General features: G+C 39.7%; 1 protein-coding gene and 1 long non-coding RNA gene across 2 annotated transcripts; one reads left to right on the top strand and one right to left on the bottom strand.

The window, feature by feature from the left end:
* Positions 1–9895: 9895 nt before the first annotated feature.
* Positions 9896–12365, bottom strand: LOC120535196. The gene is made up of 3 exons (XR_005634868.1): positions 12294–12365; positions 11717–11817; positions 9896–10468 (listed from the first exon to the last, which is right to left on the bottom strand). It is a non-coding gene; the product is annotated as an uncharacterized LOC120535196 (long non-coding RNA).
* A 112-nt stretch (positions 12366–12477) lies between these two features.
* Positions 12478–49603, top strand: si:ch211-212o1.2 (uncharacterized protein LOC492735 homolog). The gene is made up of 6 exons (XM_039762861.1): positions 12478–12851; positions 33185–33304; positions 36194–36285; positions 39236–39380; positions 45295–45507; positions 48410–49603. The coding sequence occupies exons 1-6, from the start codon at positions 12689–12691 to the stop codon at positions 48529–48531; spliced, it is 855 nt and encodes a 284-aa protein (XP_039618795.1). The 5' UTR covers positions 12478–12688; the 3' UTR covers positions 48532–49603.
* The last annotated feature ends 20832 nt before the right edge of the window (positions 49604–70435 follow it).

The raw sequence follows: 70435 nt of genomic DNA, 5'->3' as shown, positions 1-70435 counted from the left end.
GTGCGTTTGTCTGATCTGTCAATCTATCATTGCTATTCCAAAGAAGGGAAATGTGGAAAGGCACTTTCGAACTGTTCATAAAAACTACAAAACTGACTTCCTTCCGAAAAGCGATCTGAGAAAAAGAAAGGAGAGGGAACTAAAATCGCAGTTAATCGAGACAGCTGTCATTTTTCACTCGGCTGAATTCAAAAGCAAAGGCAGACACACACGAAGCATCATTCTGGGTGAGTCAATCGATCATTAAGCATAAGAAGTCCTTCCAGGATGGAGAGATGATAAAAGATGCCTTCGTTGATGCAGATGGCCAGGGAGAAATTCCTGCTGAGATTTCAAGAACCCTGGCCGGAGAAAAAGGAGTTTCTTCCTTGTCATTAAACATGCAGAATACAAGCAACTTAATAACGATCAATGGCCGCTAGACTTGGCATTTTTTTTCTGATCTGACCAACATGTTGAACGAGCTTAATTTACAGCTGCAAGGAAGAGAGAAAACCACAATCAATATGATAAGCTCAGTTAATGTTTTCAAATGAGAAATGCAACATCTTTTCTCAAAGCTGCAGTGCCTTGATTTGGGGAACATCCAAAACCTCGCGTCAGAGCTGGAGACGCAATGGAAGGCGTGTGCAACTTGACAGCATCTGCTACACAGAGCAGATTGAAAATTGTCAGACTTTATCTAATGGAAAAAAAGTAACGATTCGAGTGTACACAAATGTACTCAAGTAAAAGTAAAACGCATGGTGCAGTAAAACTACTCTTAGAGGTACAATTTTTTTAAAAAGTTACTCAAGTAAATATAACAAATGTAACTCGTTACTACCCACCTCTGATACTCAGTATATATATACAGTATATATATAATTATAGGTTGATCATTATGACCTGGTCATTTTAAAAGTAGCTCGCAAGCCGAAAAAGTGTGGGCACGCCTGGTTAAGAGTATTATTCTTGCATTATTGATAATATTCCTTAATGTATGGTTCCCAATGTGGCTAAAACAGAATAATGAGGGTGACAGGTTACACCGAAACAACACGGATAGATAGCAGCAACTCCTGCTAAGAGTCTATACATTCAATATGCCCAGATAATCAGGTGGCTCTGTGTCTTACTAAGCTGTCATGGCTTTGGGATAAATTATATATGTGCAGTTTTATGTAAGGAGACAAAGGGACAAGACCCATAAAAGGGTCAACAGGACCAAATAATTGAATTTCAGTTTTCTCCTTGTAAAGTTTCCAGAAATTTAGGCACATCCAACCCTTGATGTCCTTGACACAGTTTAATAAGTCATTTATTGAATTACTATTATTATGTTTTAGGGGCATATAAATTGGTGTATCATCTCCATAGCAATGATAGATGCCACATTTGTTAAAAGACCGACCGTAAAGGGAGCATATATAAAGAAAATAGGATGGACCCCTAAGGGATTCCACATGTGAAAGGGCTTGAAGTGAGTCAGTATGCTCTGGTACGACGTATTGGTAGCATTCTGTTTTTTGCAGTGGCATTACTCCATGGGTGAACTCAATTTAGAAATCGTGTAAAATTTGCGATGCACTGGGAGGAGGACCAAGGCAAGCAAGAACACAGACTACTGGCTGTTACTTGATTCTGCTTCAGTCATTGACTGTAAAGGATGAAAACTCCCCTTCTGGCCACGCCCCCTGGGCGGAGAATTATGCATGGTACGAGGGCTGGCGCTGTCCTCTTCTGGACCAAACCGACTTGGTCTGCCGTAAAGACAGGCTTCAGAAAATGTCCAGACGACAGCAGCTCACTGAAGCATCAAAGTGGCCATTGCTGAGACTGGCACCAAATGTCCCCTGTTATCTAAAGCACAGTCCCCCTTAGGACTGACTGCATGGTGACTTTTCAAGGTAGTAATTCAGAAAAAAAACATTTTAAGATCTTCATCAAGAAGACATTTTAGTGCCGATTTTATATTCAGTGACTCTAGTCTGTGTTGATGAAGACCGTGTCAGTTACCACAGAGGATTAGGAGTTGGTTGGTTGTAGCCTTTGGTACAGGTGAGCGGCTTTTGTTGCACTCCTGTATATGAGCAGCCGAGTCCAACCTGCACTTGAGGGTCCCCAGCAGCCCTACAGAGATTGACATTCTTAAAAAAAAAAAGAAGGCAAATTTAAAAGATTATCTTTAAATTATCTAACATTGATTATTAAGCAATACTCAAAATGTTCTTCAATGGCTTCATTAAAGTAGTCCAATATCAATGTAGTTCTTGACTGGAGCTGTGGTTGGTAACCTGTGTGACATTCGAGGGAACGCAAACGCCAAAACAAAATAAAAATGGGAAAAAAGAGAGCCTTAAAAAACATAGCAGATGAACCCGTGTTGCTGTGCTTGGCGCCGCTTCAATGCCAAAGTTCCACTCCCTCTCCCAGTATTCCTGCTGCCACTATTCACTTCTATCCTGCCCACCCCATCTCTGGTTAGACTCCCCCAACCCTCTTGCTTCCCTCCTCAATGCGATCCATGCTAGAATGGAGACATATTGAAACTGAGGGTTTTTGTGATAAAGAGCGTCTTTACAAGAAAGTGCTGGCCTTCTCACATCCTCCACTCCCTGACGTGAAGTTTCCACAGTGTGTGTGTGTCTCTCATTCTCTCAAGTCCAATCCCCCAACATTACAATATTTTTAACATACCATCATTTTTATAACATTATATTATTCTGCAATAGTCTGAAAATTTCTACAATACAGAATTTACAATACAAAAACGAATGTTAACACTTCCGTGTCTGCGTGGGTTTCCTCCCACAGTCCAAAGACATGCAGGTTAGGTGCATTGGCAATTCTAAATTGTCCCTAGTGTGTGCTTGGTGTGTGTGGGCGCCCTGTGGTGGGCTGGCGCCCTGCCTGGGGTTTGTTTCCTTGTGCCCTGTGTTGGGTGGGATTGGCTCCAGCAGACCCCCGTGACCCTGTAATTAGAATATAGCGGTTTGGATAATGGATGGATGGATGTTAACACTTACAAGGGTACATCAGAAAGTAAAGTAACGTAAGGTAAGGCTGGCAGCATGAGCCACCTGGAACCTTCTGGATTGGGACCCGAGTGCAGCAACAATTTGAAAATTATGAGGTAAGTGCTACAGATAGACCTTGACACAACTCAGCATGTTTACAATGGCTTGTGGGTAGTTTGAACACACCCAGCTCAGCGCTCTTTCATCTTTGGAACAGGAATAATGCAGGATGCTTTCCAGAACCATATCTCTGAGTTTGCCCCTTAACAGGGATGCCTGGATGGCACTGAAGGCACAGGAGAAATCAAAAAAGTACTCCTCACAGTGCTGTCAGCTTTGTCCGGGGAAGTACTTAATGCTACCCAAACAGTGTACTGACTATACTTGTGCACTTACTTTATGTAAATCTGGAGGATTCCACCAGGTGGCAGTGTAGGAAATCATGGTGAGAAAACGATGTCCGGTTTGGCTGTGTTGTGAGTTGAGGGAAGAAAGATGTTAATGATAAAAATTCTTTGCATTCTGATGCTGTTGTGAAGGTGCAAAAAAAGATGTCAACAGCGACACGGAAGATGGTATGTGAGACCTTGAAATGTATCGCGTCATTATGATTGGGAATATGTGACGCTTATATTGCCTGTGTAAGAAATAGATGAAGAAAAGCACCACAAGTATTTTCGCTTGTCGGCATTTAAGTTTGATTATTTGTTTCATCGCATTGAACCATTCGTCAAACATCGAAGCACGCAGGTCGATCCTGCTGGAGCGGCATTACAGCTTGCCGTCACACTGCATTATTTTACAACAGCCTAATTCTCATTTCTTTTCTCGGACATTTTCCGCTTTGCACGGTCGTAGCGGTCTAGAATATTTTGCTATTTCGTCTTGCATGTTTCCATATCCACTTTCAAAGAGCTGCCGATTTGATGTCAGCTGTTCTGGCAGGCATGTTTGTCACTATGGAGATGTTCGTAAACAACAATGCTGACATCACGTACCAAAAACTTGAACACAATGCAGCCACCAGATTTCTGTTGGTACTGAAACTTGTATTAATTTCTGACAGCATGCAAGGAGGATGAGAGCTGGGAATGCGTGGCAGCTATGATGCGTATGTGTAAGCGTTCTGAGCCTTGTGGAGCAGACAGACAACTGCATCCTCCACTCCAATCTTTGTCTGACAAGCAAACTGCAGTCGGTCCAGGTGGTCTACCACAAGACCGCTCATACTGCCCAGGACCAGTCCCTGAAAGGTCTTCATGATGTGAGACGTTAAGTGCCACTGAGCTGTAATCATTGGTTGAAGAGGTGCCTGCCTTCTTTGGAACAGGAACGATGTGGGATATTTTCCCCAGTGGTGGCACTTTCTGGACAGACTGAATAGGTGACAGAGGATACCACAAAGTTGGTCAGTACAGGCCTTGAGGACGGACTCCTCCTGGTCCCACAGCTTTTTCTGTGTGTAGCTTCCTCAGTTGTCTCCTTACTTGGTCCGCAGTTATGGGCAATCCACACTAATGGTCAGAGGTGGACTCATCACTGGCCATTTCAGTTGACATGGATGGGGGTGTGACGATGTGGGTTCTGGCTCCACGCTCCCATGGCTGTTTGGGAACCCTTGAACCCAACACCGTCGATAATGAAACCGAGTGAGCTAGTCAGTGGAGGCAAATTACTGAGCAAGGGGAAGGTAGAAAGTGCAACAGTGCTTTTATTAAAAAACAACAAAAACAGTGTTCCATAAATAGTGCAGTTTTTCAATAAATAAATCCATAAAATGAAAAAAAAGTGGAGGTTAAAACAACAATAAGAAAAGACAATCCTTTAAAACGAGAGGTTAAATCTTCTTATGGAAGCAGTCTTAAAACACTAACAAATCCGGTGCTTTTCTGGTAGCGTCTCGCCTGCTAATCCCATTTGGGCCAAGCAGCAGGCAAGACGCTCTTTGCAGCTGCCCTCTTCTAGACACACACACGAGACTGGAGACCTCCCGAACCCTGGCTTCGGTCTGGCACTCATCCCAGCCTCGGAGAACTTGGTTTCCAACCAACAGCCAGGTCGCCCACGTTGGGGATTCCAGAACCAAGTCTCCCGACTTCCGCTGCCTTTCCATGGCCTCTCTGCGGCCAGTCGCCTTCCCTGGTCACTCCCGCTACCTGATCGCTCAGCGGGAGCGACATCAACACAAACACCTGGGTGTCGGCCTAACACCCAGCTTCCACGCAGCTGTCCACGAGCGCTCGATCGCGCGCTCACCACACTCACGCACCGCCTGCTTCCTCTCCTGCTCACGGTAACCTCCGTCCTCTCCTTTCCTTTTTTTCTCTCTCCTTTTTTTCCCCCCTCCACACCGACTCGCACTTCTTTTTAAAATGTGAGGGGCCATCACAGCTGTAGCATTAGCCACGGGAGCAATCACGAATGTGGGCAGTTCCTCACCTGTGCACACGGTGAGAAACGCCCACATTGACGACTGCCCCGCGGCTCGCTACAACAACGCCCCCCTCACGAAGCCGCCTCGGGTGCGGTGATTATTTAAAATGAATGGCCTTTTTTCAACGAGCTGTGGACCCATAACACCACAGGGGGATGGTGTGGGGAGACTGGTCATTAAAAGAAGGGGGCAGTGGGAGGGAAAATCTAGTAAAAAACCGGTTCAGTGCGGTAGCTTTGTCGTGTAGCCCAGCTACATAATCAGATGGCCCCGCCTTCTTTGGCTCTACACAAGGAGACAGGTCAGACAACTACATAAATGGCACAAATTACTAACATTACACAAAATACAAAATCATTCATGAACATCACAATAATTTGTAAACACAATAAAGGAACTACAAACAGAATTAACAGCAAATTGTAGAAAGTAATATTCAAAAAAATCTTCAAAACAAAAGAGATCATACTTGAGCCAGGGCTGTAACATAACAGTGTAGAGCCCGGATAGCTCAGCGTGGCTGCAGATGCAGGATGATGAGATCAGATGCCAGCCTGGTGGCTCTCTGGACGTATCTCTGTGTGTTTTCAGCTGCTTTGTCTGCAGTCCCAACAGTTGAAGTTTAGGGTGATAGCCGGCGACAAACGTGTGTTTGTCACTTGTGCACAATGTGTGCCCCACATTAGCCTGGATTTACATACAAATTTTGTTCCTGCTTTCTTCTGGGACGTGAAGTGGGGTCCTGTCGCTTGTTTCAGCCGAGCACAGCAGAGCTGTGAAAGTCAAACTTTTATAACCCCAAAGGACGTCCTTAGTCTGAACAAATGTTTTACTTTAATGATTAAATAACATTGAAAATTAGTTTGAATTCCAAATCATTCTAACACACACATAATAATAACTGATCTGTCTGAAATAATGAATACATCATTACAATTCTTAATTAAATAAATATATGAAATGACTGCCTCACAGTTGCAGAGCCCTGGATTTGACTCTGCTGTATGGAGTTTACACCTTCTCCATGTATCTGCCTGGGCGTTCCTCCTAAATCTCAACGACAGTATAACTATAGAGCGGGTGTGTGGGGGGCCCATAGTTACAAAAGACGTGTTGTTTTGTAAGGCTTTATTATTAACTAGCTATGCTACCAGTCTAAGACAGGTTAACATTTAAGCTATCAACGTAGGCCTCATCATTAATATTAACAGTGCAGCATGCAATGCATATGTCTGTGTTAATATGTCATTTGGTATGGGATTTGTAAAAGCAGTGTTAATGTTTGTGATGTACCATCAGTTGGAATGACAAATGCAATGCATTTTATTATTAAAAATGTTTGTGATGCACCATCTTTTGGAATGACAGACACATAGCAATCGGACAGACACACATACACTTATCCTTTTATAAAGGTGGTCAGGTTTTTCTAATTCCCACAATTCCATTCATCTTAATTAGGACTAGTGACCATTTATGTAGCCTATTTGCTTGACATATCTAACTGACGGTGGTCTTCTTTTCATTGAATTTAAAAGGTGAGGGGGCTAATCTATTTTTTTGCACTAGGGTGTATCAAATCCTAGTTATGTTACTGGGTTAGCTTATATGAGCGCTCTAAACTGACCCCAGCATGATGGGAATGCGTGTATCCAACAATGGACTGGCCCCCTGTTCAAGTTTGGTTCAAACCTGCAACACTTACTCGGGTAAGTAGGATCTTTATTTATTAAGAACATAAGAAATATAACAAACAAGAGGAGACCATTCAGTCTACCAACTAATTTGTTTAGCTGACAAGCAAAGATGTCCCAGCCTCTCATTCAGATACCTAAAAGTTGCAAGTTTCTGCTTCAACTACGTGACTTGGTAGTTTGTCCCAAATTCTTTGCATAAAGGAGCGCTTCCTGGTTTCAGTCTTTATAATTACTTTAAAAAAAAAACTCCAAATGCTTCTTCCTACCAGAACATTCTCAAAGCCCCTTAATTCAGTCTAGAATTTCCAGAGCATATCCCCTAACGCAGTGGTAGCGCTGCTGCCTCACAGTAAGGACACCTGGGTTCACTTCCCGGGTCCTCCCTGCGTGGAGTTTCCATGTTCTCCCCGTGTTTGTGTGGGTTTCCTCCCACAGTCCAAAGACATGCAGGTTAGGTGCATTGGCGATCCTAAATTGTCCCTGGTGTGTGCTTGGTGTGTTTGTGTGCGCACGCCCTGTGGTGGACTGGCACCCTGCCCGGGGTTTGTTTCCTGCCTTGTGCCCGGTGTTGGCTGGGATTGGCTCCAGCAGACCCCCATGACCCTGTAATTAGGATATAGTGGGTTGGATAATGGATGGATGGATGGATCCCCGAAAAACACATAATGGAGCATCAGCCCACCGCAGGCCACACTCAATCAGGCCAATCACCAATAAACCCAACATGACCAAGGTATCCTAACTCAGGACGCTGGAGCCGTGAGCAGGAGGCACAAATCACTGAGCTACCTCTTATTTCCATATATTTGAAAGTAAGTATACTTTTATTTACATTTTAAGAGACACAGGCAGATTTCAATTTACTGTATAAAGTCTTTACAATTAATGGTTACTCTTATAGTATCTGTGCTCATAGGTACCGAGTTGTTGTAGATATTAGGGGGCAAAAAAAGCTATAGGCTACACCACATATAATAATCCAACAATAATAATAATCTCTCTATATATAAAGTTATAAGACATCCGTGCCCCTGCCCAGACAAGAGAATGAGAATGTCCAGTGAACAAGGGCACGTGGCCAGCATAAAGTAATAAACCGTGTGGCACATGCTGTGCATCATGACGTCCAATGTCCACAACAGGGCTGGGGTTACTGACAAAGAAAGGCAACAAGAAGCACAAAGAGAGAGGAATGTAAGGGCTACAATGAAAAAAATGCAACAAAACATATAAAGAAAGAGGGATGTTAAGACATATCTGACGAAAACAGGTTTGTAAATGAACAACATGACTGAAACAGACAGACTTACCGTAACATTGTACCATTAAGCCTCTTTTAACCTTCTTGCCGTTATGTTTTGTTCTCCATTTTTTTGGCTTGAAAAAATGTCATTTTTATTAACTTTCTTTTTTCTACTGTAAAATGTATAAAACACTAAAAGTACAAAGTCAGAAGTGTAGAAAGTATAATATTGATACAAATAATAATAATAAAACGAGGTGAGACACAAAATTAACCGGACTGGGCTTTCCTGGTAAACCGTCTGGAGGTCATGAATCACAGAACGATATCGACTCCTACACGTCCTCTCAAACCGCCGACCGGCTCAGTATATCCAGTGAACATCCCAGCCAGTATTTACACAACAATCGCTACATGAGTTGCCGCGAATCAACATCAAATTTCACAAGCAATTGAACAAAACGGCCAGAGAAACTTATGAAATGCTAAAAACAGTGTACGGTGATAACAGTATGTCTCGCACACAAGTTTTTGAGTGGCACAAACGTTTCAAGGAAGGACAAGAATATGTGGAAGACGTTCAACACCCAGGTCGCCCACACTCGTCTCAGATGGATGAAAACATCAAAACGGTAAATCAGATTGTTTGAAATGATCGTACTGCTTTTTCCGTAAAGCAGTTTTTGACTGACAAAAGCATTCCTGTCCTCGATCATCCTCCCTATTCGCCCAATTTAACTACCTGTGATTTTTTACTTGTTCCTGAAAATCAAAAGTGACCTGAAGGGAACACCTTTTTCTTCAATGGATGAAGTGAAGACAGAAATAGCAATCCTGTTGATGATCCTCAAGCAAGAAGACTTCCAGCACTGTTTCAATCAATGGAAGATACGTATGGAGCGGTGTAGAGTCCGGGAGGGGGAGTATATAGAAAGTGACAATGTTTAAAATGCTGGAATTCATCAATAATTTTTGTTTTTTTACCAATCCAGTTATTTTCGTGTCTCACCTCGTAATATGAACAGCACACTGCTCATGTGTGAGTGACGCATGGGTTCACCAGACTCACTTTCGGTTTCACTGCCTAAAGACAGATTCACTTCGGCATCACTGCTGATGAGAGGTGTGTTTTACGAGACGCCATTATGAAGCGAGAAGAAAACGCATCTACACCATTACCCGTGTTAACGCTTGGCACTAGCACTGATGGCACTTTTACAGCCTGAGTAATCCTCGGTCTAACGCTTGCACGAGATGTGTCTGTACCGTTGACTGAGTGACACTCAGGACTAATCCTAAGGAAGTTAATAAACGGGTGTCTCGCTATGATAGTGGACATAATAATCCTCAAATTGGCATAGCATGGGAGACACGGACGCGACAAAGTAAAATAAAACAATCCGTTCATTAACAGGACTGCAAGTCTGGGCTTTGAATGCATTGCCAAAGGTTGGTTCACTTCAGAGTACAAGCATCTCTCGAATGCGTTTACCTTAAAACTTCAATAAATATTGTCCTCCATTGTTCACCACCACCTGCGCCTTCACTCATAACACTCTTCTCATTTGTGTCTGGCATGCTAAAAAATTCCCCACAGTTGGTCTCCTACTGGAAACACTGAAGCCATGCATTGGTTGGATGGTGATACTGCGTTCTTTGCATATGTAGCTTATTAGCTGTGATATATTAAAGGCACAAAACAAAGTTGAAGTGTTGGGGGAATAGCCCCGTATATTGTTGTAGCGTTCTTGTTGGTCAAATATGCAGAAAAAAAGGATCAAACATTCGACAGTCAGTATGCATTTGTAATGCCTTTATATAATACAAGAAAATGGCGGTCGGAAATGCATCATAAAGGAAATGACGTCATCAGGAGGGAACTGGAAGTGACATCATCCTGCAGAGCTGGACGTGACGCCATCGAGAGGGGACCGGGAGTGACGTCATCAATCATGCTGCACCGGAAGTGACGTCGTCTGTAGAGGACCGGAAGTGATGTCATCCTGCAAAGCCACAAGTGACATTGGAATGGTTGAGTCGCCATTTTCATATATCTTGATTGGTGCAGGTATTGTACTATTTGTCATCTTTGTTTCTGTAAGGTCAGAGAGAGAGGCATCATTACCACAGTACAACCCCCCATCTGTTACTTCTTCACTCACCTAAGGACATGTTGACTGCCTCCTAAGCGCACGTGTGTGACATAGCTTAAGGGAAAATGTTTAAAGATACTCAATATATAATGGATTCAGAAAGATTCCAGGCCCCTTCACTTTCTGCACATTTTATTGTGTTGTAGGTTCAGTTTTAAATTGATAGATTTGCCATCAATCTGCACTTGATAACTCTTGTTTTCAGAAAGGTTTGCAAATGTATTACAAATCAAAAACTGAAATCTCTCAGTCATGTAGATATTTAAACCTTTGCTGTTGCACTTCAAATTATGGTCAGATGTGTCTAGAATTTGATGTACCTGTGGCAAGTTGAATTGACTACACATCAGTTAGAAAGGCACACTTGTACATGTGTGCAGAAGGTTCACAATTCACACTCCGTGTTAGAAAAAAAAGCAAACCATTAAATCCAAGGAACTCTTTCATGACCACCACGATCAAATTGTGGTGAAGCATAGATCAGGGCATGGTTATCAGCATGTCTATAGTTTTGAGTGTTTCCAGGAGCACATTGACCTCAATAATAATGTCATTGAAAAAGTCTAGAGTTGGACATCTAGCCTGAGTAAATGGGCAAGAACGGCCTTGATCAGGGAGATAACCAAGAACCCAACAGTCAGTTTTGACCAAGAACCCAACAGTCCGTTTAGCAGAGCTTCAGAAGTCCTCTGCTGACATGGGAGAACCTGTGAGAAGGAAGACCACCTCAGCAGCACCCCATCAGGCCTGGAACGAGGTTTGCAGCGCCAGTTCAGTAAAGGAAAACAACCAAGAGAGTGGAACATCTGCATCTCCACACAAGGAGGTTTGCTGGCTTGCCTACAGCTGACCAGCGCTGAACACCCCTGCTGCACCCAACTTCAGCACAGCACTTAACCTTTTCCAACTAGCGCGGCAAAAGGCAAGCAGTCCATTTAACAATAGTGAGCCACTTCAAAGCGCCATGTAAAGAGCAGAGAATCCATCCACTGTGGCGCTCAGTGCCGATGCTACAATATTAAACTGTCAGATCGTGATGGAGTATGAAAAGAAATTAGTCTCAAAACATCTAGCAACCCTGTCACTGTCCATCATAGCAATCACACCTGACCAAAATAATGATACCACTCAACACAGCAGTTATTTCTCTGGAAACGCCTCACAGTGGCCATCCCTACTGAGAAACTGACCTGGAGGAGCCTAAGCATTGCGTCCGCTATTTGTGATGTGCCTTCATCCTTCCACTTTCCAAGGTCTTCAGCAGCGTGACCACAAGGCTGAGCCTGTCTGTCTATGGGCGAACATACACACGTATTAAATTTAGGTCAATGAAGCAAACAAACAGCATGTCTTTTGAAGAAAATGTTGTGCCTTGCTCAGTACGTAGAATTATGGCAAGATGGGATGAAGCAACAAGGCCACCGTCTCTGCCCCCGAACTTTCGACTTTATGTATCTAAACGAGCTGCGAACCTCTCAACATACATCACTTAACTTGAATTTATGATACATGAAATAAAATGTAAATAGATTTTATGAAATTTAAACCTCAGTAGGAGAGATCATTCTTAGAAACCTCCCCAGTAGCCCCTCGCATTTTTGTTACATATTCTTATGATTTGCTGTAACTTTACGGAGCTGAGCGCGGTGTCAGTAGAACGCCTCGCGTTTGATCGCTATGGCCTCTGAGATAAACCGGCACCATGCAAACAATAGCTAGTCTTTTTTTTAGTAACGATAACGTGTCTTTTCAGATAACCCTCGTCACCTTTACAATATCGGGTGACACTAGTGCACTTATCCTGAGGAAAAAACAGATCAGGTGACTATGAGAGGAACTCCACATTTGCAACTCTTGTTGCCCGACGGAAGATTACAGTGCTTACACCAGGCACCGCTTCCTGTCGCCGTGGTGACCTGCACGCACCATCCTGAGGCCGCCGGACACACCCCGCGCGCACTTCAAGTGAAGAAAGAGAAACCCGCAGCTGCATCACGCACTTATACCGGCGGCAGCGTCGGAGTCAGCGGGAGTGTGCATGTCCAAATCGATTTACCTGTCGCTTACTGTTACGCCAGCTCGGCTGTCTCTGACAGGCAGACACTGCACCCCGTGACACCCAGCTTAGCTCGCTGCTCGTTGACATCCCAATTCTTTATAGGATGGCGGCGGCTTTACTGTCTGAGGCGGATATCGAGCAGCGCTCCATGGCTGAAGAAGACCCCAACGGCAACGAACACGGAGCAGCAGCGCAGAGCAGTACAGCGCCGCGTTGGGGACCGCAACACGCAGGAGCCCGGCAGCTGGCAGAGCTCTACTCGCCAGGTGAGCGCACAGAGATCCGCGAGCCAGTCGGGATCTTAACGGCTCTTTTGACCGATAGTGAAGCGTCCTTCGGCTCTGAAGGCGAGACTTTTAAGACCGTACGTTTGTCACATGCTTGTTTTCCTTAAAAGTTAACTGTCTTGTATTCATGCTGTTCAGAAGACCTCGGTCTGTGGTTGCGCTTGTTTCAAGCAGTCCTCGCACACCTCCAGAGTGTCGGGCTGTGATCTTGGTAACTTGTAGTGAGCTTTTTTTTAAACTTCAAAGGGCTTCCTGACACTAGTCCTAATTTTGCAGGGCTGTGTAAATCCCTAGCGTTAACACTAATACTGTCAAATGTTAACCCGCGAGTTTAACTTTTAGACAGTGACCGGTGGTGTGGGAAGGAAGGATAGGTACATGTTAAAGTGAAATACCCATCAGTATAGGAAGTTTGCAGTGAAACTGGAAAGACCGGTAGTTGCCGAACGTCTGCCACAGAACTAATTACAGTCTTTAGCATAAGGGAGAGAGGTTGGGAGCTGATAATAATAATAAAATAATAATAAAAAAAAGTGTGTAGTGCTAAAACTTGTTGCTGTTGAATCAAACATAAAATACAGAGGGCTGTGCATCCTTGTGGTAGAGGCAATTTTGGGGACTTTGGGGGCCCAAAGGAAAAATCTCCATGGTGCCCACCAGCTCGCCCTCTATGGAGTCTCGACATGGTAAACTTTTTTTTTTATTAACACTGTTATAGTGCAAAGTTTAAATTATTGTGATCAACAGGGAGAATTTAATGTACAGATTCTTTTTTCAATGTTATGAGAAATAGATTATCCAAATAAAACATTACATCTGTATAGAAAATTAAAGTAATGAAATAAAGCAGATTTTAAAAATCTAAAAAAGTATAAAAGTAAGATGCAAATAAATATAAAGTGCACATAGCGATGAAAATAAAAACAAATTGCACATCATAATATTTAAAATGTACTTACTAGAAAATAAAAAAGTATTTAAAAAGTTTTACTGGAACTTTCAAAACCACTGTTTGAGAGCTTAGGCTACTGCACATGTAGCCACCATGTCCTCCAGGTCCAAAGACCTTTGAAAATTATACACTGTTGAAATTTGAACTTCCTGGCGTGTGATAGATCTCAAGTAAGATTTAATCAGCTTCAAAGATGAAAAGTGTTTCTCATCAGAGACAGCAGTGATGGGGATTATAAAGACTGCTGAAGAACTAAATTTTGACTTCTTGGACCCCCTTCTCACGGTTGCCCACTCACCCTGTGACTGAATCGGTGCTGCTGATTTTGGCCGTGTGCCAACTATAGGTGGGTCCTGGAGAGGCTGGCTGAAGCGAACTTAGAAATGGCTGGATGGTCCAATCGAATTGAGTTGATCCAATTTTTGCTTCCAGACATGCAAATCCTCTTCATGATTTTTGAAATTGGATCTGATTACATTTAATGTTACTGAAAAGGTAACATTTGTCACAAATGCCATCACAGTGGAGATTAGACTAAAGGTAGGAGTTTTAGATATTTGTTGCAGTGTGTCAATGTTATACTTCAAGGGGGTTCCCACAGATTTGTTCTTGCAGTTAGTACTTATGTAAATGGACCCCAATTTGGGGCCACAGGCAATTGCCAACCTTTCCTGTCCTGTTGCTATGCTTCTGCCTAGTGGCATATGGCTGCAAGCCACAAGGTCCATCTTAGCTTTACTGTGTGAGGCTAAGCAAGTTACTTTTCCTGTCTGGATCCATGGAAAATGGTAAACTGTATATTGTTCATTTAAAAGTCATTTTTTGGCAGCTGTGTCAGCTATATAAATAGAATAGCTGTCAATTTTAGATAAGAGTTAGTTTGCCATAGTACTTTTATGTTTACCCTCTTATCTCTGTGATTTTTGCTTTGGAAACAACTGAACAAATATGTTTAATTGTAAGGATAGCTAAGAAATGTAGGAGGAATGTTTTTGTTTAATATCGCCACACATGCTGTTACACACAGAGGTTAGGTCAATTATAGATGTTTGAAATTCACCAGTAGGGTAGATTCATCCATCCATCTTCTAAACCTACTTGATCCAGTGCAGGGTTGTGCTTAAGCTGGAGGCTGTCTCAATAAGCATAGGGTGTTCAAGGCAGGATCAGTCTGTGGACAAGCAGCCAGCCAGTCTGTCTCAGGGTGTGTGTAGATATAGATATATACAGTTGTGCTTGAAAGTTTGTGAACCCTTTAGAATTTTCTATATTTCTGCATAAATATGACCTATAACATCATCAGATTTTCACTCAAGTCCTAAAAGTAGATAAAGAGAAACCAGTTAAACAAATGAGACAAAAATATTATACTTGGTCATTTATTTATTAAGGAAAATGATCGAATATTAGATATTTGTGAGTGGCAAAAGTATGTGAACCTTTGCTTTCACTATCTGGTGTGACCCCCCTTTGCAGCAATAACTGCAACTAAACGTTTCCGGTAACTTTTGATCATTCCTGCACACCGGCTTGGAGGAATTTTAGCCCATTTCTCCATACAGAGCAGCTTCAACTCTGGGATGTTGGTGGGTTTCCTCACATGAACTGCTCACTTCAGGTCCTTCCACAACATTTCGATTGGATTAAGGTCAGGACTTTGACTTGGCCATTCCAAAACATTAACTTTATTCTTCTTTAACTATTCTTTGACAGAACGACTTGTGTGCTTAGGGTTGTTGTCTTGCTGCATGACCCACCTTCTCTTGAGATTCAGTTCATGGACAGATGTCCTGACATTTTCCTTTAGAATTCTCTTATATAATTCAGAACTCATTGTTCCATCAATGAAGACAAGCCGTCTTGGCCCATATGCGGCAAAACAGGCCCAAACCATGATGATACCACCACCATGTTTCACAGATGGGATAAGGTTCTTATGCTGGAATGCAGTGTTATCCTTTCTCCAAACATAACGCTTTTCATTTAAACCAAAAAGTTCTACTGTATTTTGGTCTCATCGGAGGAGGAGTATAGGAAGCTAATCAAAGACTTTGTTAAATGGTGTGACTCAAACCACTTACACCTGAACACCAGCAAGACCAAGGAACTGGTAGTGGATTTTAGGAGGCCCAGGCCCCTCATGGACCCCATGATCATCAGAGGTGTCTGTGTGCAGAGGGTGCAGACCTATAAATGCCTGGGAGTGCAGCTGGATAATAAACTGGACTGGACTGCCAATACTGATGCTCTGTGTAAGAAAGGTCAGAGCCGACTATACTTCCTTAGAAGGTTGGCGTCCTTCAACATCTGCAATAAGATGCTGCAGATGTTCTATCAGACGGTTGTGGCGAGTGCCCTCTTCTACGCGGTGGTGTGCTGGGGATGCAGCATAAAGAAGAGGGACACCTCACACCTGGACAAACTGGTGAGGAAGGCAGGCTCTATTGTAGGCACGGAGCTGGACAGTTTAACGTCAGTGGCAGAGTGACGGGCGCTGAGCGGGCTCCTGTGAATCATGGAGAATACAGTGTCATCTTCAGCGGCAGACTGCTGTCACTGTCCTGCTCCACTGACAGACTGAGGAGATTGTTCCTCCCCCACACAATGCGACTCTTCAATTCCACCCGGGGGGGGATAAACGCTAACATTATTCAAAGTAATTGTCTGTTTTTACATGCATTTTTATTACTCTTTTTAATATTGTTTCTTGTATCAGTATACTACTGCTGGATTATGTGACTTTCCCCTTGGGATTAATGAAGTATCTATCATCCGTCCACAAAACATTCTTCCAATGGCCTTCTGGTTTGTCCACGTGATCTTTAGCAAACTGCAGATGAGCAGCAATGTTTTTTTGAAGAGCAGTGGCTTTCTCCTTGCAACCCTGCCATGCATACCATTGTCGTTTAGTGTTCTCCTGATGGTGGACTCATGAACATGAACATTAGCCAATGTGAGAGAGGCCTTCAGTTGCTTAGAAATTACCCTGGGGTCCTTTGTGACCTCGCTGACTATTACACACCTTGTTCTTGGGGTGATCTTTGTTGGTCGACCACTCCTGGGGAGGGTAACAATGGTCTTGAATTTCCTCCATTTGTACACAATCTGTCTGACTGTGGATTGGTGGAGTCCAAACTCTTTAGAGATGGTTTTGTAACCTTTTCCAGCCTGATGAGCATCAACAAGTCTTTTTCTGAGGTCCTCAGAAATCTCTTTTGTTTGTGCCATGATACAGTTCCACAAACGTGTTGTGAGGAGCAGACTTTGATAGATCCTGTTCTTTAAATAACACAGGGTGCCCACTCACATCTGATTGTCATCCCATTGATTGAAAACACCTGACTCGAATTTCACCTTCAAACTAACTGATCATCCTAGAGGTTCACATACTTTTGCAACTCACAAATATGTAATATTCGATCCTCGATTTTTCCTTAATAAATAAATGATCAAGTATATTATTTTTGTCTCATTTGTTTAACTGGTTTCTCATTATCTACTTTTAGGACTTGAATAAAAATCTGATGATGTTTTAGGTCAGGCATGTCAAACTCCCTAACATTGGTGGGCCGCTTCGACTGCCATACGTGCGTCTGCGGGCCGAACTGTAACAAATACTATTATACAAAGTTACTGTAGCTTTCTTTCCAATACTGAAAACTTAAAAAAAAAAAATGTAACACTTAAAGTTCAAAATTTAAAGAAAAGCAATTTATTCCCATACAATCTCCGTACAATTAGTCTTAGCCTCTTAGCTAAGTCCTTATATTATTATATTATATTCATTATATTATATTCATTGCTTCTATAGGAGTCTTACAGTGTGAGATTTATTTCTTTTGTCCCAACACTTGGCATCTCTTGTTAGTAACCAGTTTGTCAATATCAGGCTTGAAATCTTGTGCAGCTGCATCTTTTATGAGGGATAAAAGGTGCTCAGCAGTAAGTCTTGAGCGAAGTGGGGTTTTGGTAGCTTTCATTAATGAAAACAATTGCTCACAAAGGTAAGTGCTTCAAAACATAGACAGTACTCTCAATGCCAACTTATGGATCTGCACATATGAGGGTGGCAGGTAAGCATACAGACCTGGTACACCAACTTTGTTGTATTTTGCCTTTAGAATAGAATCTGACTGCAGTTCAATCAATTCCATTTGGATATTCTCAGGAGCATTCTCAACGTTGTAAGAGTATGGTGACGTAAACAGCACAAAGTCCTGTTCGTGTGAACTGAAATTGTGAAAACACTCACTAAATTCATTGCTCAGTAATACATGTTGGAAAACAAATCCTCCTAAAAAATCAAATTTTACTTTACAAAGCTTATTTCAAAGTTAATATTGTAAAATAATCCGATATGCAAAAAGCCCACTGACCTACACTAATTATACAAACTCAAAATCACAAAAATCTGTTAAACAATTTGCCAACTTCTTAGGTCCACTTCAGATCTTCAGCTGTAGTCTGCACTAACTGTTTGTTACTATACTAGCACAAAATTACATAAAACTATAGCAAGAAAAACGTAAAAATATGCGCGCTATTACTACTCGTGATGGTCAGTTCTGCCCAGTGGCCAGTCTCAGCAGACAAGCCAGTAGTGTAGCCCAGTGGTCCACAACCTTTTTGACACCAAGGACCGCTTTACTGGAAGCAAATTTTTCCAGGGACAGATGGGTTGTTGGAGTTTATGGGGTGATTATGGGCGGGTTTGTAGGGCAGTTTTATACACAATTTACATTACATTTCTATTATTATTAAGTTATAATATAGTAATAGAAATTATACAGCTTACCATAATGCAGAATCAGTGAGAGCCCTGAGCTTGTTTTCCTGCAACCAGACGATCCCATCTGGGGAGGATGGAAGACAGTGACACACGAAGTGTGTTGCTTATGTTCAGTCTAACCCATAATCTCGTTTTGGTTACTGTCACTGGAGAAAACGTGCATCATAAAGATAGGATGTTGGAAATGGAAGCAGCATCAATAGCTTCTTTCACGTTAGTTTAATCTTCTATCTACAAGTTATGCTGACTAGAATTTTTCTCAGTATTTCCTTGCGATAATACACTTTCAGGGTGCGAATGATGCACAAAACCAATGGCTGAAGCACTGCCGTGTAATTGGGCAGGAGGAATTCAACGTGAACATTATCTAAAGGATCAGCACAATTATCCTTTTCTTCTTCATATTGTGAGGTTTTTTGGGATCTGGGATCCACCGCACCCAACGGGAACGACACGCTGAAGTGCATCCCGAAGCGCTATTTCCACGTATGAGATTGTTTGTTTGTCTAGGTCCCAAGAGAGTTTAAAAACCTTATATTTTATTGAAAGAGTGCCGCATTAATTGGAATGTTTCTTGAACAAGCATCACTGCAATCACATAAAAACGGCTTTTTCGGCGTCTTCAAATGCAGCAGTTCGCATACGTTTGCAACCCAAGATTTGTCTTCTTTTTTGCATATAGCAAGTATGCCGTTTCTATAGAAGGGTGACAATGAGTTAAATTCTAATAGAGGTTTTTCACTTTCAAAGTTATCACTTAAAACCACTCAAAACAAAAGCAGCAAAAAAACAATACGAGGAATGTTCGAAGAAAGAACATTTTTTTTTAACAATGTTTCTGTTTGGGGATCGTTGTGCAAATGTCCACAACGGAGCTGTGACCACAGAACTAACTGCTCTGTGGATGATTCATTCAAGCATTTCACGGTCACTTCGTTGTAATGAAAGTATCTGCTGCTGAATATACTTTGTAGTAACGAGATTTCTACAGACTCGTGTCATATGGGGAAACTGTTAGAAACATAAAAATACTTTGCTGTAATACTCTCTCACCTCGGTCTCTCTCCTCTCTCTGTGCCGCTGCAAAGCCCCGCCCGCCTAGTCAGTGAGAGTGAGTCTCTGTTGCTGGCAGTTCTCTCGCGGCTCGGTAGTGGGCCGAGACCGCAGCCTAGCACTTCAGTTGCGACTTCGCGGCTGCAACTACACTAGCAGATGACGTTTCTGGTACCGTAATGCCATGGGAAAACGTGCTTTTGTCAGAATGCAGAAGTAAGAAAAGTCAATAAGTAACGCCGAAGATGCAGAACGATTCAATCACAAACTATAGTAATCATTTTGTACAAGTGTGGTGCTAACTAGGATCTGTCATGCGGGCCGCACAGATTTCTGTTGCGGGCCACGTGTTTGACATGCCTGTTTTAAGTCATATTTATGCAGAAATATAGAAAATTCTAAAGGGTCCACAAACTTTCAAGCACAATTGTAGATATATATAGAGATAGATAAAATACACACACACACTAGGGCCAGCATCACCAGTCCACCTAACCAGCGTGTATTTGAACTGTAGGGGAAAACTGGAGTATCTAGAGGAAGACCTGATGAGAACCTGCAAACTTCAGACAGGAGGACAAGGGATGTGAACCTAGTAGGGTAGATGTGTTATAAATGGCCAACTATTTAAATTTATGGTGGTCCACAAAGAGCTTTAAGACACTTTAATCTACCTTAATAAAAGAATAAGCGTCTGTTTGTCCATCTAGTTGCTGTGTCTCTTTCATTCCAACAGCTGGCACATCACAAACTTTTGTAGTAATGCATTTTATTACTACAGATGCTTGTGATGTGCCATCTGTTGGAATGACAAACGCAATACATTTTTATTAGTACATGCATTTCAAAATAGTGCACTGCAAATCGTCTATGTTGATTATTTAGATTTCAGCCTGTCTTAGACGAATAGCACAACATGTGTATGAATAAACTGGCTGATGTTTTTAAATGTTGTTTCTCTCAATTAATAGAAATTATTCATTTTTTATAAAAAATACATTTTTGTACAAGGTTGAAGGGTCTGAAGATGCACTGCATGCTATCAGCAATTCAAGGACCAGAAAAAAAAAACATAAATCGGTATGAAATGGTCCATTCAGTACTTCTATGTAAATTTCACTTTAAGTGTACACAAATAAGTGTAGGGTAAAATGAACAGGAAAGTGAATGAAGTGAACAGTTTCAAAAATATTTAAATTGAAGCTAAACGCATTAGGTCAAATGAAGTAAACAAGCTGTATACGTAGACAAATTTGGTACAGAAGTGGCTTAATGCCTCTGTCTACGTCTTCCTGTACAGATCTAGGGGTGAGGGTTTATTTCTTTCTCTTCATTATCCAGCATGTGCTCTGGTTGGGAAAACAAGCTTGTCGGCAGTCTTCACTAATAAAAAATGTTTTGGGCATGCTTGTGCGTGTGCATGTGTCTCCTTGTGTACGTACTTACATATTTCTACTTGCACATTTATTTAAATATACATCTTAAAAACTACATGTGCAAAAAACTGGCAAATCAGTAGGCACAATTACCATGACTAAACGGAGCAGACTGCAAAAACCCCGGTTAAATGAAACTATCTTTATGGCAGTTTTTTTAAGAAGATATCATTTGCACACAAATTTTTCCACAGACACACACACACATACAGAGACCATGATAAAATTTAACTGTTCTTGATGTTTAGATCATAATAGATTCAGAATATGAACTTAACTCATCAGCGAATTATTAGTCCCATCACCAAACCTCCATTTATGTGAAAGTAACAAGACGGCAGAGCCAGTTAAGCAATTAAGTTAAATTATTTATTAAGTCTAGATGGAGATGTTAGGTGTGAAGAAACCAAGACAGCAGTGTTTCACTAAGAGAAGAATGTGGTTCCTGAAGGTTCCGTCACACTAAATGAATTTTACAGCAAATTCCAGTCACAGACTTCACTTACATAAACGTAGGTGAGTTGGAGGCTGCTGCAGTGCATTCCTGTGATGGCCAGTCATGTAGTCTAGCATCCCAAGTGTCTTAGACTGACAAAATCAAACAGGTTAGATATTGTCATAAATTGTGGGGTGGGCTTGTGTGCATGTGAGAGCAGACCTCCAGTGAGTGCTCATCTGGAAGCAAAATGCATATATTGCAACTACAAGGAATAAGGTATGCAAGTGTTTTGGACCTTACAAAAAGCAGAGAATTATTGGGGGGGAGCAGGGGATCAGATAACTGTGCCTGATCTCGCCACACCTGTAAAGGCTTCATGCTGTACTTGTTCTGTCAGGCAGCACATTATTTGGTGTGAGAATGTAGCAAGCTTTGGAAATGTATAGTTGTGTTGGAAAGTTTTCACAGAGTTTTGTAATTTGTCATTCTCAATGATGTGAAGTCATGTAATTTGACATCCCTTTCGAATAGAAGTCGCAATGTGCCTCCGGCTTAATTTGTTGCCTGTTTTGTGTTTTTGCCTATGGTTCAATGTTCACTGCATTTTGGGGTATGTTAAATTGTAGAATTTAAGAAACTCCAGCTGTGAAGTTTGTTGTTTTGTGTGTAAAATATTTAACATTCTGCAACATCCTCAAACTTGCTTAATTCAGTTTAGGATCATAAGGGCTTTGGGCCTATGCTAACATTACTGGACACAAAGTCAGAAATGGATGTGGACAGGGTGCCAGTCCATAGTTGGGCACACTTCTGCACAATCTCATAGAGGGTCACTTTGAAACTGTCAGGTGACCTAAACAATACATCTTTTAAAGATGTAGGAGGAAAGCCAATACAGAAAAGGGGAGAATATGTAAATACACACAGACAACTGGCCATTGTATTCATGCCTAGGGCTTTGGATCTTCTAAGCAGTGCCATTAGCCACTTTGCTTCTGTGGCAGCACAAAGTCTATTTTTTTTCTATGAGGAAGCATTTTGAATCATTTTAGTTACTCCTTGTTGACAGAGGGATGGGAGTTGAAGGGATGGTTAAAACAAAATATTGTTGTAATGAGTTTTTCAGATGAAATGGACTTCACTGTAATGGGTTTTTAAACACTTAACTCTATAGAAAAGTTGCCAAGACCATAAAACACAATTGTTAAATTGAGAATTTTGTTAAAACGGAGTTTATTCTAATGGAAGTTGACCTGTACTGTAATTTCTAAAGTGCTTTTTTTTCCTGTCCCAGAAGCTTTTGGCACTAGTTAGTTACACACCCTAGCCGGGGCATCAATGCAAGGAATAAATCTAAAATCACCACTGCAGCTGTCCATGTCTGTGTCTTTTATATCCATTCTTAATATAGTCGTGATTGTCCATTAGGCCTGGGCAGCTTTGGTCGAAGATGAGTGCACTAGTGTACCGTGTGTCCCGCAGAAGTCTAATATTGCAATAGTGGCTTTTGTTTTGGGGCATTAGGGAATCCCCTTGGAAAATGTAATTATCATGGTCACATGACTATTTTTAATTATACGGTTTACAATTACAGTTTTTTGTGGCTGACACATTTATATCTTCAAATATTGCTAAGTGGTTAAGGTGATTATTATTTTGCTTAGTGCTATTCTGGGTATTTTTTAAAACAAAGAAAATTGAATGTTACTATTTTTAATAATATTAATAATAAGCAACAATTAAACAAATTAATAAAATACAATAAACACTAAAGAAATGTTAAACTTAATGAAAAAAAAGCTTCTCTGAATAAAGCAACAAAGCTGAATGCAGCTGCATATTCCAAAGACGTTCATTCTTTGCAGGTGAGAAATGTCTTCTTTCTTGCTACAAACACACATCATGTACAATAAGTACACCCCTGATGTTTTAATGAGTTCTGTGGTAGCAATGTTAAAATGAAACCATAAAATAAAGTTGTTGAGGCATTCTGCTTTAAAAAGCACAAAGTTCTTTAAATCTGAGGTTATGTATTGTACAGTCATTTCTGAACAGCCTGCAGGCCACAATGTTTGATTGTGTTGCTATCTGGACACAAAGCAATGATGTACAAAGTAAAAAATAATAATAATAATAATAGTAATAATATTAACATCCCAAGGCCCTTAACCTGCAATTGCTTTGTCCTGGGTATGACGTTAATCTGCATTCAGCACTACAAACAGGTCCTCCAACTTACAAGGAAAACTGGTGGCAGAATTGGCACCCCAGCCACCATAAAAAACCTTGCACTGTTCCAGTGTGGTGCTGAGGTGTCACCCACTACACTCGGGTTCCAATCCAGGTTGTTTGGCATATGGTGGGTGCGGCAATGCGCTATTAGAGCATGCTTCAACCCTTACTGAAAGTATATATATCTTATTGTTGGGCTTCCTTTTTTCTGCTTACACAGCCACAATCTTATCATAGATTAGACTCGTTTAGAAAATACAAGATACAGTACATTGGGTATGATGGTTGTGTGTGCAGACTTTAGTATTCCCTCGTTGTCCAAAAGACATTCATGATATTTAGATGAACAAATCACTTGGTTTGAGGGTTTGCACAATAATGAATAAATAACTTGACTGCTTTATCAGTTCTGTTTATCAAGTCAGAGGCATTGTAATCATACAGTGCACAAGACAACATATAGATGATTGATATATTTAATTTATGTATGTATCGTACTGCCCATCTACTTCATAATCATCATCAATATCATTCATCATTGGTGAGCACCCGTACATTTTACTGTATTTTAATTAAATGAAATTATTATGTATTTTCTCTACTTATAACAAAGAAAACTACAGCGCATACCAAAGAAAACGCGCTTGCATGAATTACAGTACGTATAGCGGTAACATCGGTATTTTAGATTCTAGCACCGCAGGAGACATAACAGCACAGTACTGTACAGTATACGGGTTTACCTTTACATTTTGTTTTTAGGTAATGGTATTAAGGTCATTTTTAGGTAATGTATTAAGCTGAGTTTGCAATGAAATTAAAGTTCTTTGGGAGCATACTTTATTTAGGGTTGAAACTAGAAAAACGGGCATTTAAAAGGCATTTTTTAACCACATCCAAAAGTCACGCTTTTTCACAATTTGTGAGTGCTCTAGGAACGTAACCCCCGTGAATTTTGGGGGTGTACTGTATTACTAAAACAAAAAATATCTGCCTTGTATATGTAACAGATGAAATGCTCCACTCTGATGTGAAATGCTTGAAAACAATTGAAACAGAATTAGTGTATTTTTAAAAAGAGAAAAACTTGCACATCCAAGAATTGTGACTGCACAACTAACCACCTGAAGAAACTAGTTAAGTACGGAGCTCTTTTTCAGTTAAGATTTCACCACTACCAATAGCAGCCAATATTACAAATGGAAAGACTTCCAGCCACTGTGCCCATCTTGGAATGTACTTGCCCATTCCTTGATTTCATATTACATTTACCTACATTTACATTTACTTATTTTGTTGACGCCTTTATCCATGGCGACTTATAACATTTATGATACAGTTGGTTCCGTTTTGTTTTGGTTTTCCAACTGGAGCACAGGAAGGTCCAGTGACTTGCTTATGGTCACACAGTGTCGGTAGTGGAATTTCGTCTTACTACCTCAGGGCTTGAAGTCCAAAGTCTTAACCACCACACCCCGCTGTTAAATTGAGTCTCTTCAATTACCCTTATGTAAAAGAGACCTGCACAGTACAACACCTTTATTTTTGCCTAAAAAGTAAACCAGCAGTGTCTTATGCTTAAATTCATCTGTTCATTCATCCATTCCTTTTTGCCCTTTCTGTTTTTTTCTTTTTTTTTTAATTTGTGTCGCAGGGAACTAGAATCAGACTATCTTTAACTACTGACAAAGAGTTTTGTAAGGCAGAAAACGTCAAGAGCATGTGATATGCTTCTTTCTTTAATTTTTTTTTCTTTGTGCATATACAAGCTTTCTTGTTAATAATATTCCTGACGTTCGTGACTTTGATTACAAAGCAAACACTTAGGTGGTTTTTTTAGGGAAAAAAAAATCTGAATTCTGCATTGAGGCACACTTATCTGCCAGTCCCAGATTTCATCTTACAAGAGGGATGGATGCCTTCTGGCTATGTTTGAAAAGCTCCAGCTCAACTGCCTGTACTGCTGATTTTGCACCTTGCATTTGCAACTATTTTATCCTCATTCTGTGCTATTAAGAAAAGTGCATGCTTTTCGTTAAATGGGTGAGTTTGAGCAGTCTGATATTTGGTATTTCTTAAAAAAGCAGACTTTAGTAATAAAGTTCAGTACAAATTTGAAAACAGATTGCAACAAACTTGCCACCTGTAAAGCAGCTGGTTGAGGTTGGGTTCAGTGCCTGTCAGAGGATGGACATTTAATATGTGAGGTAATTCTATTTATTAGTCATGGCTCCATAGTGTATGAACATGTTGCATATTGGTAATCACCTGCCAGTAGGAAATTCACTGTACTTTGTGCCTATGGCAATAATGATCCTATAAACCTTTCTGAAAAGGTCACAATCAATGGTTGGTCATGGTTGAGCATGAAGTTTTTAAAGCAGTAAGACACTGCAGTGATTAATACTACTGTTTACAACTCCAGAGTCCTAGACTCAGGTCTTGGCCCATGTGCAGCCTCTGTGGAGTTTGTACATGATCCCTTTGTGTGACTGAGCTCTTCTCCAGGTGCTTTAGTTTTCTTCTGAGCAATTTGACCTATAATAGTTTAATTGGCACGTCTAAACTGGCTCATTAAGAATGTGTGCGAGTGTGTCCTGTGATGGACTGACACTCTGTTGAGCCTTTGTTTTTGCCTTGTGTCTAATTTTATTGAGGTAAACACCTTTTTTCTGTGACATCAGACTTTGTAAGTCAATAAAAACATGAATGGATAAAAACCTTTGAATCTTTACAGAATGACTTTTTCCGTACTAATTACAGTGCAGCATGACATTTTGTTATTAGAGCAGATTTTAAATATATTTTCTTTTGGTTTTCTTTCATCTTAGTAGATTTGCTTTATTACATTTTTTTAACTGCTGGCAAACTGGTAGGTTAAATGATTTGCTCAGGGTCAGTTGTAGGAATTAGGCTATAAACCACTAAGCAGCCTCTCTCTGTTCACACTCTCTAGCCATAATTCACTAAGGCTACATTCACATTACCAGGCTGAAGTCACTCAAATCTCTCAAATCTGATTTTATTTTATTTCATTATTTTTTTTTGTGACACAATCTGACATTTTGTGTGGCATGTTTGTTAAGGCTTTGAACTTCAGACCGTCAGGTTGTCGGTTCATATTCAACCACTGACACTGTGTGGCCCTGAGCAAGTCAGTTCACACGTGTGTGCTCCAGTTGGAAAACACAAAAGAAATGTAACTAGTTGTATCTCAAATGTTGTAAGTTGCTTTGGGATCAAAGCATCTGCCAAATTAAAATCGGATCTTTTCAAGTCAGATTTGAGCCTATTCCATATGTGGTCCTAGATTGGATACATATCTGATTTGTGGCCATGTGATCTGAGCAAGAATGGTCAGATCAGAATTAATGTATTCATCAGCCAGCACTGGCAACACAGCAAAAGAACAATGTAGGACAGCTGCAGCTGTGACAATGGTCACAGTCCTGTCATTGATCTTTCTCGTACCCACACATCTTATGGTGCAACAGTGGCAGCAGTAGCTGTGAAAACAGCAAAAGTTAGCCATCTGGCTTCTTGACCTAATCATGTACAGCTTACAAACTGTTTGCTGTCATCCAGAGCATAATGCACAGCATACATCAGCTGTTACCGCACGTTCATTTTGTTGGTTTTAATGCCATGAGTCATCTCACAGATATGTTTTTTGTTGCTGGTGACACAGATGACTTTTGCACAAACATATCAATGTGTGCCTGCATGCCATTTCAAAGTTCAAATGCATTCGCATTACAGTTAGATTCAGGTTACTTGTGAAATTGAACTGTCAAGATAGGCAAATCTGATCTGAGCAAAAAATTTGCAATAGAGCATTGAGGCTTGTAATATGAACATATTCTAACACAGATTATCTTTTCATAATTTGCACAAAGCCATGAGACTCCATGAATGCAGAACAATTGTTTCCTGATTTCTGTAATAAGAGCACTGAACCACTAGGTGACTTGCTCAAAGTTATCCAGAGATATCCCTCCAGTTACACCAGAAAGTCCCTGGTTTATTGTTTTTTTTATATGCAGTGCCTTCTGCATTGTGCTTTATAATGTGTTGCCATTTTTAGTTATAAGTAAAAAAAATTCTCTTACCTGCTACAACCTACAGTTTGTTGCTGTATTATATAGGTGAAAGGAAACTCCTAATGACTGCGGTGGGTTGGCGGCCTGCCCGGGATTGGTTCCTGCCTTGTGCCCTGTGTTGGCTGGGATTGGCTCCAGCAGACCCCCGTGACCCTGTGTTCGGATTCAACGGGTTGGAAAATGGATGGATGGATGGAAACTCATAATGAAATAAGCATCACCACACCATATTCGTAAAGGCCTGTTCCTGTCTGATTTTCTGTGCGTGCAATAATGAGGAGGAACTCCAAATGTAAATATTTTTCTGCAGATTAATTTCAAGGTTTTCTGTTACTGAAATCACCACTAAACCCCTTGACTGTCGGTTCATGTTTACTTGTATAGATTCTTCTACCCTTGTTTCCTTGTAATTCGTATCATGTGTTGTACTGTATCTTGTCTACTTGTTTATAATGTATCAGAGTGGTGTGCTCGGTTTGGGACTGAATTAAAGGTTATTGGAGGCTGTAACCTTTCCTGGCACGTCTCTGTGCTAGGCAGTCATGGACAGGGCACTAGCCCCCACTCATGCTTGCAGGCATTTACAGGGGCCAATAGGAAATAAAAAATCAAGTCACCAATTGATCTAGCTATTCTCAGGTCAGTTAGGTTTTTTTTTCCTTTTTTCATGTTAAAGAGTACTTGAAAATATTTTTTTTAACTGGTTTTCTGTTTTCATGGTGAGCATGCAAGCATCACTGCATACCTGGAAACTGTTGGAGCATGCATTCAAAATATTGTCTAAAAACTGTACAAAATGTAATGAAGCACAGATTTATTTAAGTGTGTTTTAGATAGTATTACCGCAGGAGAGATGCATTGCTCTTCTATGTTTTCTTGTTTGAAGGTTTTAGCTTTGAAGTGGCCAATATGTTTTGGAGCGTCTTAAACATTACTAGGCTTATATTACCTCAGCCTAGCTGAGTCTTGCAGTAAGTGGAAACCCAGCAGTAAAGTTAGTCTGGCTGCTGAAACATGTCAGCAGGTGCACTGGAAAGAGGCCTGTAAGACTGCCCAGTTTACTCCAGTAGCCATTGCATAAGTGCAAGCTGATTGAGTAGTTCTGCCAGATTTGATCTTTGCTTTGTTTGTATTCAGTGATTGTTTCTATTGGGACTGTTATTCCTTGTTAGGGCAGCTTACTTATAGATCTCATTACGTAGAAAATATCAATGGACAGCTATGCTTGTAGTTGCTCTGTTAACAAATTAACTTAACTGAACAGATCATTTTTCCATAGTGAGTGCAGTTCAATTGCTCTATACGCAGTAGCTTCCATATTTGTGAAGCTCTGAGGGGTGCTATGATTTGCTTATGGTCACACAGTGAGTCTATAGCGGTGATTGATCCAGCAGTGTTCTAGTTTAAATTTTAATGTCTTAAGATAGGTTGCAAATAATTAGAACTATTTTAACTTTGACCTTGCCCCTTATCAAATACTAGTAGCGACTGAATATGAACTCACAAACACTTGGATTTTAGCTGCTCTGAGCCAGTTCAAACATACCTCAGGTTAATGTGTCTTTTTGTGCAGCATTTTCTTGACTAACCTGGTCCTGAGCAAGTCATTAACTCTTAATTTATCTTGAACTGCATTGTAAAGGTACATTTCTCATAGTTAAGGTTGTGATTTCTTATCACTTCTTTTGGACACGAATGAAGTTCTTTTGCAACTGATGGCACAGAATTTTATAACTCAGAACACATTTAGTGTGTTAATTTTGAATTCCAATTTTTTTTCTTTCAAATTTCAAACAGACAATCCTGCATTTCAGTTTGGTTCTGGGCATGCTGACGTAAGTGGTTCCATGGCTCCCAAAGTTTTCTTTCTCAGAAGTGTAAGAAGACCATTGTACCAGATTGATGTAAAATAACACGCCTTTTTACAACTCTGGTTACAAAATAAAAAAATGCAAAATGAACATAAGCATGCTGTCTATTGTCTGGGCCCTTATTGGCAGCATTTATTAGACTGTAAAAGGTAGGAACGCACCTTTGTGCTTTATGTAAGTGTGCTCATTCTTGAATGGGTATGTATTAGTGCCCATAAGTGTATTGAATCTGTGATACTGCTAGGACCAAACAAGTCATACCTCAAATGTAAATAATAGCACAAAAATGTGATTGGCTGAGAGTATGTGGCTTATTGTTAGGAGATTAGTTCCGCTGGTTCTCTTTTACTTGTCTAATGTCAATGAATGTGAGTTTTAGTAGCATCGAAAGGGCCAGCCATCACATGCTGGCCTATTTTAAATTCTCATCGGGGGAATAAATCACGTGGTGCCTGATGTTGTAAGGTTTTTTTTTCTTCTTTTTAAAAATTAAATATCTTCACTTAAACTCTCTTTAGTAGCATTGTGTGTACTGTATTTATCTGTGCTGGCTATTTCACTTTTATTTGGGCTAAATTTCAGACCTCTTTTTATTTTATATTTATGTAACTGTGTATACTATATATAAAATGTGTTAAATCCTGAAACTATCCATTTCGGTTGATGTTTGTCTGTTTTTAAACCCACTTTGTTGAAAAAATAAGGTGTTATTCATTGAAGATTTTTCAATCAATCAATCAATCAATCAACATTTATTTATATAGCACATATTCATACAAAAAAATGTAGCTCAAAGTGCTTTACAAAATGAATAGAGAAATAGAAGACACAATAAAAGATAAACATAAGTCAACATTAATTAACATAGAATAAGAGTAAGGTCCGATGGCCAGGGTGGACAGAAAAACAAAAAACTCCAAAGGCTGGAGAAAAAAATAAAATCTGTAGGGGTTCCAGACCAAGAGACCGCCCAGTCCCCTCTGGGCATTCTACCTAACATAAATCAAAGAGTCCTCTTTGTATTTAGCGTTTTCATGGAAGGACCTGATGATGATGGTCACGTAGACTTCTGGCTTTCAGTCCATCAATGTTGGTGCATCATGATGCTTTGAGTAGGTGGTGGTGGCGGCGCAGGCCGCCACCACAAAGAAACCGGAAAAAGAAACAGAAGAGAGAGTAGGGGTCAGTACGGATTTTAGAGCCACCATGAATAGTTATTATGAAGAATTGAACATACAGAGTATCAGGATTAAGTTAAAGTGAAGTTATAAAAAGGCCATGTTAAAGTAATGTGTTTTCAGCAGTGTTTTAAAGTGCTCTACTGTATTTGCCTGGCGAATTCCTATTGGCAGGCTATTCCAGATTTTGGGTGCATAACAGCAGAAGGCCACCTCACCACTTCTTTTAAGTTTAGCTTTTGGAATTATAAGGAGACACTCATTTGAAGATCTAAGGTTACGATTTGGAATATAACGTGTCAGGCATTCCGATATATAAGATGGAGCGAGATTATTTAAGGCTTTATAAACCATAAGCAGTATTTTAAAGTCAATCCTGAATGACACAGGCAACCAGTGTAGTGACATCAAAACTGGAGAAATGTGTTCAGATTTTCTTTTCCCAGTTAGGATTCTAGCAGCTGCATTCTGTACTCGTTGCAAATGATTTATGTCTTTTTTGGGTAGTCCTGAGAGGAGTGCGTTACAGTAATCATTATTTAATTTATTTTCATAAATGTAGCATAATTTCCAGTAACTTTCCTGATGCTGTTGAGATGACCATGCTTGTTTAGTGTGCAAAGTGTGGTTTGCCTGTCCTTTTTTTATATGTCTAAAGTTTTGTTCCTTTGGGAAGCTATGTTGTGAAATGGAAGGTAAAGGAATAGAATAGTTAATGTTATTGAGAGACTGAAATTTCATCAGTACTTTTATTTTTTTTTTTTTCTGTCCGCATGATCTTATAATTGGATAACTGTGTATATGGGGGTCATCTTCTTCCAGGCTTGAAAAATATCAATTCAGACAATTGAATAACCAATCTTTCTGCACCATGCATAACATCTTGGACCAAAAAAAATATGAAGGGAATTGCTGAATTGGCATAAACAAGGTTGACAAGCAAATGAATGGTTAAATGGTTATTAAATATAGGGTTGAGTTTTAGCTGAGGTCAAACACAGGGCTGCTTATTCACTTCCTGATCCTGAATACACTTAACATGCTACTGTTCATATTGCAAAATATGTACATTTCTTCAGCAAAAAATCCTGCATTGGAAATTGGGCAGCTTTCACACTTTACTAAATGGGGCAATTACAGATAGAAGTACGGTAACATGCTGTTTGCCTTCTGTTTTAATGTTTGTTATCCATAGTATTGGGAAAAATCATTCTACTCTGGTAATAAGGTCACTGGTTCATTCCCCACTTCTAAGGCACTGAACCTGCAAGTGCTACAGGTTCAGAAATGTGAAGGCCGTTGTAAAGTTCATTTGCTATTTGTAAGTGACTAAGTGTTAGCTAAATAAATGCATCTAATAAATGTCATGCTTTTTTACAGCAGAATAGTTAACATTCACATACCAGAACAAATACCTCCGTGATTGGCAGTGTGGAAGACCTAAGCCCGATCAGGGTTGTGAAAGACTGCTGTATCAACTGTATGTTTCTTGTTTTAGATAGGGCAGGTGGGGGTTGGGCAATAGAGTGGCACCATTTTTTTTTTTTTCTTTTTTGGATAGCAGAGTGGCATAAGAACTCATGGAGATTCTCTGCGGTTTGCTGTAAAGACAGATGGCCAGTGCTACTTGTCACACATATGTCATTTGAAGTCTTGTTCCAAGATGACAGTGAATGTGCTACCTCCACCTTCTTTAAAAAAACAAAAAAAAAAAAAACCAAAACAGGAGAACAGGTTTCTGGGTGCACCTGGAGTTGGATTCACTACATGGGATGAAATGTATCTAAGCTAGCTATGGTTTTAAAAACAAGTAATGGAGCAGGAGTACAGTCCTTTTTATCAGTTTAAAATTGTGCCTGAGGGCCCCTCTGCCAGCAGCCATGGTTGAAGGCGTTTATGCATGAAGATGGGATCGAGCCTCTGTGGGGTGGCACAAGGGGATGCATACTCAGCACAGTTCCCTCCAGCTGCTGCCTGGCATTCTCATGGGGGAGCTGTCCTCAAGGAAACAATTGCTTGATGGTTGTGGGGGTGTAGGACCCAGCTAGTGCATGCTGGCTGGTAGTCATCTCCCTGGCTACAATCCAGCATCAAACACAGAGCTGCTGTTGCTGTCTGCGTCTCATGCTTGATTGGACTACATCACACAGTCTTGTTCATTGCAGTGTTTAGCAGGACAGCAGGAGTAGAAATGAAAAGAATTAATACCTACATGTTGTATCCTAACTCATACTCTTGATTTTTTTTTTTCTCTGCTCACAGGGAAACGCTTGCAAGAAAGGGTCAGTGTTGTGTTGTGTGCCTGCCTTGTCACAGTCAACTTTGTTCTTCTCCTGGTGAATTTTTCCACTGTTCATATATATCAGATATTAATTGGAATCTGTAAGTATCTCATTTTTTTATGTGTTTGTGTTTATTTTATTTAAATTTTTTTTAACTATATTTTTTTAAATAACCTAACAAGAAACATATTTTTCTGACAATCCCTAATTGAAGGCTAAGCTTGATTAGAGGTTCCCCAATTTATTTGGACCTGACTCTTGGCAGAAGTTGCAGGGAGAATAGCAAACTGATTAGGTGCTTGCATATGTATTAGCCTGCGCTGACTTCTTCAAGTGGTTCCAGTGTCCGAGCCTTTTTCAGAACCAAAGCAGGAACTCAAGTCCACCTCTATACCCCAAGTAACACTGCTTACATGCACAATAATATCTCAACTAGAAGGAGGCCGTACTCACCAACTCGCATTATACAGTACTAGACATTAAGCCTGTTACAGTAACGGGCGCTAGAACAGTAGTACATAAACATTAGTAGGAACAGTCAATATTAAATGGCAAATGGACTGACCTCATTCTGTTTCTGTCAAAAATATTTTTGCAAGAAGCCTAAAGTAAAATAATAATAAAAATTAAAATAGAAATGTATATGACAATACAGCAAGTATAATTAATATTGCCTTAGTGTAAACCTTTGTAACAATCTGTAATACACAAAATCTGAAGAAGATATTTAGGAAAAATTTTCTATTTTTTTACCTCATGAAATTTTTCTATAAAATTTCATTATAGACAACATTTCTTGTAAATGTTCTGTCTTAGTTTGGCAAAAGTTTGCCTTGTTCAGGACCATCTACAACCTTGACAACAACCTCTGGAAAACTTCTAACTCTTGATAATGCAACGTATAACTGACTGCTGCTGAATACTGGTTCTGGCAAGTAAATGCCAACTTTTTGTAAGGTTTGCTCTTCTGAGTCTCTCTCTTTTAGCGTTTTTCTGACGGTCTTTTTTTTTTTTTCTTCATTCGATCTATTTGTTCGTTTTTTCTTTTTTTTTTTTTTTTTGTGTTTCAGCCTTTCTTTTGTTGATGTGTACTTGTTGAGCTGACCGTTCTTCCAGGAGATGTTACTTATATAGGATTTGATTGTCTGTGTCTTTTGTCCTACTTGACGTGTCCTTTTTTTTTTGGGTGGCAATGTTGTTAGTAGATATGTCCGTAATATTCTCTCTTACAGTAATACTGGCTTGTATGTGGCTGTAATATGTGCCAGTGTATTGTGTGCCTTTAAATTTCTCTCGCAGTAATACTGGTTTGTATTTCCGTAAAATGCCTGTAATTTTCTCTGACAGTAATACTGGCTTTGATGTCCATAATATGACTTTAATTTTCTGTCACAACAGTGGGCAATCAGCAGAGTGTCCCCAGCAACTGATGTAATGTGTGGCGTGCAGTTGATAATCGTGACTGTGTAGTCTCCCCAGCAAGTATTTTAATCTGTGCTAGCGTGTAGCTGATTATTGTACGTGTGGCGTCTCCCCAGCAACGGATTTTATGTGCGTGGCCGCGACTACCTAATCAGCAATCTCCCCAGCAATGATGTCTTTTATTTGCTTATCATGCGCTGCCGCGGAGAGGCCATTCACTCTGTGCCCAGCTTCGAGTGTGTGTGCGACCAAGGTGCTGTGCGCATGGGCGGGGCACGATGCGATGTGCGTCTCGGCCCCGCGCATGCGCACTTCAGCAGAAGACACACACGGACACCTGGACGCACACAGGGCTTTTATTAAAGAGGATGGACTGTATTATTGGTACACTGTAGACAGCGTCTGTCATCAGCATGTAAAAGACACAATAATAACAAAAGAAGCAGAGTACCTTGCAGAAAAGAGATTAATAACCATAAGCTCTAAAATATTCTAACAAAATTAATCAGCAATATTACTAGAAGTATTACTGACTGAAGTGGTATGCTTTACTAAAGCAGAACTTAAAAATGTTCATCAACAACTTGAAAGGCTTAGTTGGTAATTCTTTGTCTGTGATCTGCACATTTTAATTAGCGATTTCTTTATGATATGGTGAATATGTAGCTAATGCAAGCTATATAGGAAGGACATGTTGAAAAACTGTAGGCACTGGCTTCACAATCACAGGTAATCTAATTGGTCAGATCTTTTCAGCTTTGAATAGAGCTGATGTAATTGGGGATTAAATGTGGTGTATCGATAAGTGTTACTACAAAGCACTGTGTGCCATATGCACAATTTATAGTGTTTGTAGAATGAATCATGTCAAAAATATTAGCCATGGGGGATTTGTTTAAGAATAAGTCAGGGTATCTAAATTTGGGCTGATGTACCGGACTGTCCAGAGAATACTGAGTTTATATGTAATTGTGAGGTTCAGACATGGCACAGCAATTAACAGATGTATTACATGACTCGGCACTCCTAGAAAAATGATACTTTTGTGTTCCTTTAAAGAATATGTAATAGCTCTTGAAAGAATTCATTACAGAGGGCGGACTGGCCTATAGTTGCATGGAGGAAATAATTGGATGAATGGAATAGGCCCATTCAGTTTACCATCTGGAACTGATTGATAGATGACCAGAATGGCACTTTTTCTTCTAAAAGGAACACCTTTGAATGGACAGTTTTGCTTTAAGGTAGCAGGGTAATTATAGTGTACACTACTCCATAATTTACTTTTGATTACTGTAGTTTCACTCATATGTATTATTCACATGGCTAATGGAAGTTACCTACACTGATTTATATCACTTTACAAATTAAAAAAAATATATCTTCTTCCTAGCCTCTATTTCAAACCAGAATAAAGAGCTTTGCTGGACCCTGTCCTTCTGTCTTTAGGTCAGGCTAAAGTTCCCTTTAGCATTACTTCTTGCTGCTTCTCAATTTGCCCACAAGGTATTTATTTAAAAGAGGCGGTTGAATATATTTAAGTTGCTTGTTTGCTGCTTTCTTTCAGTTGCTGGAATTGTTACAGCTGATTTTGCCTCTGGCCTTGTTCACTGGGGAGCAGATACCTGGGGCTCAGTTGACATCCCTGTCATCGGCAAGGTAGGTTTGGGTTGTGCTATGATAGCTGGAGACCATTCTGATGTCCCTGATATATTCATCAGTCTTTTGATATTTAAAATATTGTTCCTTTTCATGTTTCTCATATGTTAGTTGATTTTTTTTTTCTTTTCAAAAATCAGCTGAGCTCCAAATCAGTGTGAAAGGAGTTATCTCTGTTCCAGTACTCATGATAGCACAGTTTAAGAATGCTTGGCCTTTGAGATTACAACAAGCATTCAACTCCCACACACATTAGGCAAGTTAGTGCATTTTTAAGCAGACACCAACCACTGCATGTTTTCTACAGAAGCCAGGAACTGAGCCAGTAAGTTTGCTATTGTGTGCAGAGATGTGTGTGTGTGTTTTTTTCTTTCAAACTGTTGTATTTATTCAGTAGTTGTGTAGAGCATGTACAAATATGTAATGAATAGTTTGCCATTGATTTTTATTATTTGAAAATTAGACCATCTCATTTGGCATATTTTCAGTTGTAGTGCTGCAGGCATGCAAGTTCCACACCTCTGCTGTGATAAAGTGTCTAATATCAAACTGTAGGCACTTTGATTTTAGATTTAGGCTATGTGTTAGCTTAGTGAAATCTGTCAGTCACTTGTATTATAATGTGTGCCTGACATTTTCTGTTTAGTGGGTACTTGCTGTAAGAAATATATGATGAAAATCATACTGTCCAACACTAGTATACTTGGACTTACAGAATTATCCCTTTCTTGGATGTTACTCTGTCTCAGTATTTAATTGCATAGTTTAGCAAGTGTGTCTCAAAATATACATCCTGTATACAAACACTAAGAAATGAAAAGCAAATCAGTAGGGTATGTTTTATAAATATTCTTGTGCAAATCATTTTTTTTTATTTATTAAATGAAACTTGCTAGTCCTATAACTTTACCAGATCATGCATATCCAGAGTACTTCTTAGACTTTTGTTTTGCATTTAAAGAAATAAATCTCAAAATAACCAATAAAGTTCTTAAGACAACAGTTTTTCCTTTCATTTTTGTTGATCTGAATTTAGACATGTATACCTCATCTAACTACAGCTCAGCTTGGAATGAAACCAAGAACTGAATATAATGAGCAGTTGGAAATCTAAACTTTTATGTGAACTCATTTTCCAATTTAAGAATATTTGCAGGACTGCACCTCACAAAAATGATTAAGTACACTTTTTAGTCTTACTGTACTGCATATGCAACATACTGTGAAATTGTGTTTGAAATGACTAGTAAATAATTATGAAATCTATTTCACTTGACTATTATTAATTGATAACTGTATTTTACATTGTGCCTTTCAGAGAAATGTTGGAGCACATCAGATTCCTATACATTTCAATAATAGGGGACAGTAGTAATAGAAGTGATGATAATAACATTTATAAAATGATTGTAAATGAATTAAGAATCAATATAAATGGCTGCAAATATTCTGGCATTCCTTCACAACATCAAGCAGTACACAAAGGATTTGTTTGACAAAACGGTGAAATCACCATTAACATGCTACAGGGTACAGTGTAAATGGTTTTAAAATAATAATTTGTAGGAATGACCAATGTAAAATTCAGAACAGAAATTGGATGTTTTTTTCCACCTTAATTTGAATCTTGTATTTGTTGGATTCATAAAGACTGAATAGTAGTATCCAACCAAAAAGAGGATGATGAACATTTTCTGAGATTTGAAAGTGAGGCTAAATGATTGGAGGGTTTCAGTGTTTCACTAGTTACTATGGGTTAAGGAGCAGAGATTGTTATTCTAGGGTTGTTGAACAAATTTGTCTTTGAAAGCAAGTACTGTAGACGAACTTTAAATATGATTGTGTTGCGTGGCTGTCTGAGAAGTATCAGGCTGTTGGTTTTTCTGATGTTTAGCTATGGCTCTACCTTCATTTTTGTTCTAGTCTATACAAGCTTCTTGCAGAAAAAACTGTTCAAAAGAGACTCTTTTATGAAAAGAGACACAAGGAAACCATGATATACTAAGGGAATAAAATAACACTATTAATATGTTTATAAATAATTAAAATTAACAAGTTACATGTAGAAACTATATGTAAGTAGGATAGTGCTTGTCCTATTTTCAGACATTTCAATACCAAGTGTAATTTGTGTAATTAGTGGCAGTCTTTCTGTTTTATTATTTTGTCCAACTTTAACCCTATTTACTTTGGCTTGTTAATAAGTAGATGTCAAAATTAAATCCAAGAATGAATTTATCACATATTGTGTCTGTATTAATTTGCTGTTATTCAAGTACTATGTAATAAAATAACATTTAATTACATATTAACAAGATATGGGTTTGCTAATTTTGTTTAATTGAAAAAGGTTACTTAACTTTGGTAGCGTTTAAAACAGACTGTAAAAAGTCTGAGGAGTGTGAGAGTGCTGGAGATGGGTGATAATTTATTATACAGTGTGTGTTTTCTATGGTGCTGTATTTATTCCTTTACTGTTCACTTCATTTGGTTGGTTGAACAGCACAAAGCAACTGCTTACAGCTTTTCACTGCTGTATGCATTGCCCAAATCTTAATAAAGATCTTAATAAAGGATGTAAGGTTTCTCAATATGTAGTTGTTAATCACTTAATATATTTAATAAAACTGACTTAAATATGTGAAAAACCATAATTATGCCAATACTGTAGTCTGATATAGCTTTTAATTGATTTCATTTTAATATAAACTCAGTTTTTACCAACATTTTTGACAAGGAAATTTTGTTTAGAAGGATGCATTTTCCAGCGTATCTAGTCTTAAGAGTCTTAACATAAGGTAAAATGCAGTCCTGCAGGAAGGGTGACTGTGTACTATTATCCTTCCTGCGCTTAAGTCAGTTTACCTGTCTCAGCTCATTACAAGTTTTGGTTTGAATAGGACAAAATGCAATTTTGCACTTTATCTAACTGAATTCTTTTCATCAACAGGCATTTATACGTCCCTTTCGAGAGCATCATATTGACCCAACAGCAATAACTCGTCATGACTTTATTGAAACCAACGGTGATAATTGCATGATCACCATCATCCCTCTTGCTCAGATGGCTTACAAATTCCTCACTGCATCCTCAGGTAGGCTTCAAGCAGGCAAAATACAACACATAATGTTATTCTGACTTACCCTGGGGGTTTCATGCATTGACTACCATGAAGTTCTGAAGCGCATCGCTTCTCAAAGAAAGAATGCAGGTAACCTTGCCTATTATGGTTAGCAGGTCCCTGCGGGCTGCGGCTGCTCTGCTTTGTTGAGTTTTAGAGCGTTTGCTCCAGTGTCAAGACTTGCATTGCCATTAATGTTAAAGGCTCTGACACCAATACCAAAGGTCATTTAGATTTGCTCAAAGGGAATTGACAGTTGACAGTGAGCACCTGACAGAATCCAGAATGCTTATTTTAAACTCTGTATGAGAACCTGGTTATACATTGGCCATCTGCTTTGTTCCTGACCCAGTATGCTGATGAAATGCAGTCAGTGTAGAATAGTGGCTTGTGTGGTGACCACGTGTTTGAAAGTCGCTGGTTCAATTTCATATTCTGATCCTGAGGAATCAGTTAAACTGTCAGCACTCAGTGTGTACAAAAATGTTTAAAAAGCTGTCTGCTGTACTTCTGACTTATAAATTACTTCAAATAGAAACAACAGCTTACATGTATAATGAACTGGGTTGCTAATTGCTAATGCATATTATGGGTGGGGGAAAAAACTGAAGTCATGAGACGCTGCAATTTATGCACACAACAAAGCCCCTTTTGCAACTCATTTTGTTTAAACTGAAAACTCTCTTTAAAAAAAAAAAAAAAATATATATATATATATTTAGATTTGCATACGATGAGCTAAATTGGTCTGAATTTGTGATGTAATTCCAATCAAAATTTACCAGCTTAACTTCATTTGATGCTGTATAAAGTATTTATTTGCACATTTAATTATAATTTAACATATTTTCTATGTTTGATTGTCAATTAGTTGACATAGAAGACCCCAATGTGAAACAAAATTAGAAATTATATTGAACCTTCTGATGCAACTTCAAGAACTGACATACTGTAGCTTGGACATACTTCTGTATTGTTTCATGTTTTCTTTTTGGAAGATTTGTTAATTTGTTGTTTTTTGTGTGCTTTTGATTCTTTCCTGTATATTTGTTCTTTTTTGTGTTTTGCTGACACCACTACATTAGAGAATATTTTCACTTCATTAATTTGAAAGCTTAAATCCTTGGTTAATAGATGGGACAGGCAAGTTCAGTGACTTGCACATCAAGTATCCCAGTTAACCATTATTGACTAGTTGACAATGGTTTTTTTTTTTTTTTATATAATATAACTATTCACTCAGTTCCTTTATCTAGTATTCTGTAAGATCACCCTGCTCAAATGCTGTATCGTCTTTAAGGCTTCTACAATGTTTTGTTTTTATACAGTGATGAACAGAGAGTTCATGAGATAAAATATTTGTGGAGTTTTTAGTAATATTGCTGTTTGGCCCTGCTTCTTCCAGCCTCTCTCTCTCTCTCTCTCTCTCTCTCTCTCTCGATATAGATATATCTCTTTCTAGTATACTGCTGCTGGATTATGTGAATTTCCCCTTGGGATTAATAAAGTATCTACCTACCTACCAACCATGCATGTTTTAGCATACAGAAGCTCACAGTGCCCTGATACATAAATACTGAACAGTTCTTTACAGTGATCAGTTACTCCTCCCCTATTTTAAATTGACACTCTGAACTCCACAGGCTTCCATGTAATCAAATTCTATCCGTCTATAAATTCATATGTTACTGTACGTTTTAATGTTCTCATTTTAGATTTGGACAGGCAATCCAAATGGAGCTCTTAATCTTAAAATTGTAGGTTGCCTAACCAACACTTGTCGTAGTTAAAAGTAAAAGATATATGACGTAAAGAAATGTTTAAAATTAAATTTTAGAAGTAGTGGAACAGCGTTTCTGACTGTTCCCGACCCCTTCAGACCGTGGCTATAACCAACATGGTACTCTAACGATGGCTGGTACCATTTTTCTGACGCAGGAACAGGGAGGATGCTATGTAAAATTGGTTTTAGTGTTCAAATTACATCATGTGGATTCTAGTCATTTGGTATGTCAGACTTGCCGACAGCAGTTGCTGGTCTTGTCGAGGGACCATGTCCATTTTACACAACTGAAAAATTTTGGCAGATAAATCAGATTTAGAGACTGTATGCCAATATTTTAGCACAAATGAGCTTGCTCCCTTTTCTGATGGCCGATAACTTTCTGCCTGCTGAAGCAGGTGCTGTTCATAAGGTGCAGTCTAGGCCGCTTTTTTTCAGTTTTCTTCCTCATTCTGTTGTGATATAAAAAACACAAGACATCAGAGAGACAAGCGTCTCTTCTGCTTATGAGGCCCAAAACACATGGTAATTATTCCTTGCTGCTACATTAAATGCATTGTACTTCCGAATGAGCATTCATTTGTTTTCTGCTCTTACATTCTGTATATATAGAGCCCACTCCATGACTAAAGACAAAATCAAACCTGTTAGATTTTGACAGGTTGAGTCTCTGGGTGTGTCACACTATGTGGCACATGACCAACCTTCATGGGAGCGTGTAGCCGACTGCTTCTGACTTAATTTGATTATGTAAATGGAGGCTAAAACTGAAAACACTTGAAAAGTCCTCTAATGTGACATGGCCTTAAGACTAACATAAAAATAAGATGAATTCTCTCCAAGAAAAAGCTCTTGTTTCATTAGTTCATTATCAAAGTGGTGATCAGTTTTGTAGTTGGTATATGCAGGTTGTGCACATCTGTGTTTTATTGTTGTTATACAGAGATATGTATTGATAAGTTGTGTTGAAGGGATTCATATTCACTTGGCTACTAAAATAAGAAATAACCTATTTAGGAAAGTACATGTCTTTTAGATTTTTTTTTAAACAACCAAAGTTGTTCACTAATGTCAATTGATTACTATTATTAATTTATCAATTAAAAACCCATTGAACTTTTCTGTTGCAGTGTTTCATAGATATGAAGCTGGAAAAAGCTGCTGTTCTGCTACTAAGTATATTTAAATATTGTTTTAATGATTATTGATACCATAAACAGCATTTTTCTCTAAGTTTTTTTCAGTTTCTTTTTTATTGGCTTACTGGCTTAAAATAAAGGTTATCCACTTCTTAAAAACTTTAGCAAAGTTTTACAAAATTTGTCAGTAGTGCACCTTTGTCCAGTTAACACTTTAATTTCAAGGAAGTACGATAGCAAGCTGTTCTGCTTCTGACAAATCAATATACAAATCAATATGGTATGAGTATTTTGCCAGTCAGAATAAAATGAATGGCTAGTGAGCAGGCAGCATTAGCAACTCTTGATAAAGAAGTCTAACTGGTTGGTGGTTAGGAGCCTCAGATGTCGTACGTGTTAAAGACTTCCTTCCCTCCCATGTCATACCCGCTTCCCAAAAGTAAACTATTTGTTTCTGATCATAGTGGCATATCCAGGATAATTTAACATAGACTTTTGTGATGTTGATCATAATAACTTTTGCTCCTTATTCAAAAAAATCATAACCCTGTATTGTTTTACTTTAAACATTTGTCTGACCTCACTGGCAGTGGAACTGGTTCTGTCAGACCACTCTTGGGACCTTTTGTATTGTCTGGAAGCAGCTGACTGAGGTACCACAGGGAGAAACCTGATCACAGCATATCAAGTGTGTGGCTTGAAGACCAGACAGGGAACTGTGTGTATCGATCCCCTCTGAATAATTTGTAAAGGTTAAAGAAGAGTGGATTTTCATAGTACAGACTTTGCTGTATTCAGTGGGTGCATGCCATTGCCACCTGATGCATCTTGTATAGGGCTTCTAGTCAGATGGCAGCTTTGACACAAATGTTGCTTACTTGTCATGGGTTTTTATAGTATAGCAGAAGGCATACAGGACCCTGCAACGAGACAATGGAAATCCTAATGAAGCACAAATTCTATTTGATCTTGTTGCTGGCAACACCTTACTTTACCCATCATGGAAACACACACAAGCAGGTCTGTCGGGCTTGTTTCTTGAAATTAATCTGGTATGTTTTATTTAAAGAGTAACCAATATGTGAGACTTCAGTGTCTAGCTTTGCTGCATGTCTATTACATTACGTGTCCTGGACATACATGCGAGTACTGGCCAGTTGGTGTTACACTTGGTCTTGATTCACATATAAGGTGATGTCAGATGCTTGATCTGTGTTCTGAGACTTGCCCTTACTGGACTGACTATTTTCTGTTTGACGTTTTCAGTAAGTATACACCAAAAATTAGTTGGACTAAAGTTACAGTTAAGCTAAAATTACAAATACATTGAGCTTATGGAAAAAGTAGTCTTTTGCATGTCAATTACTACTCTCTCCTATTGTACGGTTTTCTCAGTGCAGGGCATTTTTGGTGTGGTGGCTTAATTGTACCATCTCCTCTAGTTGTTTAACCTGGTGCCGTTTTCAAGAGCATCTGTAAAACGTGTAGGTTATCCCAAAAATGTACTGGTCATTTTTCTGGTTGGGGCTAAGTAAGAACAAACAAGAAGTCTTATACTGGGAAATTGAAACGGACAGTTTCTGTTCTCGGGGCGTACAATTTCTTGAAATCTATAATCTCTGCTTATATGGAAATAAAGCCCTAAAACTGACTGTTCAGGTGCACAATATGTCACAACAGTCTTATGTAAGATATGCTGACCTAATGAGAGCGACCCTTTTAATTACAAACTAAAGTTGTTTTATATAAACTTATATATAGTATATTAATTGCGGTGGGCTGGCGTCCTGCCCGGGGTTTGTTTCCTGCCTTGCACCCTGTGTTAGCTGGGATTGGCTCCAGCAGACCCCTATGACCCTGTAGTTAGGATATAGCGGGTTGGATGATGGATGGATGGATAGTATATTAAATTTATATCTATATCTATATACATATATATATTTATACGTAAATTTCCACTAGGTTTTTTAAAACGTGTGTGTACTGTATGGTTATTTGTTTTTCACATTTAATTAATTTGAAAATGTCTGAAAATTTATCATAGTCTGAAGTAAGGGATCTGCATTTTACCAGAGACAAGAAGAAAATTAAGCATAATTTTTCCCTGATTTGGAATATCCATATTCCATATAAGATTGTATTTTTTTCTCCAGCTGTCTGTATTTTTTTCTGTCCTCCTTGGCCATCGGACCTTACTTTTATTCTATGTTAATTAGTGTTCCCTTATTTTAGTTCTTATTTATTTAGTCTTTTTTCTCTTTCCTTATCATGTAAAGCACTTAGAGCTTCATTATTTGTATGAAAATGTGCTATAGAAATAAATGTTGTTGTTGATACATTTTTTTTTTTTTTTACTTACAGCTTCCATGTTAGTAAATAGTTGAAATCCCATCAGTGAATATGTTGTGAAATGGATATGGCATTTTACAGTGTCATTCAAGCTGATAATGTTGTATGCACCTGCTTGCCGCTTATGTTGTCTTTCACATGATCATCTATTTCTGCCTAAAATGCTTTCTTGTGATTAGTGTACATTTTGCACAAAAAGTATTTTCCTTTTTGAAACTTCAGCATTCTATCTACGTACCTGTCTGTGGCTGTTGTGTGACTAATATGAACCTGGTAAATCAATGGCTCATTTTGATATTTGTTGATGAGTGAATTCCAAGAAATACTTGAGGTGGTTAACCCTCTAAAGTTGTTAACTGCCATAGGTGAAGGCCAGTATCTCCACTTTTGTCTCCAAATGTGCACTGTTGATAACTGACTTTGTTGTTCCCCCATACTTTCTTTATTCAGTGTTCGCCTGTCCACTTCTATAAAGTGGAGTTGATTTAACTTTAAAAGCACCAGTTAGTGTTAATATGCAAGGAAGGTCATTTCAGAGTGAGAGTAAATATGCTTATTCAGACCTCTGCTAAGTGGAACATTGACATTTTTATTTTTTTCTTCTTTTTTGATTCAGAGGACATAGCCAATTCATACCCCTGGGAGTGTTATATTTTTGCACTAGCAATTTTTGTTACAATGACAAATCAGATTCATAAGTGGTCACATACCTACTTTGGTCTTCCACGCTGGGTCACAGTCCTGCAGGATATGCACATCATCCTACCACGAAAGCACCACCGCATCCATCATGTGGCCCCACATGAGACCTACTTCTGCATTACCACAGGTATTGTGTGTGTATTCTTTCTTCTTGGTTTTCTTGTCTCTAATACTATACTTGATAGAGCTACATATGGAAAATCTAATTTGACTGTAGATGGGGCAGTGAGTGGAATTTAATATGTATGTATATATATATGTATATAGCGATAGATAGATATATAGATCTGTTGGAGTGTGGCAAATTAACTTTTATTTTTGTTTGTGCCACTCTGGCTAAGCAAAGACATTCCTCAGCTTATATAGACAAAGATTTAAAAAATGACAGTTAAAAAGTACATAATCATCCTATAGACTGTAAAAAGCTACTAGGAAAGTTAAAAACTTAAAGTACACATGCTCAAATTAACACCATCTTTCAGGTGAGGCTGGAAGGAAATCCTTTGTTCTATGATAGCAATACATACAAGTATACATATGTGTACAACTGGTTATACAGTGTGTGCGTGTGTAATAGATATATAGATATTTCTGTTTCTCTATCTATCTCTATCTGTCTAGCTGTCTAATTTTAGAGAGAGAGAGAGAGGTAGGTAAGTTGCAAATATTATAACATATGGCACATGCATAGTACTCTTAAAGGCAGGTGTAATGGGTAGAGAGGTAAGAAAAAAAACTGCACTGTAAAAATATTTTTGATAAAATTAATCTCGTTCGGTCTAAATTAAACTATAGTGCACATTCAAAACTGTGATGTCGTCATTGAAGGTCTGCCATTTACTGTATGTGCTAGTCAATCCAAAGCTGGAGTCAGTAAGAAGGAAATATGAGTCATATGAAGGACAATTTGGTACTCAAGACATACAAAAGAATTAAATAAGAGCAGGTTAGCATTAGTCAGTAGGTATGATCCCTACTTAATGATTAAGACAAAAATGTGGCAGGTATTGAAAATTCTATCAGGAAGAATATATATTAAAATGCCTGTTGATTGCTGAGAGATATGGTGTAACCTTTACATTATTTCCAGTCTTGTTAAACTATCCAGCTAAAGAATGTAACGCCTATAGCAATTTGACTTGTTCTTGGAAATATTAGGTAGCCATTGCCTTTTAATTACAGATTATGATTTACAAATCAATAAGTTCAGTAAGGTCAAAAGAAATAAAATAATTTACTTATTTGTAACGATTTGTCCAATGTAAGACATGCGGTCTTTTCATTTTTTCTAATATATGCTCTTACTAAATACTTTGTCTTTGTCAAGGACTTCAAAAAAATAATAAAAATGTAGCAAAATATAAACTTTATTAGGTACATTTATCTAATACCTGGTAGGACAACATTTTGCTTCTTTAACAGCCTAAACTCATTGAGACATGCATTCAGCTAGATAGATAGCAAGATGCTGAAACATTCCTTAGTGTTTTGGTCTGTTGGTATTAAGAAGCCTAATAAATGCCATTCCCCACACCATTTGGCTACCACCATTAGCATGTGTGGTTGATACCAGGCAGGGTGACTTTATGGATTCCTGCTCTTCATGCCAAGTCCTGACCCAGTCATCTTCTTAAGTCTGCAGAAGTTGAGATATCGCAGATCAAATAGCATTTTTCCAATCTTTAGTTGTTTAGTTTTGGTGCCCACTGTAACCTCCTGTTCCTTGTCTGACAAGAGTGTGTGTTTAAAGATACCCTTCCACTCCACACACACACATACCTGATGAAGGCTATGCAGCTGAAATGTTGTGTCTTTAACCTTCTTTTCTGTATTATTTATTAGGGTGGAAATGACATCAACCATTTGTTTTCTTTCTAAGCCATTTACGTTAAGAAGCAGATGAACTTCATAAACTTTTAATTTCATTTTCTATCCTGCTTAATCTTATCCAGGATCATTTGCTGGAGCCTGTCCCAACTAATATAAGGTGCATGCAATGCAGGAACAAACCCTAGCGGTGCCAGTCCATTGCAAGGTGAACACCAAACACACACTAGGGCCAATTTAGCATTGTCAATTCTCCTAATCTGAATGTCTTTAGAGAGTGGGAGGAAACCCATGCCGACACGGGGAGAACATGTAAAGTCCACACAGGGAGGACCCAGGGCGCAAACCCTGCTCTCCTTTCAGCAGTGCCACCATTGCATCACTGTACAGCCTGATTTCATAAAGTTGTCACTGAATACAGAAAGGGTTTGAGGAAATTAGAGTTCTGTGAAAGTCAGGGACTGAATTTAATTTTTAAAATGTTGTATTCTGTTACTTAAGAAAGCTGTATTTAGAAAACTAATCCTTATCTGAGATGGTAGTTTGTCAGTTTCAGATCTGAATGCGGATTTCATGTTTGGGAAGGTTGTGAACACTTTTTCAATTCCTGAAAACATGACTGTCATTCTTTTATATTCTTAGATTCTATACAGTGTACAGTATTATACTCAACAAATGTCAAGAGCCATGCAGAAGAGTAGGGGTTTGGAATAGGTCCTGGGGAGCAGCACTGTATATATTCCTGTTGACTTTTTCCTTTCCATTTCACTTTTATTCAATGAATAATGTGTTTATTCAAATGAATAATCAGCAGTGATTAAAGTCTCTGTGGGATTGACATACAGGTGAGGACTCTGTTCACATGCCTGTGTAGTGAGCTGGAAAGCTGAGAAAATGTGAAGGAAGGTGTGTTGCAGGAGGCACCTGCATTTGGTTAGAAACCTAAAGATGTAATGCGGTTTTATCTAACTAAATCTTTAGATATTCTGTGAGTGCTTGACTTCTTTGTTTATTTATAAGTACTGTGGACCAGCTACTGTATATATGGGTGGACTGGATATTAAGAGACTGAATTCAAATTCTAGTATTCTACTGTTACCATTTTGTGTTCTTACCAGCATCCCTAGTCTTCTCTCAAGTAACATTTTTCATGATTAAAGTATGCCATCATGCTTTTAACTCTCTGTTGCTTTCTTCTCTAGGATGGCTCAATTACCCCTTGGACAGGCTAGGTTTCTGGAGGTACTCGGAGATGATCATAGAAATGCTAACTGGCAGCCGGCCACGGAGTGATGACATGAAATGGGCACAGAAGAGGGACTGAGAGGCTGGAGTACATCATTGGACTAGTGTGTTCTCCCAATAACAAGTCTCAGCTTGAAGATTACCATTTCGCCTCATTGGCCCTTTTTTTAGACAAAAAACATCTCTATGTGGCAGAGTAGGCATAAGGAAACAGAGCTCAACACCACCTTTCCCTGTACAGAAAAGGCTCTGCTGCAGAAGAGTCCGTTTGATTGCCTGTCTGCCCTGCTGGTGCAATGCCCTACCTAACATCCCATGCCTTTTCTGTCACTAACGTACTGAAGCAGCAGTTTGAATTCACTCCTTTATTTATGTTTTAGATCATCCAGGTTGGGCTGTGGTCAGCATTAATGACTGCTTTACTAATTGTGACACTCATTAAAATGAGATGCTGTTTCAAGTATTTTCAGTTGTCATTAATTGCTTTCTCTAAGTGTCATGCTAGTAAGTTCTTGTGTCCACCCCTTTGTGTTTTTCTGTTAAGTGCCAATAGGCAGCTTTGCAAAACATAACTGACAAGGAGACATGCTGGGTAGATGATCTCCCCAAATCTTAATGAGCAGCACCCTCTTGTGGCAAAATTGGTTAATTTCCTCAATTGAAGGAGGGGTTTACATTTGTCCTTAAGGTACAGAAATCGAGTAGCTCATAGCCAGACTAGCCTCATACATGGCGACAATATTTAGGAGTCCTGCTGCAGATGAAATTAGGAAAAATGAAAATGTATTTACTAGAAGGTGATAATCTCCTCATTGGCGCATATGTTTGTTTTTACACAATGTAGTGTTTTCTTATTTTTGGTGTTTTATTTGGCTTTAATTTGTTCAGTTCTTGAAAAATATGGTTATTTCTATTGCAGATTTTCATATCAAGGATGTAGCTCAAAGTGCTTTGCAAACTGTGAAATATTTACAAGCAGAAAATTGAATATTAGAATTTAAAAATGTATATATAACATAATATGCACTTGTATATGATGTATAATTAATAGAGAAGTAGAATTCTTATATATAATACTAGGGTGTTTGCCCCCCTGCTCGCTTCACTCGCATAAACCCACCCCCGTTTAAGCTGGGTGGGGAAAAAAAAAACACAATCTGCAGGGGTCCCTAGGCCAAAAACCACTCAGCCCCCACTGGTTACTGTACACAAAATGTGTGTGTGTGTGTGTATATATATGTATATGTATATGTGTAAATAATTTTTTTTTTTGTATTTACGCTTTGTTTGAGGAGATTCAATGCAGTGGTAGTTGTGGGAAGGTGTTGGCTATGTAGTATGTTACCATAGATGAACTGGAAAAGAAAGTGGTAAAAAGCAAAGATTAATAATGATTGCAAATTCATTGAAGAGTATAATAATTCTGTTCATATCTAATTTATTAAGAGCAGAACTAAAATCTAGCTAATATAAGAAAGGCATGACTAATTTTACTTTAGTGTGATGGCTAAACTGTTAATGCCTGTGACTCATACTGCTGCTCATTTTAATAAACCATCGCTTTAGCAGAACCTAGACTGGGTACATACAGCTCTGTGATTTAATCCAAGTCAGATCTGTGCTTGTGTTTCAGTAAAGAACAAAAGTTGCTGTGCTGGTCTCTCTTAAAAGCCAAAGATGGCAAAAAAAAGAATACAATTGTTCAAAAGGGTACTCTTACAGACTCCTAGTAACTGCAGTCTGTCAGAATGACTTCAATAAGATCTGCAAGTACTGCGGCTCACTACTGGTGTTCTGATCTCTTGGGCCTCTAGGTGGCAGTGCACTCTTTTGAGACTCCGATACTTAATTTGCAGCACTCCATTCACTTTGTTTCTGTGTTTAGTGTTTTTCACTGACTATACAAACAGATTACATATGCAAATGTACAGCTCTAATGTACTACTAACAGCAAACCGTTTAACCATACATCAACTCACAATCCACTTTAAGCACAGTCAAATAGAGAAGTTTGTTTAGTTATTGTACATAAAGCATGACAATGTAAAGTCTAATTAACTTAATAAGGCTTGTTGGCTACAGAAGAGAGGACAACAAAAGCAATGGAGAAAAAAAATCCGAGTGGTCTGCAGTTAGTTAGACAGTCAAGATCAGAACAAGGTACACTGTTGGTGACGGGTCATTCACCCCTTCTTGGGCATTCCATGCTGTATTAAGTACAGTGGAACCTCAGGTCACGAACATCTCAGAATACGTACAAATCGGGTTATGACCAAAACATTTGCCAAACTTTTGCTTCTGTTCACTACCACACACTCGAGTGATGAACAAGCCAGTTTCCCTTCCGGTTCGTACACGCCGATGATTTCCACACGTGTTCAGTCTCTCCCTGTACATTGTTCTCGGTCAGACTTGTGTGCATTTGCTGTGAACTCTTTGTGCTCTATTTTGTGTGTTTTTGCATTAATTTTGCAATTAGCCATGGCCTCTAAGCAAGTGAAGAGTGGTAGTGTTGGTGAGAAGAAAGGTTCGAAGAAAATTGAAATCGAATTAAAGAAAGAAATTATTGAAAAATGAGTGTGGCGTTTCTGTTACTGATCTTGCCACCGAGTACAAGAAGTGAAAATCTACGATTTTGACTATTCTAAAGCAGAAAGAGGCCATTAAAGCAGCTGATGTTGCAAAAGGAGTTACAGTGTTAACCAAGCAGAGGCCTCAATTGCTGGAAGAGGTGGAAAAACTGTTGCTAGTGTGGCTGAACGAGAAGCAACTTGCAGGGGATAGCGTAAGCGAGGCGATGTAATGCGAGAAAGCCAGGAAGATTCATGGTGATTTGCTGCAAGGTTAGTTTTCATGGTTGTTTATAGTTATTTCTTGTATAAATTAAGGATTTTTCAAATTTTCATTTTTTTCCCTGTGCTAAAAAATGATGAAAAAAAAAGTGTTTACAGCAAGCGGTTTGTAAGGCTGTAGCGTGAAGTCTTGCAATGAGTTTTCTCTGTTCAAGGTTTTCTCCGTGTTATTCAATGTTTTTACATTTAGTTTACTATTACACTGTGCATTCCATGGTATAATTAACTATTTTTGTGCTTAAAAATCTTTAAAAAAAATATATTTACATACAGCCTGTACAGTCCGGAACGGATTAATTGTATTTACATACAATCCTATGGGGGAAATTAGTTTGGGTCACGATCAAATCAGGTTACGATCAGAGTTTTGGAATGAATTACAGTCGTGACCCGAGGTTCCATTGTACATTTGAAGATTAAATCCTTTTCTGATTGAGACCCATACTTCCCAGTGCTTATTTGCTACAGAGTTCAGTAGAGGAGCACGGCCACTATGAAAGTTGGCACTGGATAGGTAGCTAACAAGTGTAAGGTAATGGCTGGCAAAACAGGACAAAAGTGAAGAGGAGGAGGACTATTGCTCAGACTATGAAAGAATTCTAGCCAAAAAAATGACAATGGCAGTAAGGTTGACTAAAAGTTATACGTTTGTTTTAAACATGTTGAAGGAAACAATTTTAAGATTCAAATCTTTTTAATGGGCATCTGCTTGAAAGCAAGAACTGATCTTTGGCATCTCTTTTACAGCTGAATTGTATTTGACACCTACAATCACTCACCATAGAAACTCTAGTAAGTTGGCCATGAAGCAGCAAGTTGTCGGGGTATTATCTGCCCCAGCTGTATTTATTTGTTTTTCTTGTAAGTTCATATTTTGTGGGAAATGGACATGTATTTATAACCTTTTTAGTTTCACCATAACATTTATAAGGAGGGAAAGTCTATTGCTTTAATCCTTGAAGTGTTAAACCTACAGTTGTGTGCAGAAGTTTTGGAGGCCCCCCAGACAAATTGAAACGTGACCCGCTTGTGTGTATTGTAATGCACAATTATTTTGTACTGACTGAATTTACCAGATTGTAGCAAGTTAGAAATGTATGCACAACATAAGTGTTCAGGCCTAGATGGAGCATTATTATTATTTTTTTTTTACATACCTCATTAAAGAATTATCACCTTTCATTTAGTAAATGTTTGTAACATCCAACCATATTCAAAAATAACAGTGATTATAGATAATAATTACATATCTTAATACAGTAGCTCTTTACAATATTTTGAAATTAAAAACCAAGCCCAACTGTACTTGTGGTAGCTTTCATGGACACCAGGTCCCAAAGCAAGTGATAGATAAGTGGTTTAAAAATTGATTGATGTCCTGTTGTTGGCTGTGTAGAGCTTATGGCTAATTGTAGTTCGGAGTTGTTAAACCTCACATATCTCTTAATTATTGAAAGGAGTACTCCGTAGAGATTTAAAATCTGTGTAACATTTTAACCTCCGGCTGAAACTGCTAACTCCATCCGATCGTGATGGACATTGGGACATTGAGGGGGTTTGCCAATGAAGTATAGCTTCTGAGAAATACCGAATCATTCAGATCTTCAGGTAATGCAGCCGTGAGCATGTTTTAGTACCAAGTCACCATGTATGTACAATGTGACACTGAGCCAGGCTTAGGAAACTCGTTTCCACTTCCATTCAATTTTCCAGGAGTTAAGTTGCTTACCTCTTTTACTTTAATGGCCGAGATGCGCAGCAGCAGGAGAAATAAGCCAGCATCGCCTCCTCAGCAGTGATGTGCAGTGAGGTTCATGGCTGGTGAGGCACGGACTCCTTCAGAGTCAGATTTAAAAATATATGACCCCAAAAGAGGAGCTTATTCACTATTCATTTGGCAGCCTGCACATTGACTACTGGTTATGTTTCATATCTCATCAGCATTCTTTATACACACACACACACACACACACACACAGGTAAGGAACATATTTGGCTAAGAAAGAACTTTACATTTACAGCGGGGAGAGAGAGTGCATTTGCTCTGCACCCTCCATGTGTTCTAAATTTGCTGTTGCCATTTCACAATTCATACTCATTCAAAAGAAATGAAAATATAGAGTGGTGTACAAAAAAAACAGATATCAGTTTTGACCTGAATTGAAATATTTTGTTGTTTTTAAAAGCTTTCAATTCTGATGTTTTTAATCAATTTTAATACAGACTGCTCATCAAAAGGATAACAAGAAAAACAAAAGAATATTTTATTTAAGCCTTATTTTAAGTCAAAATTTACCTTTTAAATGTTGGATTGTTTTTGTTTTTCTTAGTCTGATCCCATTTTTTATCAAATTGAAAACTGTTTATGGTCTTACCTTTATTTGTAAATGAAGTCCATGCGCCTATCCTTCTTCATCACTTTCATGTTTCAGCCTTCCTTATTTTCCTTTAGTTTTAAAAGTCTTAATCTTCAATTTGGGCAGTAGGTCAGAACAAAAAATAAAAGTAAACGTACCTCTGCAGTGCACTTGACTTTCTGATATCGCTAACTTATTGCCGCCTCAGCGTAGAAGAATGGCAGCAACTGGCACCTGTTGGGCTCGCATGCGCCCACTTTGGTGCGGCACGGTACTGTCTGCCTCACCTTGTACCTTTTCACTGCGGTTTTATGTCCGATCAGCAAGACTAAATATGTCGTACACATTCATTAAAGATATTATTATGCCAGACTGTCGAAAGTCAGGGTGTATAATAAACATGTCTGCAAACATTATATTGGCGACATACAGAGAGACAGCAACAGGCACGCACCAATTGCTGCATCAACCCAGTGTGTGAGGGACAGCGCAGTCTGAGGTGAGGTGAGGGTCGTCGCTATGGCACCTTGCATTTCTCCTCTGTATTTGAACAGGAAATGTGCCAATTTGGCGATTTTGGCTATAAAAATGATCAAAATTATTGGAATCATACAGAAAACATATTTATAGCACAGACCAATGGATAAATGTATTTTATTTTATGCTATCATTGTTAGTTTTTTTTACTTTTCATGATGACAGGTGAGGCCTCAGGAGCTGCTTCTGCAAGCATAGACATCCTCAGCCACAAGCTGTTGCTGCTGTCGCACACCCTGTTTTACCGTCAAGATTGACTGTTGAATGAGGAAAAAAAAAGGAAAATATAGAAAATCTACAAGTTGAAGTGATCTCTCTCAAGGTAAATTAAAAAGAGTAAACTAATCTGTAATTGAAATCTTTAAGACAGATTTTCAAGGTAAGCCAAGGCTTTTTAATTGGACATTTTTTTTGGCATTTTAAAAAGTTGTATGGCACCCTCTGCGATACTGCAACAAAAATGGAAGTTCTTTCTTTCCAGAATAATTGTGCCAAAATTCAATAAGATTGGTCCCCAGGGAGCTGAGTTGTTGTGATGACAGTAGGTGCTTTTCTAATTATATGTAAATGTTCCACAAAAAAAAGTAAACCTGTCAATGTGGCCTGTGGAGAACTTTAGGCTCCCCTCCAGTTGAATGGTTTAATACTTTTTTTTTTTTGAAGGTCTCAGACATGTCTGTCTAAATGGGCCTTTAAATAAGCCAGGAAAAGAAACGGCCAGCTTCACTGCTCAAGAGGTTGGACCTGCTCTCGAAACGCATGGGCTTGTTCTGCTGCCACTTAGTGTTTATCTGCTCCATAGTCTCCTGCTCTTATTAACTTTATGGGCATATTGTTTTATTTTCCATTAATATACAGTACATATGTCAATGTAGAATCCTTATTTTGAAAAAGACAAAAGGTGGCAATTCATCCTTTTAAGTAAGGACTCCAGGTTTCTTTTCTGATTCCGCAGGGACTTGAACACATCACCCCAAAAAAAAAAAAAATAATAAAAACTCTGTGCTCAAACATTGTTGTCATATTTAAAATTATAGCAGAAATTATTTCTAAAGCTAGCATGAATCATTTTTAGTAAACAGCAGATGAATTGGAAGTGTGTCGGTACATTAATGGTAGGTAGTACACCTAAGGTATTCCTATAATGTAGCTCAGCGACATGGAGGCTGGTAGCACTGAGCACAAGGCCACGCCAGGCCTCACTTAGGCTGACATGAAGCCTAATCGCCAATGAACGTAAGAGGTTTGTCTTCGGGGGTCTGAAAGAAAATCACACAGACCTGGGAAAAGAGCAAGCAAACTTGACAAAGATGGCTGTGCATGAGTTTCAAACCCAGGATGTGGCGGAGTAACAGTGCAGGCCACAGCCTATGTTATGCATTGATTTAGTTTTTATGGTTCAATCCAGTATGGGTGAGGCCCACTATTGCAGTTTGCTTTGATGCTCCATTGGCAGTGCAGCAGCATTTCTACTCGGTTTTACAAATGGCAGCACCTCCAGCTTGCTTTTCCGTCAATACTTCTCACACACAGACAGATTGTTTTATAATGACGGTACAATTCACAGTTGATGTTTGCAATTAGAGAAGAAAAAGTTCCCATTAGAACCCTAATGTATAAGAAGTACAGTATTTCTACATCGCCAGGAGAATGTGTCCTGGAAAACTCTTCTCCACCAGTTTGAACCGTTCTTTGTTAATTTTATATTTCTTTGCATTGATGTGCTTGTTTAAGTTGCTTCAGTGTTCACCGTGTTTTGTATTTTAGAGTTCAGTTGACAGCCCGGTGTTATAAATAATCTCTAGCAGGGGCGTCTTGGACGACTAATTCACCCTCCTCAAATGTGTATGACAGGTCCTTGAATATCATTTTTCAAAAGATTTTATGGTGTTAAAAAAAACAAAAAAAAACTCACTGTGCCCATTACTTGGTTTAGGAGAAAACATGCTAAAATATGAATTTAGAAAAAGGACAGAGTGAGGGGCTTTCCTTTTATTCTAGCCAGCTTTATCCTCAACATGCCACACTTCTGCCGTACGTGTGGCAGTGTTGCCCCTTTGAGTAAAGCTGGATAGCTTCATTGTGGTAGGGTGGCATTAATGACTTTTGGTTAAGCTTAACTACACTCGGAAATGAAAAAAATACAAAACATATTTTGTTATTTTCTAACCCACTTAGTTATGAACAGGGTTGCTGGGGGTGCCAGATCCTATCCCAGCTAGCACAGGGTGCCAGTCCTATTGCAGGTTGCCAAAATGCGCTTATTTAGTGTTGCCGCACCCACCACACCACAGACTACCTGGATTGGAACCCGAGTGCAGCAGGGGACACCTCAGCACCACATTTGGGACAGTGTGAGGTTTTTTTTTTTTTATGGTGGCTGCAGTGCCAATCCTGCCACCAACTCCCAAGTTTTCCCCTGCAGGGCTAGATACTGATTAACGTCATACCCAGGGTGAAGCTATTGCAGATTAAGGATCAAGAGCCCAACAGAGTAGATCCCAGGGTGAACACACTCTCACACCCCCAACTACACTCTAGGGCCAAACCACCGAATCTGCATGGCTTGGGACTGTGGGAGGAAACCAGAGCACTCAGAGGAAGCCCACACAGACAGGGGGAGATCATGCAAACTCCACACAGGGAAGAGCCGGGATGCAAACCCTAGCCGGAGCGCTACCACTGTGCCATCATGCCACCCCTAAACAAAGGTGTCTGTCTGTAAATTCTGGATGCAAAATGAAAATGTGCCAAGAAATGAACTTTAAGGTTGGCCAGGTGGGCACGATGCCTTGCAATAAGGAGACTGGGGTTTGAATCTTGGGTTTCTCCCTGCATGGAGTTTGAATCTTCTGCACGTGTCTGTGTGGGTTTCCTCTCACAATCCGATGACCTGCAGGTTAGGTGGACTGATGCTGCCACATTGGCCCCAGATGTGTGTCTGTGTGTTTACCCTGCGATGGGCTGGGGTCCTGTCCAGCCTTGTGTCCACTGGATAAGCGACTTTAAAAGAGGGATGAAAAATGCTTCAAATGAAGTGAAATTTCCAGGTGAATTTCAAATACCAGGCCTCAATGTGTATGTGGTGCTGCTCTGAACTACAGGGTCTTGTGGCCATCATTTCCAGATCATGTGTCTGACTGCGATGAGATTAGTCTTCTTGCAATATCCATACCCTAAGTGATAACATTCTCAATGGCTAATTCACTGTATATTCCCCAGTAGCAGAAAACAATTTCAATGCTCAGGCAACACTGGGGCACCAGTGGCACGCTCAGATTACTGCTAGGTATTTTGCCCGCTGGCCCTGAATCTTCTGGGAGTGCAGTCGCACCGATATGTGGGTCTGGTGGGATGAAACGATTCTTTCAGTTCACAAGTTAAGAAACGATTTCAACTGCAGATACTTTTGCTCCTTCCACACAAGCTTGTGAGTGTTTGTGAGTTTAAGTCAGAGTGCAATACTGAAGTGTACCAGTGGGCGGCCCGTCTGCATTTTAAACAGTAACGCGTTACACCAGTAATGGTGCGCTGGACAATAACGTGCAGTGAATCCACTTGACTGGAGCATTCCTAGTTTTCATCCTCTGTGGTGGGTTGGCGCCCTGCCCGGGATTGGTACCTGCCTTGCACCCTGTGTTGGCTGGGATTGGCTCCAGCAGACCCCCGTGACCCTGTGTTCGGATTCAACGGGTTGGAAAATGGATGGATGGATAGCTCTCATCCTCTTTCTCTGTACGTTTATCATTCGTTTGCTCAGAGGTTGATGCACTTGCTGCTTCCTGAGCAGCTCTTCTTTTCTGCACCCTAGCGGCCCGCTGCTTCTCTTCTTCCATTGGCATCTTTTGGCATTAAAAGTGATGAAGTCAGTGTTTGTGTTGCAATTACTTAGTACGTTTTCCTTAATTTTTCACTTAAGCTGGCACTTAAGTCTTCCTGCCTCAAGATATGAAGAGGTAGGGGAGGTGGACAGCGAAGGTGGTAGGGAATGAGAACGGCACCTGTGCACATGAGCCACCCTGCTGGCACCTGCCGAGAGTTGATTTACAGTAAAATAAAAATAAAAGGAGGAATAACCTTGGAGATCAATCATCACCCCGAAAGCGGGTAGTGGACGTCACGTAGTGTATGTGTACCAAATTTCAGGTCAATATGTGAGACGGTTTGCGAGCTACAGGAGATTTAAAATCCTGGACAGACAAACATGACGGCCACGGTGGCGTATTATAGAAGAAGATGGCGTGTCGTCGTCTGAGAGCCCGTTCTGAATGTCAGCCTGTGAGGCTAATCCTTTTTTTTTTTTTTCTTTTTTTTTCTTTTCTACCCACAACCAAGTAACAGCAAATTGGGGGATATCCCACCAAACAACTTCAGCAATGTCGGGTTCTTAGAACAAAGGAGAGCTTTCACTAGTTGTGTGTTTGGCTCAAAGCCCTTCACGTGTGATGCTCAATTTTGTACTCTGGTCCTTGTAACACTTTTTTGTTTTTCCTAAACAGCCCTCCAGACTGACGTTTACTTGATTATATTGATCTCTTTTGTAAGTCGCTTTGGATAAATGTGCCACCTAAGCAAATGAGTTTAATTCTGCAGACGTGATATCAGTTCATGGTGGGGCAATTTGTGACTGTAGGGGGAAAAAAATGAAATGGAGAAAGAGACGTTGATGCTATTATCATATGTGGTAGCGCCGTGTTTACATTAAGAGCGAGTGGGGCACTGCCCTTCATACCCAGCAGATGGTGCAATTGTACCACGATGAAACGAGCAGTAAACCTGCCTTGATAAATGAATGTAATAATAATAATACATTTATATAGTGCATTTCCTATGCTTAATTACTAAACTGTTTATTGCAAACTCCGCTTAGTTGTCGTAATCAACCTTCTTGCAATTTTTGATGAGCTGGTCAATGCTTATTCCAAAAAGAAATTGCGTTTATTTCTTTGTATCTTGTGCCACTAAGATGTTTTCAAGTTCCTCCAGTGGGCCTCTGGACCCTGCAGTGTGTCTGTGTGAGGCCTGAACGTTTCAGTTAAGTCTGGAGCTTGAAGGCTGGAGCCCTTTAAATTGACCAAGTGATCCAATTGTTTTCTTTTGTGACACGATCTAAAGGGTGCCTGCACTTGTGCATCTCGTTATAATAAAGTAATCGTCATTATTGTGACATCGTAGTGTTTTGCCCACTGACCAAAAATGTAAAAAGTTTTGAATGCTTATATGTGCATTTAACATTGACAGTGAGATGTTACCCTTTAACACTGTCCTAATGTGGGTCTACTCCTACTTCTTCTACTTCTTCTTTCAGCTGCTCCCATTAGGGGTCGTCACAGCGGATCATCTTCTTCCATATCTTTCTGTCCTCTGCATCTTGTTCTGTTACACCCATCATCTGCATGTCCTCTCTCACCCCATCCATAAACCTTCTCTTAGGCCTTCCTCTTCCCTGACAGCTCTATCTTTAACATCCTTCTCCCAATATATGCAGCATGTCTCCTCTGCACATGTCCAAACCAACACAATCTCACCTCTCTGACTTTCTCTCCTAACTGTCCATCTTGAGCTGACCCTCTGATGTCCTCATTTCTAATCCTATCCATCCTCGTCACACCCAATGCAAATCTTAGCATCTTTAACTCTGCCACCTCCAGCTCTGTCTCCTGCTTTCTGGTCAGTGCCACCGTCTCCAGTTCATATAACATAGCTGGTCTCACTACCATCCTGTAGACCTTCTCTTTCACTCTTGCTGATATCCGTCTGTCACAAATCACTCCTGACACTCTTCTCTTCCCATTCCACCCTGCCTGCACTCTCTTTTTCACTTCTCTTCCACAATCCCCATTACTCTGTACTGTTGATCCCAAGCATTTAAACTCATCCACCTTCGCCAACTCTACTCCCTGCATCCTCACCATTCCACTGACCTCCCTCTCATTCACACACATGTATTCTGTCTTGGTGGTCCTACTGACCTTCATTCCTCTCCTCTCCAGAGCATATCTCCACCTCTCCAGGGTCTCCTCGACCTGCTTCCTATTATCGCCACAGATCACAATGTCATCAGCAAACATCATAGTCCACGGGAACTCCTGTCTAATCTCATCTGTCAACCTGTCCATCACCATTGCAAATAAGAAAGGGCTCAGAGTAGATCCCTGATGTAATCCCACCTCCAACTTGAATGTATCCGTCACTCCTACCGCAGACCTCGTCACTGTCACACTTCCCTCGTACATATCCTGTACAACTCTTACTACTTCTCTGCCACTCCTGTTCTACTGCATGACAATATTTCTTCCTTTTGTGTGATGTTTTTATGTCATTTATTGGGCTGATACTTTATCGTTATTGTTGCTAGTAGCCTAATATATTGTCAAACGCAGTGCCCCTCCCTCACACAAGGTTTACTGGAGACCAGCTTCTTCCTTGGCCACCATTCAGTGCTGCTATTCCAATAGTCCACGGCTCCACCTCATACCACTCCCTTGATGTCGGAGGCCTTTATTTGACCCAACTTTGTGATCTGAGCTGATCCAAGTCTGGATTCTTCCACAGATCACCGACTTCCATGAGCCAAGGCCTGTGGACCAGATCATAGGAGCCTCCGTATGGCTCGGGTCTTCCTGAAGGCATCTCTCAGCCTGATCTGTATGTCCCACCTCCACATTTTCATGCCAGAAATGCCACTTTTATGAAGTCCACACTTTTTCCAAAATGTTCCATCCTGGTGCTTATCTTGATTTCTGACAGCTGTAAACCCAAGTGGCAGTTAATTCTTACATTGCAAAGCCTCTTCACTGAGTTACATGTCAGCCCCCCACTCTCTCCCCACATCTCCCACCCTTTGTTTTTGAGCAGCTTATCTTAAAGACCTGATTTGAGATCCATGGGCTCTGCAGCCCCCTTGAGTTCAGAATCGGTGTTCAGAGAAGAAACGTTGGCAACAAAAGTCAGTTGCCAGGAAAGGAAACTTTTTAGGTGTGTTAATATGAAAAGCACCTACTGCAATCACCCTGTCAGCATGAAACAACTGGACTGATTTTGTTGAAACTCGACGTTATTATTCTTCAAGGAAATTTGTTGAGAAAGTTCAGTTTCCACTAGAACGTCCAATAGAACGTTTTGAAAATTTCAACTATTAATTTATCGTTTCAAATTTGCCTCGACAGACGTCACACTTCACTTTGTACTCGTACATTTTTATATTTTCCTCAATTATTCGTCCGATCGATAATCCTGATAGCAAAATAGACCCCCAATACAATTTTAGTCACATTCTGGGATAGGGGCTCACACAAGTCGCTAGTAGAGCCGCTCTGGTCTCCTGCTATTTGAGGTAAATTATTGACGTTTTTTAATACAGTTAATCTAGAAATGAATAAAACAGGAAAGGGATTTCGAAAGAGTCACTCAGTAAGCATTAAGTGAACAAATGTCTCTGGTATTTATGTGACACTTAAGTGTACAGTCAAGACAAGTGGCTTTAATTTCTTACCATCCTATACACAGCATTGTAGCATTCAGCGGAACGAAAGAGCGCCCTGCAGGACCACCGCAACTTATCCGCACGTTTTAATGAGTCAACGCTTCTCTGTGTCTGCTCACTCCAAGACACTACTTTGAACCCGACATCGATCAGTGATGGCCAGCTTAAGACACAGTCAACAAAGTAAAAAGGGGAAAAAAGGTGGATCAAAAAAAGAAAACAAACCCAGATCCTTTCTTGTTCCTTCTCATAAGACAAAAAATACAAGAAAATGAAATGTTAATCCAAAGAAAAACGGCGGCCCGTTTGCTTTCTCTGCAGTGAGGACTCTTTGTTCTAACATTTATCCTTACTCACCAGGGGGACGATAAAACCAACACATAACTAAAACTCCAGTCTTTTTAAGTCGTCACGTGGTTTGGATTAGCCAATCTCCGACTTCTGTCCGTCGCGTTTCACCAATCAAGAAGCACGCAACGACTCTGGCTACGCCCAGACCTGAGCTCTGCGCTCCAACTCCAGCGCTCGTCTGCCTTTTTCACACTTAACGCGGGCAAATGTCGATTCCAGTCCTGCTCTTATGCTCGACAGCTATCAGGCAATCTTTTTACCGTGTGCCCTTTATTATGCTGTTTCATTCATAACATTTTGCTGGCCTCGGCAGTTGATTGCTGCACAAGCCATGCAGCACTTTTATGCTCCCCTCCCATTCTCGTGTGTCTCAGACACCTGCGCTCAATGGGTGTCGATGCACCTGCCCCTCACTGTCTCAGACGATACTCTCGTTATGCGTCCCTTCAGCAGCCATCATTTCTTCACATAGGTAATTAAAATTTGAACTACATTTTAATCCCTGAGTGTTCACAAACAACAGGTAACAAAAGCACATCAATTAATGCTCTTTACCTCACTTGAATTGGACTCTGCTGGCCATGAAAGCTACGGGATCATCACACGTTCATTTGGGCTGTGCTACATGATACTGTGAAGTGCTGTTGAAGTATTTAATGTAGTCTACTAACACACATTTAATAGATCAACAGCTGTTATTTATGGACTAGGCTGACCCGCCTTTTAAGTTGACCACTTCTTAAGGCAATTCAATATGTTGATCAATTTGATATTTTATACAAACTCATTAATTTGGTTATATTGCATATGAGCGGTATTACTTTAATACTCGTAGTTTCTGTTTTTTTTGTGATGAAATTTAAACTTTTTTTCTATATTGAGGTCGCCCTTTTGAACCCCCCTGGTATTTACTACGCGGTGAGGCATTTGTACTCCATCAACATTGATTATTTTCAGAGACATAATTTTGTCTATTTTTTCCAGCGCATCGCGCACAAAAGCAAGGGAACGATGGGAGCACCAGAACTCTGCTCACATCATGTCGCTTCGTACCGCAAGCTGCAAGTAGTAAGTCTGTGATAAGCGGAATACCGCTACGCTTTCCACTCACGGGATGGAAGGACAATCCCGACCGCTTTTATATAATAAGAAAGAAGAAGATGATATCGCACAGTCTGGAGTAGAAAATCATCTTTACGTGGAAAAACGAAACTACAAATCCCATCGTGCATTGCGAAATGGACAGGGCGTGTGTGAAACTCCGCGCCTGCGTAGCACTCACGGGACAGAAGGACAATCACGACCGCTTTTATATAGAAGGATATGACTCACTGTTGTAAAAAAATTTCAAACAAAATGTGACAACTGATTCTGTGATGAAGTAAGTGAAAAATGTTAAATGCTTCATCTTTGAAATCAGTTAACTAAAAGCCCATAAAACATACCTGGATTCCCTAACTTTTTTCTCTCTCTCTGCCACCAAGGCAAAATGTGTGAGGTCTCCCAAAACAAGCTAGGAATCTCATCAGAATCTTACCTGGTCTGCCCAACTCACCTGATTTCAGTCAGAACCTTAAGGTTTGGAATATCTTAAAATAAAGCAAAAGCATCGCAAGAACGAGGATAATGGTCAACCCCTGGCATGTGCACAAACCATTTAATCTTTATTAATCAAAGATTTATTAGTTAAACCTTAGAAAATGCAAACAAGTTGATTTAGCCAGTTAGATTACTACAATACACTCCTAAGACTTCTGCTGAGCCATCCATCCATTCATTATCTGCTGATAAATAAGTAAATCGATTAGAATTTGTTCAGAATATAGCTGTAAAAAGAATAAATCAGTCGTGGAGGGCCCCTGGCCACGGTGGAAGGACTGGGAGAGGGAGCATATCCAGATCATTAACCGGAGCACTAGGTGGCAGCCCCCTGGGTTGCAGTGGTGCCTTGGACTCCCGCAGGGCTCCTTGGGAGTTAGAGTGTGATAAAGCCCTGTTGGGGTCTGTGGGCATCGCCACTGGGTGCTGCAGCTGCTGCTGAGCCCTTATGGGCAGCTCTTCTGCCACACCTGGAAGTGCTGCTAGAAGTAAGTCAATAAGCACCTGGAGGACTTCTGGGTGCCTTATAAAAGGAGCCAGCAGCCACTACTCTGGGAGCCAGAGTCGGGTGGGAGAAGACAACGCTCATCAGGAAGAGTGGAGGAGGAAAGAAAGAAGAAGAAGAAGAGTATTGTGTGCTCAACTGTGCTGTGCTTGTGGGAAACGGGGGAAGGCATTTCCCACGAGGGAAAAATAAAAAATAAAAAGAAACGTGTGTGCCTTGAACTTGTGTCATATATTTGTACTAGCCAACCTGCAGCGTAGCATACACCGCATATAATTATTTAATGATGGGTGAACACTTCCTGAAAAACACAGTTGTCCAAATGGGGAGGGTTTGAGGATATGACTGTCAGTGAATGAAAAGATGGAACTCTGGAGAGAGCAACATACAATTGTCCGTGAGTGAAAACAGGTTTTGACAGATGCAGGCATATTTTTTTGAAAGTTTGTCCTTGTGCCTTATTAATAGTCATTGCAAACACCAATCTAACAGGAAATTGTCTGCGTGTAAAAGTAAAAGGCAAATTAGAATCTGATTGAGTCAGGGAAATCTGGGGAATAAGGACAGTTTGTGAGGTAGCAGCTGCGATAGTCTTACACTCCAGCACATTGCGGTGAATGCTGGTAACAGAAAGTCTAGTGCCATTACAGAGACGTTTGCTGGCAGGAGGTTTCTGAGAAGCACGATAACTGAACCAATTTTAATTTTGAGTTTATGCGGAGGCATGCCAGTGGGAGTAAGACTATTAAGAAATTCTTCGGGGAATGAAAGTTGATCTGTGGGATCGTCTGTGACGATGGAGTCAACGCTGGTGAAAGTTACTTTGTCAGTAGGGATAGGTTTCAGTACTTGTTCATTAAGATGTGTAGCGAGTCTTCGTTGGTGACGCTTAATATAGCTCACAGACTGAGTTGTTCCAGAGTGACAGTTGAGAAGTCGATGTCACCATATAATTGCCTCGAGAGTGATGTTGGAAGTATGCAGAAGGTGAGAGTTGGCGGGCGGGGCCTTGTTGCGTGTTCCCCATGACATGGGAGGAGGATTAGAGTGGGCGTTCATGGCTCTTTCGTCCGTAACCCATGGGCGGGGCTCTCTGTCTTGTGTGCGGTGAAAAGTCAACGTGGCTCAGAGTTGCATGTGGACTTTTGCACACACGAAAGTGACTGAGGGTGTGTTTGGTGAGTTGTTGCGTGTGGGCACATGAGCAGGCAGTGCACATGCCTCAAGAGCGATGCTGCACGCAGGAGGACAGTTACAGTGGGCATGCGTGGCTCTGTCGTGCGTATCCCATGACGCGTATGAGGGTTAGAGTTGGCGGGTGGGGCTCTGTCGAGCGTATCCCATGGTCTTAGAGTTGGCGGGCGGGGCTCTCTGTCTTGCTTGCACTCACTGTCTTATACACACTAGAGAACTTTGCCCCCTGCTCGCTTCACTCACCAACCCCTCCCCCCTCGCCAGTGCTATGAGCCTCTGTCTCTCTTCAAAAGATCACGTCTCATCACAGGAAAAAAGTCTCATCTCGTCCCAAGTTTTTTTTTAGAATAGCAAGATGTGTGTGCGTGTGTGTGTGTATGTATATGTATATAGATAGATTTATCCATCCATCCATTATCCAACCCGTTATATCCTAACTGCAGGGTCACGGGGGTCTGCTGGAGCCAATCCCAGCCAACAGAGGGCACAAGGCAGGAAACAAACCCTGGGCAGGGCGCCAGCCCACCGCAGGATAGATTTATTGATTGATTTATTTTTTGACTCGGCACAGGTCCACCACTTTTCTGGAGAACATTCCTCTTGATGGGAGTAAGAACCACACTGAGGCCCAGTCCCTGGTGTGTCTGTACTGGCTGACTCTCCTTTTTATTTTTATGATTTTTTTGTATCTTACATAAATGGTTGAATGCCCAGCACTGCCAGGTCAGTGAACCCCAGAGGTTTTTCTCCTTTCTCCATCTGTATTTTAAGAATCACTTTATTAAAACTTACATTTTTATTGTGTGCGTGTGTGGGTGTGTTTTTTTCCCTCCCACTGACCCATAGTATAATTAGTTTATTTGATTGCTGTTAATTAGTTAGTTAGTTAGTTAGTTATAAGAAAAGTGCCAAGCTCAACAGAGCAAAATGGGGATTGCCTAAAAGGGAATCCAAATCAAAGTCCAACTTGCAGTCCAGTAATTGCAATCCATAATCTAAATCAAAAATAATTAAAATAATGGATAATCCTACCCTAAAGACAGCAATTCTTACAGAAGCTGCTGAAATGAATGATTCCTAGTTCTGAGCCTTCTCCACCAATTTAAGTAACCAGTGGTTAATAATAATAATAAGTTTAATTTATGTAGCGCCTTTCATACATTCAAGGACACTTTACAATTCAATGAACACATTAACAAGATAGTAGAAATTACGTATATTGAAAAGATGTGTTTTTAACAGAAGTTTGAAATGAATAATTGATTTTTCCTCGCAAAGGCTGACAGGAAGAGCATTCCAAATTTTAGGGGCTATCACACTGAAAGCTCTGCCACCCATAGTTACTAACCTGTATTTAGGGTCAGATGATCGTAATGCACGGGCAGGACTGTAAGGAAGCAGCAGCTCCGACAGATAATGAGGGGCTAAACCATGAAGGGCTTTAAAGGTGAGAAGAATAATTTTATGTTTGATTCTTGAAGAAACTGGTAACCAATGTAAATCATAGAGGACAGGAGTGATGTGAGCAGATTTTTTAGTGTGTCTAAGTAAATGAGCAGCAGAATTCAGAACATATTGTAATCTATTGATATATTTAGTCGGCAGGCCATAAAACAAAGCACTGCAATAGTCCAGACGGGTTGTGATGAAAGCGTGAATGAGTGACTCAGTAGCTTTCACACTGAGGAAAGAATGCAGATGAGCAATGTTACAAAGATGAAAAAAAGCTGTCTGTACTATTGAGCTGATGTGTGGTTGAAAAGGAAGAAGCTGATCAAAGATGACACCCAAATTACGGTCTGATGCTGAGGGTTCAACGAGGATCCCATCAACGTTAATTTTTAGCCCATGAAGGGTAGAGAGGACAGATTTGGTACCAACTAATAAGATTTTCTGTTTTATCAGGATTGAGTTGTAAAAAATTATCTGTCATCCAATGATTGATTTCCCGAATGCAGTCAGTCAGTGCAACAGCTGAAGATGTTGCAGTTGCATCAACACTTACATAAAGTTGTGTGTCATCGGCATAGCAATGGAAGCTCAGACCATGCCGACGAATAATCTCACCTAATGGGAGCATATAGATGTTATAGAGGATTGGACCGAGAACTGACCCTTGAGGGATACCTTGTGTGAGTGAAGTAGTGGCAGATTTGAATTCCCGAATGAAGACGTAATACTGGCGATCACTGAGGTATGATGTGAACCAAGAAAGAGCAGCGCCAGAGATACCAATAGCTGAAAGTCGGGACAGTAAAATGTTATGGTTAACTCCATCAAACGCTGCACTTAAGTCAAGGAGATCTAGAATAGCGGCCATCCCAGAATCTGCGGTTATAAGCAAGTCACCTTAAGTAAAGCAGTTTCAGTGCTATGCAGGGCTCTGAATCCAGATTGAAAAAGGCTCAAGCAGGTCATGTAAGTTTAAATAATCATTGAGTTGAGCAGCAACAACCTTTTCTAAGATCATAACTGGAAGATTAGAAATTGGGCGATAAAATTTTTGTTGTTGTAACGGATCTGAGCCAGGGGTTATAGCAGCAGTTTTTAAATCACTTGGAACAACACGGGAGTGGAAACTACAGTGGATAAAGTGAGACATGGGAGCAGAAAGTTTGTCAGTGCAAGCCTTGATCAGTAAAGTAGGTGCAGGATCTAGGTGGCAGGTAGATTGATTTAATTTACAACATCAACAACATTTATTTATATAGCACATTTTCATACAAACAGTAGCTCAAAGTGCTTTACATATTAAAGAATTGAAAAATGAAAGACACAATTTATAAAATAAAATAAATCAACATTAATTAACATCAAATAAGTGTAAGGTTCAATGGCCAGGTGGGACAGAAAAAACAAAAAAACTCCAGACGGCTGGAGAAAAAAATAAAATCTGTAGGGATTCCAGACCATGAGACCGCCCAGTCCCCTCTGGGCATTCTACCTAACATAAATGAAACAGTCCTCTTTGGATTTAAAATTTAGATCTTACTTCAGCAATATAAGTCGGTGTAGTGGGGTTAAATTTAGATAAATAAACTGTAGATTTAGAAGTATAATCAGTCCACAGAGATGAGGAATGGTTAATAAAGAAACTTTGATATATGGTCAGAATTTTTGACTGAAAATAGTTCAAAAACAGATTGCAGTGCTCAACAGAGAAATAAGGATTTTTAACAGCAGGTTGACAAAGTCTGTTAACTGAATTAAAAAAGAGATTAGGGCGACAAGTACCAAAGTCAACAAGAGAGGAATAGTACTCTGAATGTGTAGACGATAAGGCACATCTCTATTCTTTCAGGTGTTCGGTGTGAGCCAGGGTGTGAACAGCCAGACCAGTCTTCTTCCAGAGCCTTTGCAGTTTGCTTCATGGTAGGCAATTCTGCTGTAAACCATGGAGATGTCCGGGTAGCAGGAACAATCAAGGATTTATTAGGTGCATAATAATCCAAAATTTGTGACAATGTGGAATTATATAGAGATAAAATCTGCACCGGGCAAGACAACCCAGACTCATTATGGAGACAGGAAGCACCAACAGACATAGAGAAGGATAAGTGATCAATGTTCTTGATAATACGGAAGGTTATTTTAGATTTTAGACTTATTTTAGGGAGGGGATAATTGAAAATAGATGGTTGGGTCCAGCAGTGGTAATGTCAGGGAGGCACCCATAATGGAACAGAACCTCATTTATAGTAACAGACCACTATTATTATATCACATACTGAACCAAAAGAAATAATAATTAAAAATGAACAAAAACAGCAATAAAGCAAAACACACATGATGTCAACCTTGTCAGATGGTCCAGCATCTCCTTACTAATCCCCACTCTTTTGTGCTGTTACTGGAAACTTTAATAAAAGTTTATTGGGGGAAACTGTTGAATTTCAATTACAATATGAAACAAATGCCACCCCCTTTGTTAATGAGAAATCAGATTCCACGTAAATAGAAGAGCACTGCTCGTTTTGTAGCTTCACGGGGATGTGCCTGGGAAAATATCTTTGCAAATGTCCTCTCCCTTGAGTCATCATGGCGTTATTAATTTTTCTCTAGAAATGTTTACATTTATAAAGATGGTTGAATCTCCAACTAAAAGAAAAGCGTTGTAATTGGAAAGTAAATCCGTCAATTGATTTTTTCAAACCTGCTAAGCCAGTTTCGTGGTCATGGGAGGTTGCGGGTAGAAGGTGCCCACCAGCCAGACTCTCAAAGTGACACAGAGCCATTTTAGATATGTTAGGATGATTAACATACATGTCTCTGGGATGTGAGAGGTAAACCAGTCCATGCCAGCATGGGGAGACGTGCAGGCACCAGGCTGAGATTTGAACCCTGACTTTGCAGCAGTAACCACGGCATGGATGTGCTGTCCCAGGAGTTTACAGCTTCAATTGGTAGGTGCACATCTTAGCTAGAAGCTGACGCATAAGGCACAGTCGAGCCCCATCAACTGATTCACAAGCACCACCTGACCGTTCCAGTAGAGGTGTTTTAGGCGACAAAACCTACTGAACAAAATTAATTTAAAAACTGCAAACGTCTCAAATGATGTCAAATCAATGGATTTGCTTAAGTCGTGTGATGAGTCAGCTCCCTATGTGTGGCTGCACTCCATATGTCACAGCATGAGGAGAGTAGACATGTCATCAACTATGGAGGAATATTTCGGACAAAATTAAAAAAATAAATAAATGCACAAATAAGTAAAAGTACTGTGAAATGTGAACATAAATAAATAAATGTGTCAGGAAATATGGTTTTTGGTGCTTATTTATTTGTTTATTTATTTAATTTTGTCCGTAACATTCCTGCAAACCATCATGAAATACGACTTGAAATAAAACTGTCACTTTCACTCGTCAAAGTTGAGAGGGTGGGCTCTAACACGCCCTCTAGTTACTGATTGGTGAAACGATAGCACACGAATTAATTAGAAAAATGCTTACTACTGCCGATGAAATGGATGCTGCCGAAGATACTACGTATTTCAGAGGGAGAGTTGATGATTTTTCGGAAGAAATTACAATGTTGGCGGCCCTTTTAGACTCCGATATAGATGAAACTATTTTTGAAATTATCGAAGAACAGGCGGA

The sequence above is a fragment of the Polypterus senegalus genome, chromosome 9 (assembly GCF_016835505.1).
Source record: "Polypterus senegalus isolate Bchr_013 chromosome 9, ASM1683550v1, whole genome shotgun sequence".
In the NCBI taxonomy this organism is placed as follows: Eukaryota; Metazoa; Chordata; class Cladistia; order Polypteriformes; family Polypteridae; genus Polypterus; species Polypterus senegalus.
Note: the sequence above shows the minus strand (reverse complement) of the source record. Positions and strands in the feature narration are given on the sequence as shown.

Excerpts from the sequence above, each read along its gene's own strand:
- si:ch211-212o1.2 (XM_039762861.1), top strand. The coding sequence starts at position 12,689 with ATGGCGGCGGCTTTACTGTCTGAGGCGGATATCGAGCAGCGCTCCATG. Across the intron at positions 12,852-33,184 it reads GGCAGAGCTCTACTCGCCAG|GGAAACGCTTGCAAGAAAGG; the intron begins GTGAGCGCACAG and ends CTCTGCTCACAG. Across the intron at positions 45,508-48,409 it reads CTACTTCTGCATTACCACAG|GATGGCTCAATTACCCCTTG; the intron begins GTATTGTGTGTG and ends TTTCTTCTCTAG.